General features: G+C 42.2%; 2 protein-coding genes across 8 annotated transcripts; one reads left to right on the top strand and one right to left on the bottom strand.

The window, feature by feature from the left end:
- The first annotated feature begins 16,180 nt into the window (after nucleotides 1-16,180).
- On the top strand, nucleotides 16,181-27,500 carry HIKESHI (heat shock protein nuclear import factor hikeshi). Of its 5 annotated transcripts, none has more exons than XM_075050169.1 (6): nucleotides 16,182-16,297; nucleotides 16,754-16,862; nucleotides 17,118-17,355; nucleotides 22,652-22,803; nucleotides 25,298-25,416; nucleotides 27,267-27,500. In XM_075050169.1, the coding sequence occupies exons 3-6, from the start codon at nucleotides 17,205-17,207 to the stop codon at nucleotides 27,319-27,321; spliced, it is 477 nt and encodes a 158-aa protein (XP_074906270.1). In that variant the 5' UTR covers nucleotides 16,182-16,297; nucleotides 16,754-16,862; nucleotides 17,118-17,204; the 3' UTR covers nucleotides 27,322-27,500. The 5 variants fall into 5 exon arrangements, with proteins under 5 accessions (XP_074906269.1, XP_074906270.1, XP_074906271.1 ...); XM_075050170.1 differs by having other exon boundaries at nucleotides 16,204-16,293; XM_075050168.1 differs by lacking the exon at nucleotides 16,754-16,862 and having other exon boundaries at nucleotides 16,181-16,297.
- A 6,155-nt stretch (nucleotides 27,501-33,655) lies between these two features.
- Nucleotides 33,656-52,271, bottom strand: EED (embryonic ectoderm development). 3 transcript variants are annotated; one of them, XM_075050167.1, is made up of 12 exons: nucleotides 52,111-52,271; nucleotides 49,214-49,366; nucleotides 43,724-43,816; nucleotides 41,601-41,666; nucleotides 40,739-40,864; nucleotides 40,539-40,620; nucleotides 38,806-38,939; nucleotides 37,725-37,858; nucleotides 36,493-36,598; nucleotides 35,553-35,711; nucleotides 35,031-35,104; nucleotides 33,656-33,981 (listed from the first exon to the last, which is right to left on the bottom strand). In XM_075050167.1, exons 1-12 carry the CDS (start codon nucleotides 52,231-52,233, stop codon nucleotides 33,855-33,857), a joined length of 1,377 nt encoding a protein of 458 aa, XP_074906268.1. In that variant the 5' UTR covers nucleotides 52,234-52,271; the 3' UTR covers nucleotides 33,656-33,854. The 3 variants fall into 3 exon arrangements, with proteins under 3 accessions (XP_074906268.1, XP_074906266.1, XP_074906267.1); XM_075050165.1 differs by having other exon boundaries at nucleotides 38,848-38,939; XM_075050166.1 differs by lacking the exons at nucleotides 38,806-38,939; nucleotides 40,539-40,620.
- Between the last annotated feature and the right edge of the window lie 19,259 nt (nucleotides 52,272-71,530).

Genomic DNA, 71,530 nt, shown 5'->3' with positions numbered 1-71,530 from the left:
CCAGAGGTTTGTGAGAAAAATGCTTTTGACTAGCTTAATTTAAACTATAATCAGATTTGCATGACAACTTGTTTCTGTTTTATGCCGCTATTTTGAATCAGACCCTCATGCAACTGACACATTATTATTTTTTCCAGAAGTAAGATGGCAGATTTTTTTTTATCCTTGCATTGTAATATATCTTAATCTTCACCTGTTGTAATACAAATCCAACATTCTGCCAACATTAATGAAAACTAGAATATGCTAAAAAATTCACAGATTTGGGGATCAGATAATAGAAGACATAATAGAATAGCAGTTACTCACTTCCACACTTTTCTCTGAACACAGTATTTCACCTACGAGCTGGAAAGACAGTTAATTGAATACTACCATCTTGTTTTTATTCTGGTGTATTCCAGATTGAAGGTGAGGAAATACCTTCTTTGTATCCAAAATTAATTCCCTTCCAGATAGCAACATTTTCAGAAGATCATGAATATTGACAGAATATGAATAAATCCCAGTGTAACACACAAATGAATCACTTTGTGCAGATTGCTATGTCCTAAGGACCCGGTCTGTCATGAGCTTACATTTGTGCACCAAGAATAACAGTCTTGGGGTCAGTGGGACTGCATGTAACAGATGAGACGTAAGTGGAGACAAGCCAGGCCTCAGGGCAGTGATTGTATTATGTGTCTAGGCAATATGTAAAACCAGCCCTTCTGTTCAGGAAACGTGGACTGTGAGATCCATTGAGCTTGCTGTCTATTGAAAAGCTGCAAAAGTGGACAAGGAGGAACCGTCTTTCCCACCATTCTCATCCCCTTTCTTATGGCAACACACACACAACTCTAGTGTATCTGTAGAAACCAAAGCAAGCTCTATATGCCTTGAAGAACAGACACACGCGAACACAGAAAGAAAGTCAGTACAAAACATTTTGCTTTTAAGCTTCACTGAGGAACAGCAGATCGACAGTTTGGAGCATGGGCAGATGCCCCTTCACCTGATAATGCACATGCCCTTTCCAGGCTCTTCCATTATGGACAATGCCTTCTACCCAAGCTGACTCCCTGTCTGGCAATGATATTTTTATAAGACACCATTTTCACAGTAACTGAGAAACTTATCGTGCATTTATGCTCACAGCTCCTTGCTGAGGTACAGAAATAGCATTACTTTCAACTTTACAGAGAGAGAAAGGTAGAATGAGGCTAAATAATCTGATCTAAGTCCTAAAGGAAATGAATGAGAAGTGGGATTTTGACAGAGCTGGGTTTGTTCAGTCTCAGGAAGGAAGGCAAATGGGAGATGTTATTGCTGTCTACAGCTACCTAATGGAAAGGTGTGGAGATGCTGGAGCCAGACATTTCTCATAGGTGCACAGTGATAAGACAAGAGTCAATGGACCCAAGCAGAAACATGAAAAAACACAACTAGATACAAGGAAAAACATTTCACCAGGCAGTGGTCAAGCACTGGAATAGGGGGCCAGAGAGGTTGCTGAATCTCCATCCTCCATTTTGAGATTCAAGTCTCAAAATGGATAAAGCCCTGAGCAACCTGACATGGGTAAGAAGGAGTTTGGACTAGGTCACCTTCAGAGGTGCCTGCCAACCTACTTGATTCTGTGAGTGGCAGAGCAAGGACGGGGACCCAGCAACCCTGTGTTACAGACCAGTGGGGTCTGTAACCCACCAGGGATCACTTCCCTGCACACAGGGACCACGAGGCTTCCTGAAACATTAGTAGTCATTATTTCAAAGGGTATTACACTAAGTTACTAATGGGTTAGTGCAATATTTGAGATCTTTCTAGAGTTAAATTCAAGTGTAAACCTACCAGCAAAACCCTCAAAGTCACGTAGGTCTAGATTTGAACTGCATAATGTGAGAAAGAAGAGATATACTGAACTAATAAGAAATGACTAGCACTTTAAAGAAATGAGCACAAGAATACTACGTCACATGGTTTGGGGAAATTCTTGCAATTCATCATAATTTAGATGTCAAATTCCTTAAGATAAATGGTTGTCTTACGTGTGAAGTCTATTTACCCACACAACCAACTTGTGGAAACTACCACACTCTTCACCTTGTATTGCTGAACTTCCACACACAGCTCTGTATTTCCCTTACCTACTATCACAGTTTATAAACTCAGATTTAGACCAGCTTCTCAAGATCTACAAGGAACTTGACCTGAGAAGCAATTCTGCTATGCTCAGTAAAAACATTCTCAGGTGGCTCCTCTGTAGGATTGGTGCTCCACTTAGATAGACTGAGGGACATGGTTTAGCGGTGGACTTGACAGTGTTAGGTTTACAGTTGGACTCGATGATCTTAAAGGTCTTTCCAACCTAAACAATTCTATGATTCTATGATTCTGACCTGTACATAATCCCTACAACTCTCTGAAACCTCATACAGTGCAAATACAAGAAACGGCATTTTTCCTAGTCATTTTCATTGGAAAATAGACAATTTAAAAACACAGGATTTTATGGCAGTTTCCTAGTCCCCAGATAACTTGCAGTTGTTACCCACATCTATAAAAAAGCAAACGTTAGAAGCATCAGGCATCAGGGAACAGTCTTGCATGGCTGAAACCATGTAACTCCCTTGACTCCAGCTGACCCATGCCATGGTCGTATCCAGGGGGATCTGCCTCCAAATATCTCAGCACATTGTTGGTTAGACCACTCTCCAACATCCCTACAAATGGTTGATTGAACTTCAGAGTGAAAAAATAAAAGAAAATTTCTAAGCTGAAATCAACTGTGGGCTCAGAAATTTCCAAAGGGGATTTCCAGTAATGGAACTGAAGCATCTGTGAGGTTATTTGACCAACAGCTAATCACGTTAAAGAAAGACGCAGGGAAGACCAGAACAACAAGAGAGGGAGGACTCCCAGTAACCACTGAATCACCTACTCCGAGCCTTCCAGAGAAGAAGGATTAGACCTACTGTGAAACCCTCTAAGACAAGTCAGCCAAAAAAAAACGCTCTCCCTGGAAAGCTGAGCGAACTGAAAGGGGTTGTTGCCTAAAGCAGGGTAGGACTTATTATGGGAGGCATGGGGAAGGAGCAGAGAAAATTTGAGGACCGTGTAAAATTTACTAGAGGACATTTTAAGCGGACTGTGGAAAGGTACAAAACTTACTATGGGATGTTTAGAGGAAAGATCAAAGCTGGGGAAAGGAAGGGAACGAGGTGGATCGGAAAGGAGCAAGTGTGTAAAAACAGAGGAAAGAGGGGACACAAAGGGCCAGCTGCACGTAAAGTAATTGCTGGTCAGTATTTCGATCCAATCCCCACACCTGATCACAGCAACGTCACAGCTAAACTCTCTTCTTAACGAGCTGTGTGGATGTGCTCCCTGTTCCCCGTGTGGGCACGATCCACTAGCAAACTTCAAGTTCGCCGGTCCTAGCTGATGTCTGCCAGCCACGAGCTCGAGGGGCTTTTTGGTCGGGGTGCCAGCAACTGGAGGAGGTCAGGCTCTGAGGGACAGCTACCAGACAGACTGAATGTCCGTACCGTGAGCCTGTGTTTGCGTGTGCATGTGTGTTTGCACCATCCCGGCGCTCAGACTCAGGATCTCAGGACCCAGCCTGTCTCTAGCAGACGAGGAAGGCAAATCCCTTGAATCCCAACATCTACATGATCTCTGACAGCATCATTTCTATGCTAGCTCCTCCTTCAGCTTACATCGCCCTTACACCCTTTTTTCGCACTCTTCAGATGCCCTGCAGAAGAGTCCCTAGATGTGAAAGACCTTTTGCAGCTGCAGCGGATTGGCATCCAAGGGATTCCGAAATCCACTGGCTGTGCAACCTGCAGCCATCAGGAACCCAGAGGGTGGGAAACTGCCTGGTGCACGTGCCTACGCTCTAGGAAACTGGGCTCCTATTCTGTTTGTGGGTGTTACAACAGCTAGGGATAGAAGCAATAGTGCACCAGTTGAAATGAAAGCATGTCTCAATATTTTAGCCTTGATGAGCCTTACGTCTGTGTTGGTCCAGTCTAAAATGTGAGTGGACACTGGTCATCTAACAGGTGATCTAAAACAGAAAGCAAGGGCTACACAAGGTTGAGTGCAGTCTGCCATCCTAATTCTTCCTCGTGGCCTGTGTTACCTTCTGTACACTCAATGAGATCTAGATTTTCTGGATTCTTTCCCTAAATGTGCCACAAACTTTGTGACATCTTGACTGAAACACTTGCAGCCTGATACAAAGCTCACTGCAGCCAATGGAAATCCTTTTGTGTCTCACTTTTCCATGTGCAAAATGAAGATAATAGCTCAGATTTATCTCATCGATAGTCTTACCTGTATAAACTTGTCAGAGATCATGAGGAGATAAGAATCACGGAGCTACAAATGCACAAATAAAATTAGTTATAGAGATGTGCATATTCATACTATCCTACAGAACCACTGAATTAAAAGCTGGGTAGAAGGGGACCAGCTTTCCTAAGAAAAAAGGAAAAAAAAAAAAATTCTGCTCAGGGAACAACTCACAGTAACTTTTCACACAAAAAAATTGCAGGACACCATTCCAGCAACATCCTTATCAAAATAATGGGGAACTATCTATCCAAGTTTTCTATTGCAAAAAAAGCACCCAGTATAGCAGATCCACAAGGACACTGGAATGCAGCACCGAAGTCAAAATGAATAGCTTAATTACCTGCCATAATTTATTGGACATAGACAACTGGTTCCATGGATCTCCAGAATTAATTCATGATGACCTTGAAATGAAGAAACTGTGTGAAGGACTGTCAGGCTTCCTTTTTTTTCCTCCACAGATAAACTTCCAGAAGTTTTCAGAATTCGTTAAACATTTTTTCATGATAGAAGAGGACATAGTCCATCTCAGAGCCTCCAGATGTCCTGATCTGATGCCCATCTGTTTAGGAGAGCACATGATCCATGTTCACACCCTTTTATCCCCCTTTTGAGGACCACAATTAAACAACATAGGCTCACTATATAAAAGGTATTAAAAGACACTAGTGTTTCAGCCTAATTCACTTAGCTGTAGATGTCTACTGCTTAGACCTCTGTTACCTGAGCTAGTCATCCTGGGTTAGCTTTGTAGCAGGTGGAAAGAAATAGGCACTTTATCTTTGTGGGGTATCACATCCTATAGCAAATATCTAGAATAGCTCAGATGAAAGCACATATTTCCTTCCACTAGCTGTAAAGACAGTCCAGTCTACCGAGTCCAGTGACTCAGTCAATATCTACATTTGGTCTTCGTGATGGATCCTGTGCAGTTGCCCCAGCATTCACAGATGTCTCTGATGGACCTGGTAACAAACTCACACCTCCCAGGACCCAGCAGTGTAATGTTAGCTCACTCCTAACTTCAGAAGAGAAAACAGTGCTGACTCCCATGACACTTCAAGATGCCGTACTTTCCTACTGAAACAAAGTCGCTTCCCTTTTGAAATAGCTGGGAACCCAACAGGCAGAAAAATCCACGGAAGAAACATCATGACAGAGAGAAATCTTTTTAAAGAGATACCCATCTGCAAAATGAGTTCTGGAGGAGACCTAGTCCTTCTGAATACTTTTTTTCTCTAGTCTGTTGTCTGAGAGGAATTTTAACTAGGGTCTCTGCATTTCAGAGCTTGGTAGTATAAGAAAATTGCCCAGGAAAGCACAGGGGCAGGGGAGTCACATCACTAAGGAGGTGGAAAGAAGCAGTGCCACTACTGCATTTTGTTGCAGTTTTCTGACCCTCTGTAAATACAGGCCAGTCAAAATACACAGGTGGATGATTGCTCTTCTACATTATCTTCCCTTGTGGATTCCTTATTCCAAAATAAAAGTTTCTATTCCTGAAAATTGATTCTGTTCTGGGAGCAAACTAAGTACCTGCAATGAAATAATTTTCACTCTGAAATAGGAGTATCCCCATAGTGATCTACTCCAGGATTGCTCCAGTGGGAGAACCGTTCTGCTCAGGTTCCCCATTCAGCCATTTTCCACTGTGTCTGTGCTGAAAAACCTCCCCCCTTTTAAATGAAACCTGAATAGGATTCTCCCATTGCTGTCTAAATCTTGCTCTTTCCCCAGCGATTCTGCCAGCAAGGAAAACAGACAAATGGTCTGTGATTACATTGGTCACACTTTTCATATTTTTGTACCTGTCCTCGTTCATACACAGCCTTCTCAGAGATGCAGCATCCTTCTCATCTGTTAAAGATTTTCCCTTGATGCCAATGGAGCTTTAGCGATTTGCATCACTTAGGGATCTGCCTCTCTGTATTTTGCATGGGTCAAAATAGTAGGAGAATAAGTCTGAAATTAGTCAGTATTTTTCCTGTGCTCAAGTGAGATGATAGTTTGAAAACTCCCCTGAGTTTTCTCAGCTGTGGGCTCAGTGAGATCTGAACGGTTGCCCTTGCAATGGATAAACATTTTCAAGGGAATCATCTCTCTGAGGGGATCCTTCCTTAAATTATTTCTGTCAATTCTTAATAGCTCAGACACATCACAGCACTTGCATAATAAGCCTTCTCTGACTTGAGCGTGTCACGTCCATGCAGGGATCAGCAGGCTCGTCCAGTCTGGGCTCCTGCATAATGATCATCTCCTGGAGAAGTTTCTTTAGTAAGTCCAGTATTCACAGCTGAGCTGCAGCATTGCCTGCAGAGAAGTATAAAATTTTGCTTTAAAGACTTCCATAGAAATGATGTAACACAGCCCCTAGCAAGGTATTCCAGTAACTAAGCATTAAAAACATGTGCCTTATTTCTTCAAAATGCTTCTTGTGTAATGTTTGGCTGTATTGGGTACAGACCATGACCAAGGCACAAACAAATTAGCTTTACACCACTACATGGTGTTCTGACTTTCCCTACAGTAGTTTCCTCATACGAATATCAATTTTTCACTGAATCTCCTGTATCAGCATTCCTAGAATTGGCTTAGCTTTACATTTCTCTCCCAACCCCTTGCTATAAATAGCTAAGTCTCATATATCATTTAAGGAGAATAAAACATTACTCCTTGCATTCATTTCTTTGATTTTACAGCCTTGCTTGTATGTTAATCAAACGCATAAAGTGCTGAGGTGCATAGGTGCCAAGTAAAAGTCAATATTTTACCATGAACCTCATTTATCTACATTAGCCTGAAACAAGGTAGATCTGTAAATTTGGAAGTTATTGAATTTAATGACAAAGATCAATTACAACATCTTTGACACGACAGGGATTTGTCAGATTAGGGGGAAAAAGCATCACTTCTTCCTAAGGGAGCTTATAAATGCTGGCTGGGTGGGACTGTCCATCTCTTCTAGTGGACTGATGCATGCAAATGTTTAAATAATATTAGTTGTATTTGAAATACAGACCCACAGTTTAAAAGGACTGTAAAACAGAGCTAAGTTATAGTGAGCTCTCTGAGGGATTGCTCAGCAGGATTGGCTGGAGTACAAGAAAAAAGAACTAGAAAGTGTCTTCATGGAAGAGATCCACAATTTGGCTGCAAAACTGAAAGCAATTCTGAACTCAGGCTGCTTTTTTCTGTGTCCAGTACACAAATACCAACCAAACTGTTTTATGAGTGCCGCGGTACTGCGGACTGTTAATCACAAAGCTCCCCAGAAGCACAAGCACTGCTTTTCTGAAAGAAGCTTGGGAAAACATGGACAATAACCTCCCCTGATGGTAACTGCCACATTTCACTGAAGTCAGCCTCTAGAGACATATAACAAACACTTCCTACCCATCCTTCAGCCCTATGCCCTTTCTCCAGCATTGGGTAGGAAGCATTAGTCTGTCCAAGTTGCTAATACACCATTCACCTGGTTAGATGATGGTGTTTGCTAGCGGGCACTTACAGCTTGGCTTGACTGGAATGCAGGTAAGATTTCCAAAGGAAAAAAGATTTTTTTTTTCCCCCTACTAATTTTCCAGACCTCCATCCAAGGGTTGCTGGGTAGCATCACAGCCTTTGAATTTACCAGGAATTAGAAAAGTTCAACACGTCTCAGGATTGGCCAGGTATCTCAATATGTTTTTTCCAAATCCTGGAAGCCAAGGCTAACTGCATTCTTAATGCATATTTTTAGTTAGCAGATAGGCAGAGACTAGTTATTATGGATCAAGTCTTTAAACATGCAAATCCTGTAACCCTAATAGAACTTCATGAGACTGCTTACACAAGGAAGGGCTACAAGGTTGTATTCTGTACTTTCACTGGAAAGCCTTAAGTAACTACCCTTCAAAAAAGCAAGGTCCCTTGTTAAGAAAAGTTCTTTCAGGTTGAATAAAACATTTTTTTTAAAGTTTGAGGGGTTCTAAAATGAACTCCTACAACACAGGTCGCTTTGCCTTCCTTTACATTTATCTTATTAAACAGCCCAAACCACCCAACAACCAACTCAGCTTGAGATGGCCTAGAGCGTGCAGCTCAGACATTGATTCTTCTACATAGAGGAATCTCACTCAAAGTTTTTAAAAGTACTGCTGCTTCTCACCAACTGCTCATACATGAAGGCCTTGGTTTCAGCCTCTCATCCCACATTTCGGCTTGCAAAGACAGCAGTACCTGTATTGTGTAACATCAATCTATTAGCATGATAATGAGAGTAAGTACTTCTCTCAGTTACATCTGCCCTTCCTGGAGGTATTCCAGCACACATGAATAGCAACCTCCGACCCTGAATCCAGGTGCACCTTGGCTCAGGCTGACACTGATCTCACTCCCTTGTATCTAGTGAGACGAAAGTGAACAAAAACCACTTGGCCAGTTTTGAAATGCAACGGGAGCTTCTGGACATTCGGGTTAGCTCCACCAAGAGAGCAGCTGTCTGCAGTCATGAGTGAAGACAGAAAAAACAGTAGCAGGAGGGATGTCAGCAAAGCTGAGGATTCAAAGCACAGCCAAATGACCATGCAGAGAGGTTCTCCATTCTGTTTGGGGAAGCAAAAAATAGTCAGGTATGATGAAGAGTTACTACAGTTTCTAAAAGCAGGAATTAACAACCCATGCCATTAACTACTAACTGTACATTGACAAGGCTTAGTCCACTTCATACACAGCAAGCCAGCAAGCTGGCATGTGTCAGTTGAGACATACAGCTGTCATGGTCTACATGACTGCATGCTGTAAAGTGAAACACAGGGAGGTTATCTTCTCATCTGGGACAGAACGAGCTCAGAAATGGTCAGCTATGTTGTCTCAATGTCAAGCTGTACCAGACCAAGACAGGCGAAGTCAACCACCTGCAGTCCTGTGAACAAACCCTCAAGATCAGTTCACACCCCACTGTCAAGTAGCTGCACATTCCTCCCACCTTCTCCCAGCTCCAACAGTGAACACAGTCGTCCTGGTGTAGAATTTCTTATTCATTCTTTTCTTAATTTTGCCCACTGAATAGCAACACCAACAGCACACAAGATGGAAACCCCCTGCTCCTAGGGAAGCAGTTTTCTTCATTGAGAAAGAGCCATGCTGTGCCCATCTTTGATGTATCTAAGGATCTCAGGCATCTAAGATCTGCTGGCTCTTGTGAATACTCCTATCAGGGGAGCATCATGGCCTTGCCTTCATCAGAAGTTGAGTAACGGCATTTAATGAGCTGTACATGACAGGACAGTGCAAACAACAACTAAGGGTGAGGAGCCTTGGTATGCGCTGCAGACCAACAAGTGACAGGACAACACCACCTGAAGCTGCAGTGTCACACTGTCCGGTGTTTCTTTTACCCACTGACATGTTTTATTCACAATGTGTCCAGTTAGCAGAGATCTAATATCGAATCTGTATAAACTATTCCAGCTTATTTTGCCCAAAACCATTTGGGGAATGCTTAGCAGGCAACCTAAAGAAGCAAAAAGCTTTAACAGGAGGAGTGATGAACATCTATGGTTGGGCAGAAGACATAACCTATGGAGCTAGCACAACTGGACCTAGAAAACTATGTTTGGACAATAGCTTTGGTGTCATCCATCAAAAAAGTCCAGAGAATGATGTCTTGCTTATGCTATAAATCAATCCAAACTTTTTCCTTAAGCAGTTGTATGCTAGTTTCTTTTTATTCACATATACAGGAAGGAGGCAAAGCAACTTTAGATGAAATAGAACTAAACTGATGTTAGTAAGTTTGGGGAAGCCAGACTTGGCTGTTTGAAGTGTTTAAGAAAAGCCGTGCTTGGAGAGACACTCAGACAGTGTAGGTCTCAAATGGGGTTGTATAACTTAGAGGATTTTACATAAACAAATAGAAATGTCTTCAAAAAATCCTTACATAGTGATCTACAAAAAAAATAATTTTGCTGTGAAGGTGATTTTAAATTCTAAATGCAGATGGCAAATTAAGCACTGGGATAGAACACCCAGAAAATTTGGTTGGTTTGTAACCCAGACCTTGGGGTGGGAGCGGGGACATGTATCTCTGTGTGTGTGGCAAGAGGGGGACTGACACTTCTTGGGATTAGCTGCAGAAAGGTGTCTGGAACTTCACTGACATTCCGTAACGGTCTAGCACTATGGTTTATCTGTTGCATTACTAGTTTGATCCTGAATGTATAGTTCACCGGTTACCAGTTAATTACGTGTCATTACTACATTTATAAACTGTTTCATCCCGATTATGGTTTAAACTGAACAGAGCAATTTTTCCCCTGAGATACAATCAGAGCCAGTCTCAACTTCTGACATGAACAGCTTGGTTTTAATAGGCCAAACCCTGGTATTTTATCACCATCTGCTGGAGATAAAGTGTCATTCACTTAAAAAATGTAAATTCAGCCTCAGCCCTAAAACTTTTGACTTCATGGACAAAATAATCCTATCCATAAAGATTCAAAGATCTTAAAGGCAGCAAGGACGTGCGAGACCCCTGTGGAACTCGGGTCCCAAAGAGTCATCTGAGGAACAGACAGAAATTACATGATCTCCTACATTCTCCTACAATTAATCTGTTCTGTCATTCCTAAATCTTTCACTGAACCATAGTCAAGTGCTGACAGATACTGCTGTCATGACAAAGGCTTCAAGGTTGTTGGTAAGTGAAATAAAATTCACAGCACAGACACCGATTTCCTCTCTATCACTGGAAAATAAAAGATCCCGCAAGGGCAGTAAGCCAGGCATTTTTTCACCACTATAAGGCCAGTGATCATCTCTTTCAGTTGCCCAGAGAGTCTTAAAAGTGTTTCTCAAACCTCAAAAAAGCAGCACTACTAAAAAGTAAACTATATTTTCCCTCCTTCCCACCCCTTGCTGCAACCTAATGTCCTTATGGCTTCCCCCAGTCCCACTATTCCTTCTTTCCTCTCTTGTACCTCCTATCACACCTAAACACCAGCACTGACACCTGCAGAAATGATTGGATTTATCCCACTTAAATTTCAATGTAACTGCGGCTCTCAGTTAGAAGGCTGTACCGCCAAGATGTCTTCTGTAGTTTACTGGCAACCAAGATGCTCTTCCAGAGAACAATTTCTGTCTTAGAAGAGCCAGTATTTAGAAAGAACAGAAAGAAACCATGTTTTTAATCTAGGTACTTCCTTCGGGTTGTTACGTTAGATGAGAAGGCCTCGGTACTCCCTTCTTGGCTTGGTGCTTAACCTAGAGGCAGCTACAGAGGAACCTCTGCAGCCTCCAGTGAGACCTGTTCAGCATGGATGGAGTCTGTGGTGATATCCAAATTTCTCCTGAGCATATACAAACTGGGATTCTTCAAATATTTCTTACATAGATACAGGTGAGCTTATTTTTTCAGCATCATTTCTGACTCAAGGCTACCTGCCACCAAATTGCAAGTCCCTCCTTTAAAACATGAGGGAATTAGGGCTTCTGAAAGAACAGGTCATCTAATTTTTTAATTTTTTTTTTTTTTTTCTTTTAGCTTGAGCAAAACAATGTGGGTTTTGGCCCATGTCTTGGAAACAAATGAAATATTCTGGCTGAAACTTTCACATGGAAAAAAAAAATAACCGAAGGCAGGCACTCAGTGAAAAGAACTTTAGTCCTAACAGTTAAAGTGTGGAAAAGTTGAGAAGCAGCCAAGGAAAGGTTATGATAATGGCAAATTATAATGCAAATTAAAATCTTTTAATATAAAACAGTGCCACCAATTGCACCTGTGTTCACTGTCTCTGGATTTTGATTGCTTTACACAGTTATTTGAACAGACCCAAAAGAACATAGCTAGTCTGCAGTTAAGTTGGGCACTTTGGCTATTTTTTCCAGTCTCCAAGTAAATACTCAACCTCTGCAGATTTATCTGGTAATTTTTCCTGATCACTATTTCTTAAACAAAATGTTCACTGGCCCCTAAAGGGTGAAGATTAATACCACTTGGTCAACAGCACTGAGGAAAGCAGCAACACAACAAATACAGGCCACTGCTCAGCAGAAAGACAATTAAAATCTCTTTCTGAAATGACCTTAGAGTCACTGACCCTGAACGATTCAATGTCGCATTCCTGCGTGCTCCATTTAGCCTTGTTCCTCCTCTATCCCATGAGGCAGCTCCTTCTTCACCGTTACATAACTGCATCCTTCCTATCACATATTTTCATTACCCCAAATGCCCTCAGCCCCATTACCTCCTGGCACCAGGGTGTCTCTACGCCACCTCACCCAAGCTCTCAAGAAGCAGAGCTCTGAGATACATCAGCTGCATCGAGGAATCAATTCTTGAAACATCGCAAGCTTGTTAAGTCAGGGGAACAGGTCAAGAGTCCATTCTTCAATAACATCTGACCTCACGTGGCCATCAAAGGCAGCTTTACTACCTCCCTGAAACGGGAGAGACACCCAACTGTGGGCAGATCTGGCTCGTGCCTATCTGACAGCTAGAACTGGCCACAGGGCTGACTGCTCCTCTGCGGTGAATCTGGGGGAAAGAGACCATGGGCAGCTTGCTCAGCCTAGATCTGGTAGATAAATAGTTGGGCAGTTGCAGCTGCCTGAAGCACTGTGAACACTAAGAAGAAATTCTCCCCGGTTCCCTCCTCACTTGTAGAGCAGCAGAGGGAAAAAAATCTCTGTCCTCGGAAAAGCAGATGCAAGGCCCCAACTTCCTTGTGATCAAGAAATGACAAGAACGATCAAAAATATGGAACAACTTCTGCACAATAAATTACTACATAGGCTAGGACTCCTCTGGTTGGAAAACATACGAGTGAAAAGGGACGTGACATAGGTTCATGAACTCATTAATGGCCTGGAGACTAGACTGACAGCAGAAAAATACACTGGCAAAACAAGAAAAAAAGGTATTCAGAGAAGGAGGAAAGGAGACCTACAAAAAAACCTACCACACCAGGCTTTTACAAGCTATTGTTGCTTTTGCAACTGTGACTAATTTGAAAAGACCAACCTCAAAGTACAAGAAAATTACTCTTTATTCAGGAAAAAAGTTACTTTTCACAGCTCTTGCTCATCCAGCATCCACACCTCACTGCACCCACGTTCAGATACCTGTAGATGCTACCGGTCTGTGTGTTCAGGCAGGATCCCAGTATTCTGGCACACCACCCACCATTGTACGGGTGAAGTTTTGTATAGGTCTGGACTCAACTTGCCTGGGGTTTCTTCCTCTTACTCACGCCTTTGCCTCACCCAGGAACAATTACCTTCTTCTCAAAGGTTCTCTACACGTAACTGTTCCCTGTGTTGTGCCGCTATCTGTTAATATCAAATGGGAAATACCTTCACTTATGGCACACAGGGAACATGCCTGTTCTGTATGACCTTTTTTTACCCAAATGGCACTAAGCCACGGATCTTAGTAGGGGTTCAAGTGGAGAGCAAAGTACATTCTAGGGCAACATCACAGCCGAGCTGAGATTAGCTTTTGGCAGGGGGAGCAGCAACAGCTCTGCTGCTGTCCTTGCGTGGAAAGCTCAACAAGTTTTAGGCAAATACTAAAGAATTACATTTAAATTTAAAAAAAATAAAACCCATGCCTCAGCAAGAGTGCATGAGAGCCCTGCTGAGATCCGGCCTGCACGATGGGGTTGCCCTGCACCTTTTAGACATGGTGTAATCTCAGAGGTCTGTAGCAAATTGGCATTGTGAGATGAGCTCTTGCCTAATTAGCAGATTTCTCGTTGTGCCTCAGTGACTGCACTGCAGAGCCTGGCCACCCTCCACTAATTTGCAACATCTCAAGCTTTAAAACACTTTCTTTCATTCCAGTTCATCAGGGCCAGCTGGAAAAGCACCTGCCAAGTGGAGAACTCACTTGTAAAGGTTCACATCCAAAATGAGGCCTGGGACTTGGGCAGTTCTGCACTACTGCCTCAACACTTCTCACACCTGGGCTTCTTACTAAATCCAAGAGGTGAATCAGACAGAAACACTTATTCCGTTATGCCCATACAAATGACAGTAGGCTAGCACCAGGATTTTTAATAGATCTTGCTTTCATAATTCCCACACATAAACACATTGCAAGGCACAGGTTGGTTACTCCATCTGGTAGCAGGCACGAGGGTCTTTATTTTGTATTTTTTTAAGTTTTCAGTATTTGGAAAGGCAGTGCCACCCTTTGCTAACAGCTCTACTACTACAAAGTGGGCAACAAAAGCAACCCTGGGACCTTCCCCAGTGAGGGGTCTCTACCGTGAACCACAGGTGCAGTGCCCTGGGCCTGGCAAGGCTGTGGTGGATGGCTGAGGACCCTGCCCAACAGCAGAATCTGTCCACCAGAGCTTAGCCTGGCTGCTATCTTTGAGGTAGTCCATGCATGTTTGATTAACTCGTTGATTAATGGACAAAGTTTTAAAGAATTACATTGTATAAATGGATTGTTACTTTCCATTTTATTTCTTTTCTGATCTTCCTGAGTGACTAGGTCATTGCCAACCATAATCATGTGGGAGCTCTGGGCTTCTCTATCTGCTTAATTAATCCTGTTCAGAAAAGACATTGCATAAACCTGAACTACAGACTGTATTTTCCCTTAGAGGAAGTCCTCATCAATGCCTCCCTGTTAATTCTCTCCTGGTTCATTAACCTTGTTCTCTCTTGTATGTTGTGACCCAGCTACCACAGGAGGGACGTCGAGAATCACACAGAATCGCTTTGTGATAGGTTGCTGCCTTGGGGAATCAGAGTAATGGGTTCAAACCACCTCAGACTGAGGAGAGCCTAGAAACCGTATCTCCTATTTCTGAACAAGCGTGCTCCCCTGCAGGCTGCTGGACTGGCTGTCCTGCCTTCCGTCCTTCCTTCCCTTACTCAGTCACACCACCCCTCAGTAGGATGTTCAACCCGAGAAGTGCCCTCAGCATGCTGAATCCCAGACAAATAAAGGCATTACTACTATATAGGGCCATTCATACTACATAGGGCACACTCATCCCTGCACATGGGTGTTCCTGTTCATGGGCTCCAGGCAAAGCACCAAATCCTCCTGGAAGGGCTGACCTTGTGCAATCATTAAAGATTAAAATGGGAATGCCAGCAGAGTCTGTTACCTCTCTGCGTAGCCTAAGGAGCTTGGAGATCAGCCAAGGGCTTTGGATACCTGATCTCTGACCCTTCTGTTCATGTAGTAGTCAGTACTCCGAAACGGCACCGAAGATCAGTTTGCAGAGTACATAAACGCGGTGTGTGCTCTTCTTCCTCTCCGGTGTGAGAATCCAGCACCTGAGCGGCGTCCGTGAGGAAAAACTTGAGTTTTTTGGTGACGCACCGCCACGTCCTGTGACAGCAGCTCTCTCTCGAGATACGTGGTGTGCAACAGCGTGTTTAATCGGGCAGTTTTCCTGACTGACTTTTCCATTGTTTCTCTTATATTTTTGAATGCAGATTGTATTTGCTCCCAGTTGCTTTGGCCAGTTTTGTCTGGCTTTAAACACTTCACACCTAGGCCTTTTACTTCCGTAGCGGGACTGACTTTAATTCCTAGGTACGGAAGACGCCAAACTGCCTCTGCTCTTCCGTACTCGGAGAAAACGCGTCATGTTTTAACCCCGACAAGAGAGGGAAGGACGTCAGCCTTGGCGGTGCGACGCCATCTCTGCCGTCCCCCCCGTTCCGTTCCCTGGGCGCAGTGACGCGAACTACATCTCCCGTCATGCGCCGCTCCGCCCCCGCGCAGCGCCCCTCCCCGCCTCCCCGCGCGTTGCACCACGGGAGTTGTAGTCCCTTCGCGCCTCTCCCTCCCCGCCCGGCCGCGCTCCGGAAGTGACTCGGCGGCGGCGGCGGGGGGGGGCGTGTTGACTTCCGGGAGACGGCGCTCATGGAGGCTGCGGAGCAGGGAAGCGTCTGAGGGGGTTCGGTGGCCGCCGCCATGTTCGGCTGCCTGGTGGCGGGCAGGCTGGTGAGCGCTGCCCGGGCCGCGGGCGCAGCCCTCGACTCGCCGGGGGGACCCTCGACCCGCCGGGGGCCCGGGGTGGAGCTGCCGCAGGGCCGCCCCGCGGGCCTCGCCTTTGCCCTCAGCTGGGCTCCGCTCGGGGTTGGCCCCGGGCAGAGGGGGGAGCTCGCCGTCCTCGTCACGGCTGCCCGGCGGCTCGGCTGGCTGCTGCCCCTCGTCCCCAGAGGCGGCTGCGTTGTAGAGGCTGGCTGCCGGGAGGCAGTTGCCGTGCCCTCTGTTAACGGAGAGGTTTGGGCCGTTCGGAGGCGAGCCGCGAGCTTGAAAGAAGCTTTTTAAGGCTAGATCGTGCGTTGGCCGCAAGGATGTGGCGTCTCGGGTAAAGAGGAGGGTGTCTTTTGCTCTGGCGTTTAGCCATCCTTCCGCTGCCTGTCTCAAGGTCTATTGTATTTCCTATGTGAACAGGTTTCCATCATCCTGGGGTTGTGCCAGCCAGGTGGTCAACAGGCACTGCTTGTAGACTTGGCAACCTCTTCTGCACCCTATTTTCCTCCTACACACATGGGGAGTGAAGGTATTCTGCTCCTGTAGTCCTGGGTGGGATATCGGTTTGGTGCAGGTAGAACAAGACTGTTGTGCCTTTTTAGTAACATTTTTTGCAGTTGTTCTTCTGCTGTGTTTGACTTTTATCTGGCTGTTTGCTGTTTAGGTTAGTATGTTCCTCACTTCTTGTTATGTTCCACTTTAGGTGTGTTTCTGTAAAAGGAAATTCACAGTTACGTTCAAAGATGAAAAACAGTAATACTAATAAAGGTTCTGTTCTCTTTAGGTACAAGCAGTGCCCCAACAAGTGGCTGAAGATAAATTTGTATTTGATTTACCAGACTATGAAAATATCAACCATGTAGTGGTCTTCATGCTGGGAACTATACCATTTCCAGAAGGAATGGGAGGATCTGTCTATTTTTGTTATCCGGACCAGAGTGGGATGGCAGTGTGGCAGCTGCTAGGGTTTGTCACTAATGAGAAGCCAAGTGCCATCTTCAAAATTTCTGGTCTAAAATCTGGTAAGACTGGTAAAATGTAGCGGTCAGTTAAACAGATGTGTTCCTGCATGCATAAGGGGATAAATGTTTGAGGGTGGTTTTTGAACAAAAAGCTACTTGAAAAGGCAGACCACCATGTGTTTTCAGATAGTCCCAAGCAGACATGGTACTAGAAGCAATCTGTCAGCTTCATGGACGTCTGTATGTTAATGTTCCTACTGAAATTTCTCACTCATCTTCTCTTGTACGTGGTGTTGATCTGGAAATTCCTTTGAGCAGACTTGGCATGTGTTCCAGTGCTTCTGCATAGAGAACCTGAGGAAGAATGACCCTGTAACTTCCCTAGCATGGTTTTTAGGCGTTTGTCTAGACATGCCTGCAGTGTTTTCCTTCAGCTTCCACTGTTAAGCTGTTGTATTCTTTGTAGCACAGAGACAGGTTTTGTGACGAGTAAAGTCTGACGCAGTGATTTTGGACAGCTAGCCGCTTCCCTTTCAGGTGTGGTTGCACTATATAATTGTCCAGTAGAGGGGGTCGTCATGGGAAAGCAGCTTTCCAGATGTTTTAGTATTTTTGAAATAGACCTGAGTCAGAGAATTGTGACTCATGTGGGAGCCAGAGAATACTGGTGCTACCTGAAGTAGGTGTGGGTACGTCTTCCTAAATATACGGGAGTTTTGCCGTGCGTATTATAAAAATGATGAAGCACCCCAATGGTACACCTTTGTCTTATTAAAGGGACAGATATGTCAGTCAAGCAGCTTAAACTGTTATGGTGATAAAGTAATACGCACCTTTTATAGGCTTCACTGTAGTCTACAGCCTTAGCTTGAATCTCTATTTAGGTAATTGTTGAGGTTGCTGTGATAAAATGTATTAATTCATAACGTGGCATGCTTGCTTTTGAATCCATCCTGGATGGCAGTGTGACATGAGATAAGGGCTCTCAAGGTGCAGAGCAAAATGAATTCTGATCATATATGTTCCTCAAAAATTTGGGCTTTCTTCAGAAGAGAGAACAGCCACAGGAAGGGTTTGCAGGGGCGGGGGGGCGTGCTTTTGTATATTCCAAAGTTGTGTTGTTAGTGAAACAGTAAAGTGTATCATCGGTTCTTTTGCCATATGTTTCTTATACTTGAAAGACTTACCATATTATATATGCTTTCAGACAGCTTTGTAGGAAAACACATTTTCAGATGCTTTTTGCATGATTAGCCGTAATGCCCACGTAAGGGCTGCTCTCAAGGAAGAATTCTGTGACATGTGCTGTGCTTGATCTGAACAACAGAGACCTCCACAGATACCTGATGTTGTTGTCTACAGCTTATCTCTGACTGTAGAGTCAGTATAAGCTACACAGCCTTAGTGTCCATGTCCATAAACAATTCTTTGGTGGAGAAGACAATAAGGCTGTAGAAAGGGGAGACTAGCGAGGGATTACAGAGAGCTGGAATCATTGAGAGACATTACTGACTGTTGAAATCTGTGTTTTGGGTTTAATCCTTTGTTGAGAGGAACAAATTTGTGTCCCTGTTTGTCAGCTCCCTGTGAAGCTGTGGTTGTAGCAGAGTTTCTTGCTGTGTGATGAAGAGGACCAGCATGTTTCTTATGTGGACATGAGTGGCCAGCTGGAGTGTCATAATGTTTTATTACATTTAACCTTTCCCAAAGTCTATGTATCATTTGTAACTTTTATGTTTATGGTGTATGACGTGCCCTGGAACTGTACAGGTTTTGTGTTGCATATAACTTGCCCACGTTGCACATTGTTGTAAGGACTGGTTGGCTGTTAAATACAGTATCTGGGGATGTGGTATTAGACTTCTGGACTATGAAGGTCAAGTAAAATGGCGTTTCCCCAGGTTTTTTTGTTTGTTTCTCTCCTTCCTGTCCCATGCTCACTTGGGAAAGCTGATGCAGGTGAACGTTGCAGTGTTTCCACATGGGGTACCAGAAGGTTATCTCAATAGGTGAACTAAAGGGGAAATCGCTTTTGTGGAATACAGTCCTCGTGAAAGTGATTTGTGGAGTAGCTACTAAATTATGGACCTGGACACTTTTTCCTTGACTACAGGTGCTATTTAAACTCAGGTAACCTTCTTTGAATAAGAGTTTCCAGATTAGGTTTTGAAGGTGTCTCACAGGCACCTGGTCATAGTACCCTCTAAAAGATTCCTTTAGAGCTCCTTTATAATCAGGAAAAGTTTGTTGAATTGTATTTCATAGTAGTCTCGGTACAAACTTAATATATCTAAAAGCAAGCTTTTCTGTTGTTCTCCTTGCTAACTTTTAACTGTTCTTAAAAGCTATGCTGTGAGGCTAGAAGTAAGTGCTTGTGTAGTTTGTTGGGTTTTTGTGTTTGGTGGTGGTTGTTGTTGTTGTTTTGACCCCTTGATTTAGTGAGGGAAGTCTTGTATCTGCTGATATTGATTGTAAGTCTAGCAGTCAAAGGCCTGAAGTGTTCAGCATTATTACATGTTTCTTTTTGAGAATTAACTATCATGTAAGATGGTGTCTGGCTTTGCAATAAGCATTAAATTTGAGTGTTTTTTTTCTCTTCAGATGCAATCTGCACGTTTGCTGGAAATAACACTATAAAATCACCACCCCCCAACCCCTACCCCCCCCCCCGCCCCAAATTGGTAGTTAGATTTTGTGCTAAAAGCTGAAAAATGTGTGTTTGTGAGGCTTGGGGGTTTTCTGGTCATTTCCCCATCCCCCAGTGGGATGACAGTCAATGTGTATTCTTTCAGTCTCTTACTGTTCCCATTTCTGGATTTTTCATTACAGGTGAAATGTTTAACAGCCTGTAGTCAAGGCAGAATTGAATATTTCTGGCTTTAACAAAGATGAGTGGCTTCTTTAGTGCCAAGAGGAATAAAGTAGCAGTATACCTTTGTGAACGAGGCTGTGTTGATCTCTTGAAATTGTGCAATTTCTGCACTTGTGTAATAAGCTACAGCTGTAATCACATATTGTAGTAAGATCCCTTGGTGCCTGTTGGAGCCGCACTAGTAGTATTCATTCATTAAGGTCACTGGCGTTCCTAATGGAATTGCTGTGAGCTTTATTACTCAACAGAAGGAATTGTGGTCAGGTCTCATGGTATGACCAAAGAGTTCAAGGTTTTTGCATAAAGAAGGGGCTTAAAAATACTCCTTGCCTTGAAATTGTAAGGTTTTTTTTCTCACTTGTGCCTGAAAGTGGGGTAGAAATAGAAAACAAACCTTGGGCTGGGATTTTGCACCCTTACTGGGAGTATGTTGACAAGTGGGATAAAAGTTACAGGATACCCTTTTCTGTTACAGACTTTTTCTGCTGCGCTGCATGCAAGGATGTCTGTGATGCTGTTTTCCACTTAAAATATACCCTCTAATGTAATGTCTGCATTTGAGGCATACACAGGGGTAAGGTTTTTGACATGGTTGGGCTGAAAGGTAATAAGGGCTCGCTATCTTGATTCAAGGGTTCAATGAAAGGGTGGAAAAATATTTTTCTGATTGCAGTTGCTCTGGTATGACATAGTACGTTATGACATGGGACTCTATGGGAGCGTAGGGTCTGAATGTGAAAGCCTGGGCTTGTATTTCAGTACCAATTAGCATACTGTGTTCTCTGTGTTTGTAAGATTTGGAGAGTTAATTGTAGGAGCCAAGGACTGAAAATGTGGATTGTAATTCAGTTGGTCTAAAGATGGCAGGGGTTGCTTTTCTCTCACCCTTTTAGACAGACATCTCTCAAAGAGAGTGGTTCCATGGGAGTGCATGCAAAGTGACAGAAGGGATGTATTTTATTATTGAGATCATGAGTGTCTTTCTAAAGTAGTGATATATTCTGATGGAGCCTGTTGCTTGAGGATGTTCTATTTTTATTGTAAATGTCAGCTTCTCGGGTGAAGACATTACAAGATGTAAAACTTCTAGCAGCTCTATTGCTATTGGCTTTTTTACCAATGAAATTGTGTGATATTTGGTTTCTAATAGCTTTTCTCTTTCTTTCTTAATACTTTAATAAATTTTACCTTTATCAAGCAAGCATCTATCTACAGTAAAGGTTGAGATCATACAGTAGTGGCATTTCTCAGAAGAGCTCCTAAATAGCACTTCAGAATAGAATATTTCTGACTTTAACAAAGCTGAGTGGCTTCTTTAGTGTCAAGAGGAATAATTCACAGTCAAGTTTCTGAGATCTTCAGTCTTAAGCCTGAGTTAAACTTCTCAAACTTGTGCTGTTTTTGCTGGCTGAGTTTTTGACCATGGAACTAAGTCAAATGGTGCTTTAGACTTTAGTTAGACTTTCTTGCAGCTCAGTATGGTGTTGACTGCTCTGTAGGACAGCTCTTGATTAGCTTTGCTTTCTCCTGCTAGTAAGGGGCTAGAGTGCTACTGAAACGTCACTTCTGTGTTAAGAGGGTACTTGTCTATTGTGTTAGCTCAAAGTTAGGTGGAGTATTAGTATTTGTTTACCAATAGCATTGTGGTCCCCCAGACCTTTTTCCTGTATTTTCCTTTACAGATGCTGACAAAGAGAAATGCATCATTTAAGTGACTCTAGGTGTGTGTCACTGCAGAGACCATAGCTGAAGCTGGGAGTGAAAGTACTGGTTAATGCTCAGCTGAGAAAAGTCAGAAGTGATGGCAGAGGGCTGGGATGATGCCTGTATGAGTGGTATGCAATTAGGGACTGTTCTGCCCAATTCATTTTTTTTCTTTGTGGCTCCTGCACAGGTCAGGTGCCTTTCTGTTCCATGGCTGTTTCTTTGACCTTTGCTGCTGTTGTGGCTTTGAGCAATTCAGATGAGACCTGGGGCTGCCCAGCCCTCCACAGGGATAGCTTTTCAGAGTGATCTTCAAGTAATGTTCTGGTTTTCAGCGCACAAACAGGTTCACAAGCGCCTGGTTTGAATGAGTGAATCAAACGATTCTGTAGCAGTGCTTCATGTTTCCTGTTTATCTGCAGTTGTTACAATGTGAATTAAAGTCGTGGTTTCTGTAGAGAAAGGTTCTGCTGTCTTTTACTCACAGATCGTATTCCCTGTTGAATCTGTTTACTTCTTAGGGAGCTTTAAAATTGTTTTTCCTTTTTTTTTTTAGAAACTGCCTTGATCTGCTGTGTTTTTTAAATGTACTGTTTCATCTGTTGTGCTTGTGTGTAGTTGTGTCTGTGCTTGGACTGTGATTTTTCTGTATCTGTGAGATAGGGAGAGCTCTCTGGTGGGAGCTGAGGAATACCATGTACAGAAGAAGCACAGTAATTTAAGTAACACACTCTTTACATGTGTGCCAAATCTAATGTGTGCTGTTTGTGGTGCTTTCAGGGAAGGGAAGTCAACATCCCTTTGGTGCCATGAACCTCCCTCAGACGCCAACAGTGGCCCAGATTGGAATCTCAGTGGAACTGCTGGAGAACCTGGCCCAGCAGACTCCTGTTGCAAGTGCTGCTGTGTCATCAGTAGATTCATTCACAGAGGTAGCTTGGACATTCTGGTTTTGGAAATTCTCTGTACTACTAAAGTCTTAAGACTTAAGCCTCTGAAGAACTAATTAAAAAAAACTGCTATGGGTGGGGCTATAGGATTGTAGCCAACCTAATAGTTGTCATATCATTTGGCTGGATGCCTTGCTATTTTGAAATGACTTTTTCTTACACTGGAAAACTATGACTTCTGTAAAGGATTGGATTTTGCATGCTCAGTGGAATCAGGCCAATAGACTCACTTGTCTTGATGTCACTCTACTGTAAAAATATTTATGATGCTTCCTTATAGGAGCAGCTATGACTGAATGCATGTAAGAATGTAAGAGACAGTGGATCTTTGGTGATTTGTAGGTGCTGGAACTCCAGTGCATAGACTTACAGGGATGGCCAAAAATGACTCAGAAGTCAAGGCAGTCAAGGGGTACCACTGACCCTTGAGAAATCCTTCTGATGTAGTTTTGCCAAACTACAGAATCGTGTCCTCTCCCACAGAAGGATCTATTTGGGTTTTTTCCAGTTCTTTCCTTGTGGACCAGGCCTTGGGCTGCAACACTTGCCATTTTTTACCCAGCCTGTCTGTTAGTTTGAACCTCTGGAAATCCTCAGCCAGCACTGGCAGTCAGCTGGCCATTTAACAGCAGTTCAAGGCAAGCTAGATCTGCATGGCAGGTCTTGATTTCCTTATCACTGATGGCTCTGGCATTATCTTTTAACATTTCAGCAGTTGGTGAGGCTTTTCTTGAGGCTTTTTTTTTTCTTGCTCGCTTTCCTTACAGACGCTTGCTGAGGTAGATTGGTAATTGAACAGTAATCCTGATAATGTACCTGATGTCCTTTGGCAGTTTGTACACATAATAGCTCCAAATAGGTAAGGTCTCTTGGAGAAAGTTATCATGACTAGGAGTTGACCAACAGCTATTTTTGTATAGTACGGTTAATTGAGCTTTTCTGGAGTTGTTAGGGGAAATGACATCTAAATAATATTTCTGACTCCACCAATTTTTATAATAGCAGTAGTTAAGACCTGAGGTAATAATGCGCCGCTTGAGGTCATTTGCAGGGTGGCTGGTAGATTTTTCTGGCAATAGTATTTAAAGAAGAAAACCACCTCATTTTTACAAATGTTATTTCCAGTTAGGTGGATTTTTCTATTAAAAAGGAGTAGCATCTTAACTGAAATTGTATATTGCTTTCAAGGGATGCAGCTGAGCCAAAGGTTAAATTAATAGTTACTCCTGTAGAGAAAACGTATAAAGTTATAGTTGAAAGAAACCTTTGAGGGAGTAGATGGCAGAGGAAGGGGATATGACTGGGAGCATGTTTGTGAATGCTGATGGCTTTTATTTAATACTTGACATCATCTCTTTGGAAATGCTATATTATAGCAATGAAAGTATTTTTTTTTTAAAGGCAAAATCATCTGTTGCTGCTCTAAGCTAAGGGGTTGCTCTCCCACTACATTTTTAGTAAGTTTTATGGAGCTTTATGGTTGTATGTATTTTTTTTATTCATGTAGTTATATTACAAAAAAGTTGTATGGAAAAAAGTGGGACAAAACCACAGAGCTTTGTATGTGAGTGGGGTGAGACTGAGGGTAGGCTCCTGGGTTCTAGGACATCAGTTCTTCCAATCCTTATGTCAGAGCAGGTGGAGGGAAGCACAAGAGTGTGCATATATTGCACGAGGTTCTGTTTTCCTTCATTTCACTGTCTATGAAAATAGTTTGTTCTCCCACCAAAACAATACATACTTTTTTAAAAATAAAAAGAATACGGGAAAGAAGGAGGTACCATAGGCTTAGGTATTTGTAGACTGGCTGGGAATGTCCTACAGCTTCATCCTCTGCACACAGGGCTTGCTACTTCTTGGCTTCTCTTTCACTCTTTTACTTCCTTATTCCTACAGTTTAGGAGTTTCCTATGCATCTTTTTCATGTTTTCCCCAGCAAGATCTTGTGGCAGAGAATGCCAGGGTAGCAGCTCTTCTGTGGTGAAAACTAAAGGAAATTTTCCTGTTGCTGGAGTCATGATGAGTTGTAACAAGGCAGAATGCAGACTTTTCAGCTTGTTTAACAACTAGCGTTTTGCTATGAGCTGGAATGGCAGCTTTGACCTGGTCTACAGTTCTTACGATGGTTTAATTTGGAGGGGAGGGACAGCTCTTGTCACCGCATCACTTTGTCACAAAAAGAAAATGTTCTTCCCAAAGCTGTTTATCCAATTGGATGAAATTGGGCAGGGAGAAGGCAAGAGAAGATTCTGAAAATGATTTCTGGATGCTGGATGGATCTGAGGGCAAGACCAAGAGTTTTGATCGATTTAAAATGGACATCTCTGGACCTACTATATCCACTTCCCCATTGTGTTTTAGATGATAATGCTAATTTTACTTCATGTAGGAATTGTGTATCTGTTAAACTTTTGCACAAAAATTCAAATTGAAAAAATAACTTACTTAAAATGTCTTTTTTTTTTTTTAATTTCAGTTCACTCAGAAGATGTTGGATAACTTCTATAACTTTGCTTCCTCATTTGCTGTTACTCAGGCACAGATGACCCCAAATCCTTCTGAAGCTTTTATTCCTGCAAATGTAGTTCTGAAATGGTAATGGCAATGATCTCTAGTAACAAGTGTTTTTTTCTAGCGTTAAACCAGCTGATTTCTAAGTATTGAACTACTGTCATGCTCTTCAGTGAGATGATGCAAAAATGTTTAGAAGTGTTTGTTGTTGTTTATCTCAAGTATAGAGAGGGTCTATCCACTGTCTTTATTTGTCAGCATCTTCATATCAGCTTTTTATTAGAAAAGTGCTATAGAGCATATGAAATTTTTTTGCTTCTAGAAATGCCACCCTTGACACATGTGGATTTGCACTATGTTGCTGATTATGCAAATGCTCTGGAGTCAGGGGAAGACAGAACACGCTGATACTTGTCAATTTGTGCTTACTTGTTATGCTTGGTCTCTTCCTAGACATAGTTCAGCAGTTGCTTAAGAATGTGGGAGAGGTGGAGAAATCATGCTCCTAGTTCAACTGGTTCTGTCACCAAGACCCTTAAGCACAAATACAAAAGTCTCAGAGTTGTTTTCCAGGGACTGGTTTAAGATATAACTGTCTATGGGGATAGCCTGTGTAGTCTGGAGATAAATTGTGAACTGCAGGCAGTCCTTTAAGATGTCTGAAAAATAATTCCCTATAGTTTATCAGTTTAGCCCTTTTTAACTTCTACAGTATTAACCTAAGCCCTTTTCAAAACAGTATTTTTGGCTCTCTGAATAGAGTTTTATCGTTAGCACAGATCTCATGAATATGCAGGCAGTTAACATAAGCAATATATTTTCGGGGGGAGTGTAACTTGATGCAGATCTCTTCTATTTAGAAGGTAACTCTACGCATGCCGTGAACATGTGTGGGTAAGGTCTCTGAGAGAAACCAAAGGGAAGACGGGCTAAAGAAGCACGGCAATGGCTGGTCATTGCCTGGATGATGCTGAATGTTCTTGTTTGTGGTTTGCTTGTTTCTGTGAGTATGGAAAGTGAACTTAGGACAGCATGTGTGCATACCTGATTATAGTATGTGGTAGAGAATTAGTTTTCCTCATTAGATTTTACTAAAACATTACCGTATATAAAATATGTGGAAGTTAGAATTATTTGGTGAGGGTGGAAGAATAATGGGGACTACTCTGTCTCAAGGTTTCTATTAGAACTACAAGGCAAATCGATGCATAGCCTTGAGTGCAGAATTGCCTGCAGTCCCCTCTGCCTTACCTGTGAGCAGGTTACACATTGCCTGCTAGGAAGCAATTCTGGATTGGAGGCTGTGGTCTCTGTGCAAGCCTGCTCGAGTCTGTCAAGCTTGCCTAGCTCACACCCACTGTCCCGTGAACTGAGAAGTGCTAAGCTGGCTCTGTGCATCCTAGATGGAGCAGCATCGAAGGGGTAGTATAGGGACAGCTGAACTGGATTCAGAAACAGTGGTGTTACCTTGTTTTTCCCAGTATTACAGTGTATGCTGAATGGCATGAGACTTTCTTGGTCTGGTTTTGCTGGGGTTTCTTCTGTGAGATACGTGGCCTGATTACTAGGATGATGGGCAGCCTCAGACTCACGCTTCCACCTGCCTGAACTTTGATTTCCTAGCCCAAAAAATGTTATGCACAAAATAGCTACTTTAAATTCACTTACAATTTTACTAAGCTTGAATGAGCATCCTCTGGGATACCACTTTAATGAAATAGATATTGTTGTTGAAATACGTAAGTCTCACTGTGAAAATTCTTGATATGGAATCAAAAAGGAGGACTTTGGATTTACTCCCTGGTGTGGAGTGGATGTAATTTATCGTGTTCTCTGCATAGACTGAATTATTTGTATAATTTTTGAAGCCATTTTATTTGCAGCAACTTTTGGGTTTGATTGCTTGGTTTTTGTTTGGTTTTTTTTTCCCCTAGGTATGAGAACTTCCAGAGACGTCTGACACAGAACCCTCTCTTCTGGAAAACATAAGCTTAAATTGTGTCATTTGAAGTGCTTTCTAAACAGTGTGATCTGAAAGATGCAGCAAGTAACTCCACTGAAGAATTGGGGGGGAGAAAAAAAACTCAAAACGATTAGTCTCAATAGACAAACTTGTAACTTTTGTATTACTCTTGAAAATTATTTAAAATTAAAATCTGTGAAAACTACTTGCCTATATATTGGGATTTTTTTTTAATTGAAGTATTTGGCTGCAACAAGAAATCAGTGTTCCATGTGCATGCATAGAAATATCCTTTTGAAACTGCATTTAAAGTGGAAGAAATTACAAGATGAAAAATGGCTGCACTGTTTCATACTTGTGTGATGTTTTGGGGTGTTTAGTTGTAGACAAAATAAATGTAGTTTTTCCTCCTTTACCTCATTCTGAAGGGTGATTGGGTGACTGAGAATATGCTGGTGGTTTTCCTGCTGGTACTTACACTGTAAGTTCTTTTACTTTGTGCACAACCAATATTCCTGTCCCCAGCTCTCATAAATGGTACAATAGTATTTCCCTCTTTTTGGTGTGAAGACATGATTGAGCTTGATCTTGGGGTACCTGTCTTTAACTTCTGTATGAAAGTGTAATGAAGAGAAATCTTTGGGGACTCTTTCCCTGCTGCAAGTCAAATAGCTTTGAAATGGCTGTTACAAGCCAATTCAGAGTTGTATATTTGTACTTTGCAGCCCCAGACTGTTCAGAGAAGTGAGAGCTGCTGAATTACTGGCTGGAGTTATTTGATGAATTTGTCTTTCTCTTCAGCTTTCTCTAATTATGGTATGAAGAATGATGTGGAGGAGGAGAAAAATAAGCATAATGGTTCTTAGTATCTAGAAGACTTCTTCCATTAGGAAAATGTTGGGGTGTGCCACAAATCAGATTTTTTCTTTAAGTGTACAGAAAAAAACAAGTCCAGCTGTAGTTATATTCAAAAGATCAATGCTGTCAGAGTTTCTCTGTTCCCCTGTAGCTGAAGGGTGTTTGCACTACCTTTATGTCAAACCCTTGTCCGTGTTCCTTTTTCCTTTTCCACTTTTAGAGTTGGGCTGGGGCTATTCACTGTTCTTATGGAGGAGCTATGTATGGGACAGAACAATTGTTTGCCTGTTCAGAGACCCATGTTCCAACTGTCCAATGTTGTCAGAAAGATTCTTAACCTTGGCCATGCTAGAAGAATTTATCCCCGTAAGAAGACGGAGTAAAATAGTTTCCCTTTGAAACAGATGTGGGATGCCTGATAATGCTGTCTAGGAGTGGTCACTGGCCCCAAAAGCTGTCGCACTTGCTCATAAATTTATGGGGTTTTGAAGTGGTCTGTGTAATTCTCAGGAGTTTTTCTCTTTTGCTTCTTAATTGGAAATGTTTGACAGGGCATGCCAAGTCTCTCAAGCCCTTGATGGCTTTATCATGGCACTTGAGAAGACCACCCTGTAGCAAGGCATTGCCTGAGGGCCTGAAGGCTGCTGAAACTTGACTGCAATTAGTGTCTTTGCTCCTCTTGCATTGCTTAATATATTCAACACCAGCTGTCCCATGGGACTATGCCACTGTAGCCTTGGAGACATCAAATCCCTGTGACACTGGAAAGCTGTGTAAGTGAGACCACGATGTATCTCTGGCTACGTCTTGAACAGACTGAATGTTGATTTTTGTTTTCCTGGACATGGGTGTCCTTTTTATGAGGCAAAAGAAAGCCAAAATGAGGTTTTATGAAAAATTTCTTCTTAGCCTGGATGCAATGGGAAACTTTATAGAAGTTCTTAGCAATGTAAGTCTTGCTGGTTTAGCCATGCTACTTACAGGATTTCAGACTGAATCTCAAAGGCCTGCTGAACTGGTGTCCCCTGGCATGGTGTGATTTGTCTGACCGCTTGGCCTAGGCATTATGTGCAGTAATAGAGGTGCTCTGTAGATTTATTCTCTTGTCATCAATTGTCTTGATTTGCCCAAAGCCAGGGAAGAAGGCTGTGCTTGCCTCTGCTGGGTTCTCTGTTGGTCAGGAATCTGTCTCCTGGTTGAAGCTGTTGAGTGTGACCCTTGCAGAAAGCCTAGCACTGTTAGTACCCAGGAGCAGTTGGTAGCAGGAGTATCTCTGCTTGTTGTAAGGAGGGGCTACAGTTAACTGAAGAGAGCTTTGTTGGAGAGCTTTGGTGAGGCAGCTGCTTCTTTTAGCAGTCAAAAGGTTTGCTGTCTTTGTTAGTGATGTGGTTGTTGCCTTGGAATCATCTCACCTGTCTCTGTCCCTGGTGCAGAGGAAGAAAGGGATGATGAATTGGGTCATTCCCTGGGGAGAAACTGGAGCACCTGATGTCCTGTTTCCCAGGTGAGTAAGGCTGCTTTTGTCTTGCCTCGAGTGATGAGGTGAGAGCCTCTCAGCTCCTCTTGGGTAGCACTGCATCACTAGGATTTTTCTGCCTGTCTTGGTTATTTGAGGAAAAATTCATTCACAGGACACTCCATACTTATTCTTGCTTGGGTTGGAAGATGTACATCTTCACTTGAAGTAATATAGAGCAATCACTTGATTGCTTTTTATGTCAGTCATGCATAATCATCATCATTCGTTAGACAGAATTTGACTTCCTTGCAGCACTTGAAGCAGTACATTTCTTGACTTTCAGCCACGGAAGCAGAGCTCCCCGACATAATCGGTGGAAAAAAACCCAGGAGAGCATGAAACACACCAAAGAAAACATGCACTCCTACATATACAAGGAAGGGCAAATTCAATCCACATTTGCATGAAATTCTTTGGCTTAAAATTAGAAGCATCAAGAACCACCCGATTTAAAATTACGTTGTGGTAACATAATTTTTTTTTTAAATTCAGTCACCACCAGATGGAGCAAAACCCCAGCAAACAGGGCCTTAATCTCTAGGGAAGAGAGATCTTTCTAAGTGAACTGCCAATTTCTAAGTCTTTGAAAGTTGGTGGAGAAAGACAAGGACCTCCAGGTACTACTTCTCTCCCTTTTTTTTTCTTTTTTTTATGAAAGATGAATCTCTTTGGAGAGACACTCAGCATGCAATAGTTGAAGGAAACAGTGCCATTCAAATTTTGTTGTGCTCTTCACACAGAGTTCACACAGCACAGACATCTGTAATGCTTGCGGTCTCCTGAAATGGTTTCCTGGCTGTACTGCAACTGTCCAACAGGAGATTGGAGCCAGGCAGAGCCTGACTTTACCTCTCCCTCCTCTGCCTTTTACTGAGACAGGAAACAGAAGGAGCCGATTACGGAATTTGCCAAAGAACAGAACTACAGGTGGCTTGCAGACAATGGCAAAGAACAAGTTAATGGCTTTTGGGATATTTTTGCTAGGTTTCTCCAATACTAGGGTCAAACCATGCTGCTTTTACTGAAGGACTTGGGCACTGGAGCTCTCAAGGTATGTTACACAAAAGTATATATTAAAAGGTTAAAAGGTTTTGGAGAATATTAAACTCTTCTTTAAATTCTTTTGCAATAATTATAACTCTACTAGCTCTCTATCCTCCAGAAGACATCCAATAAAAATAATCTGATTTTTTCCCCTGTTTTTAGTCTAGAACTAGGCAACCCTGCAAAGAAAACACCCCAATGAAATAAATACACAACTTTCACATTCACTTGAGCTTTATGGGTCTGAATGGTGACAAGTTTTTTTCCCTTGTGGTGCATATTCAAGATATTGTTAATCCTAAGAGCAGATAGGGCCGGCTGGCTGTTGTAAAGTAGAATTTTTTCTTCCCTGTGGCTTGTTCCAGCTTTACTTTTGCAAGTTCACAGTGTCTAGTTCTTCCCTTCATTGACACCCTGAATCTGATTTCAGCTCCCTCCAGGTTTCTCAGGGCAAACCTGCTGGAACATTTGTCTGCATTTTAAGAGAACAGTCTTCAGCACACTAAGTTAATACAGAAGTTAAAGCTGACCCTCCCTAATTGCGTTAGGCATCTTTCTAGTCAAGCACCACCCTTCCTTTCCTTCCTGTCAGAGCAGCTCATTTGTCAGAACCTACCACTTAACATACCAAAAAAACCAACCATGGCTTAATAATCCCTGTTTGCTTTTGTGCCCCATTTCATTCTCAACCCTGGATGTGGGAAAACACAGAAGACATAGTCCAATGGCATGCTACCATAAAGCATTTGCAAAGGCTAAATGATACCAGCCTCCAACCCAAGTTTTCTCAATATAGTTTAGCTCATCTGATCAAAGCTCTTTCCTTGAAGGCTGGAGGAAGCCTGAGCACTCCCACTGCCTTTTTGGAGTGCTCTCCCAACCACATCCCCACCCCACAAGTTTTCAGACTCTGCCAACCCCACATACTTTCCACAAAATGAACTCTCAGGTGCACAGGCCATCACTGTTGCATAGATGCTGCTTCATACAGTGCCAGCAGTTCTGCAGATGCAGCAGAACTAGAGGTTAAAAACTACCTCCAAGCTCCAGACTCACCTGTCATCTTCTCCTCCAGCTAATTTGTGTTCAACTCCACTGGTATTTCAGTCTCCTCCCTCCAACACTCAGGCTTGTACCTGGTTCTGCCCGACTCTGGTTTTACACTTAGCTTCCTGATTGTGTCCCCATGACCACTCAGTCAGGGGCACCCCTTCCAAGAGTGAGCATCCCCGCCACTTGGCTTGTGCAAGAAAAAGAAGGTCCAGAATCCAGCTCAGTTGAACACTGGTTTTAGACAGACCTGTGCTACAACGGTACTATCCCACCTCCCCTGTACTAAAGACAAGGATTTAAAAAAAGAAAAAAAAAAAGGATAAAAAAAATCATACATTACAGACTAAGACTTGTAAACTACTTGCCAGTTCCAGACTTTGGTTTTTTGGAGGCTCCCAAGAACACAAATCAAAACTGACTTAGCCCTATTACTTCAAACTGAACAGGTAGTTTATCTAAACAGAGCGTTTACAAGCTTCCCAAACTGTAACAAACAGGAAGAAGCAATATCCTGAATTATAAAAGCCAGATAGTCACTTAACAAGGCAGTAGCAGACAGGACTACTTAAATATTGATGAAAAAAGCACTATTATGTTGCCAATGATAGTGCACTTGAAAAGAATTTGTTAGGATATTACATAAATTCAAGTAATACGTTATGGTGAAGGGTAAGAAGAGCACAGTAGGAAAAAAAGTATGTAAACAGCTCAGCTTCAGTAAATGTTATTAACCTCCTTCCTCATTCAGGTACATACAGCTATCGTGCAATATCTTGGACCACTTCCAGAATGCAAACACTAACTTTTCAGCTATAGGCTGACAAGATATACACAAGTGTTTTGAACACAAATTATCACTGTTTATGATGTCTGCCATCTATTATAGTCTAAGAGACTTGGGGTTGTTCAGCCTGGAGAAGAGAAGGCTCCAGGGAGACCTTACAGCAGCCTGCCAGTACCTAAAGGGGACCTACAGGAAAGATGGAGAAAGTCTCTTTACAGGGCCTTTAGAGATAGGACAAGGGGCAATGGTTTTAACTGAAAGAAGGTGGGGTTAAATGAGACATCAGGAAGAAATTTTTTACGATGAGGATGGTGAGACACTGGCACAGGTTGCCCAGAGAAGTTGTGGCTGCCCCATCCCTGCCAGTGTTCAAGGCCAGGTCGGATGGGGCTTTGAGCAACCTGGTCTAGGGGAAGGTGTCCCTGCCCATGGCAGGGGGGTTGGAACTGGCTGATCTTTAAGGGTCTCTTCCAACCCAAACCATTCTGTGATTCTTTTCCCCTCTCATTTTTATTAATTGTACATATTTTAAACCTATATGAAATAGTATTGATTTTAGAATTCATTATTCCTAGGGCAAGTAAAACATTGATGAGGCTATTTGGGGATACTGACAATAGAGGCAATTAAAATACATTTCCAGTAACTGACTTTGGTTTAAGAGAAACACAGTAACTGAACAGCCACAATCCAAACAGTAGAGCAATGGGATACACTAAAAAAAAATAATAAAAATAAATAAAGCCAGTAAAGTTCCCCCCCCCCAATCAGTAACAAAAATAGTGAAAAGCACATGCCAATTGGAGATTATTAAAACTTAATCAATTTCAATGGGCAACTAACTTAAGGAATGAGTTAAAAATATTTTTAGCAATGATTTAACATTTATTTATACTATATTCTTAAGTGTAGTATTTCCTTTGTGTGGTCCCTGGATAATATTCAACAGCTTCATTAGGTTTTCAGTCAAAAAGGCACAAATACAACTGCAAGCATACACATATCAAACTTCTAGCAAGTTACCATATACTGCAAAGCAATTTCTTAGGCCATAAGTTAAAATGTATTGTGGGAAATAATTAAAATGGACAATTCAGAAAACTTTACAAAAATACTTCTTTTTATTAAAAGCAGCAATTTCAAGCAGAACAATACACAGAATGTAAACATCACTAAGTTCAGCTCCAGCCTGCTGAACCTTCAAGAAAGTCTACACTAAATGCATCTACCATACTAGCGAGTTAACAGACTATATTATAATTTGAAAATATATTTTCTACTTTGAATTAAGAAAAAGTAATTTATCGTAGTCTGTCCCAGCGCCAGATACTGGCATCATCACACACAGCTATAAGGATACTACTATCCCTGCTAAAACTGGTTTGTCGAATGGCAGCGACACATTTAGGATGAGTGAGAGTCGTACACCTATAAATAAAAGAAAATTATTCAGCTGCGACGTTAAATCTGCACTTGCTACTACATTATGGAGCACTGTTGTACCAACCTCTTACTTATATGACCTAGGAGGAATTGAAGGGCAACAGGATTATGCCTTTCATGGTGTACTTTGTATTCCAAATGTGGACTTGGGAAAGCAGTAATTTCCTGTTCACCCACTGCCATTTCTCATCCTCCCAGTTTTCACTGAAGCACTAATTGAAAGCTTATTGAATCACATTATTTAGGACTTCATCAGTGTTCTTTCCCAGTGGTTAGGAATAAAATATCGTAATTGGGAGATTAAAGACTGCAGCATTTTCAGGAACTTTGTATGTCTATGTGTATATATATACATATATATATATATATACACACACACACACATATATATTTTTAATACATATAAGCTATATAAATGTATAATTATATAGTGTATGTACAAATATAATGCATATATTATCTAAATAGTGTATATATGTTTTATACATATAATGGAGGAGGGTTGGGGAAGGGATGCGGGGTGTGGAGGTTTTTTGCATTTGTATGTTTTTATATGTATGCAAGACACGCAGTGAAATTGCCTGGCCACACAGGCGAGGAACTAGAAAGCCATACTGTTTTCTCCACATTGTGCTCATAGCTAACCTTTATACTCTCATTACTTTAGTCCTTTCACCTATTTCTCCTTTGTCATGTGCTACACCCACCTAGAGCATCTTATCTTAATTGCTCTGTAAATTTTCCACCTAATTAGTTTGTAAACTCTTTGAGGAACAAATTGTCTTTTACTGTATCTACATATGGTACCCAGCACAATCTGATTGGGGCCTCTCGGCACTACTGTAATATAAATAATAAATCAGTAAAAAAAAAATAAATGTTAACCTCCAGGGGCTCAGAATGTTTATTTACCTAGTAGTTAAAATGGAAAATGACTACTACTGTTAAAGAATTTCTGTAGTTATCAGTAAAGGAAAAAGGGAAATACCCCAAATCCCTGTCTTAAAAATAAAAGAAAAAAAAAAAGTACTCACTTGGCTTTATGAGGATCCTCTATTTCTAAATCCCAGACATAAAGTTTGCCAACCTGATTGCCCAGAGCAAGCATCTTTGAAAGAAAGCAGAGGATATAGAAGTTTTAAAATACTATCTCAAAAAATGGAAACCAGAATTTTATAAAGGCTCTATAGCTGGTAAGTTGTGTGTGAATGTTTGAACATGAATGACTTAATGAGTTTGTTGGAGGGACTAGAAATTATATAAAACTTGCCTCCTTTCTTCCACTTTATTATCCATCTCTGCAGATGGGGAAGGAAGTTATCAATAAACATACCCTTGATGGAAAATAAGTATTTATTCAGTGGAACTTTTTCCACCAGGCAGAACCCAGAATGAAAATCTGGAGCTCCTCCAGTTTCATATAAAGCCCCTTGCAGCAAATAATGCTGCTTCTCAAACATCACATCACATGAACCAAGACTTCCTATGCCCATAAACATTGAATCAATGGAAAGTTACGCACCTTCAAATACAGCAAAGTCAAAGCTCACACATACCTTTTGCCAGAAATCCATTGAAAACCTCATATACCATATATCACACTGGCTGTAATCAAATCTCCCAAGTATGGTCACATTTGACTCACTGGGCTTGATTTTATCTATATCATCTTCCATTTTGCCAGGTTTCCAGCACACAATGGCATTTTCACAAGACTGGGGGGAAACAATGAAAAAAAAAAATCACCTATATATACATTTATACTGCACATTCACAGCTATAATTATAACCAAACATTTCATCTCACAGCTTTCCCAATTACATTAAAAAAAGTACAACGGAAAAATCTCACCTCTGTCCTTAGATCACAGCCACATCACCAACAATACATCGCTGCCCATCGCTGGGAGCCTGCTGCCCTCGCAGCTTTGCCAGGCAACAGGACTGCAGGAGCCCTCCCTCACCCACTTCAGAGGAAGACAACCAGATGTGCTCAAACGCACTTTCATGAGCAGTTTAAATTAACCTCAATTTGAGGATTGTTCACCCAATCCCTTTGACCAACAGGACTGCGCATGCACCAATTTCTGGCAATGAGGCAGTTGGACCACATAACTTTATATATGCAAGCAAATGTTACTACTGGACACAACATATTAATCAAAGTTACTCCATTATGGGAACCCTCTTTTCTCCCTTTAGCAGCAGGACACCTCATCAGTATCTATATACTCTCTGTACATTCCATGCGGATTCTGGTTAGCTGGTATACCTGTATTTTTGGCAGAGGTACAGCCATAGTAATAATTTTACTTTAAGTACAAGCTGCTTATCCACACATCCTTACAGTTGACAAAGTTCACAATACACTCCATAAAACCACTTGACCCAGCATAGCAATTTAACCTAAGACCCCATGCTAGTGAAACTTCTATTGTTTAAGATCCTCAAAACAAGCAAATAAGAGTAACGCAGCTGAAAAAGCTGCAACATTACCTTGGAAAGAATTAGATCTCCCAACCATCGTACACAGTCAACATAGTTTCTATGTATGTCTCTTGTAGAAAAGTCAGGAAAGTGTATTTTCTGGGAAATAAAAGGCCTAAGGAGAAAATTGCCAAGTGAGGCTCAGAGAAACACAGAAGCACAAGTCTAATTTTTAATGGCCGGTTTTAACATCTCGATGTTAGAAGGAAAAGCCTGTCTTTTTTAACAATTATACAACAAAGTAGAGGGAGAAACAGCTCTGCCTGTATGACTTTTTATTTTAATAATGGGAACAGACCATTTTCATCCTCATTCCTAATGAAATAACTAGTTCCCCAGGTACAAGAATCTGCAGAGACAGTGCTGAGCAAAACCACTCCTTCAGACACTGAATACAGCTCCTGTTACCAAATACTTCAAGAACTAATTAAAGCTCAGTTTTCCTGATGCTGCGTCTACAACATCTAAATTGTTAAATAGAAATGCACACTATTAAAAAAAATCATAATTTTAAAAAGGCACGCTAAAAAAGCATCATTTAATATCTGGTAACATTACCAAAAAAAGCGAGAGTATTTTCACAGCTAGTCTCATTGCTGAACATGTTCAGTGTGTTTTAGACTCTTCAATTCTCTCAATGGTTTAACTGGAAGTTAAGATTAAAAAGTTGAGGAACTTCATAAATGATGATTTATCTATCATGTATCTAATTGCTATGTTTACTTCACAATTGACTCATATCTGAGGTCAGAGAATGATGAAAATTAAGGTTATTACCGTGTAAACAGTTTTGTCCCCATGCCAAAGTCAAATAACAGATACAATAATAATAACAACTACTCAAAATAAAACTATTTCCTACATTTAATTACACAGATTTTATTCCTTCCTAGAAATTTCGAGGTGAGAGAAAGAAAAGCCATTGACACCTTGAAACATGGTGAAATACAAGCTTTAATTAAGAATGTAGAAATAATAATCCCAGACATTTTCTAGTCAAGCAGATAAGAAATAATTAAGATATCTAAAAATAAAAGTGTCAGGAGTTTAAATCTGAATTCAATAAAATTCTACCAAAGCAAACATCAATAAGACATCTTCTAGAGAGATTCAGTACCCAGCACAATCCCCAGGTCACTCGCTATCCCCAAGAACTCCCAATTTGGATATGAATTAACCTGGGCCTTTGATAAGAATATTCATGTTTTGCAAAGACAGCCAAGAAGATGAAGACTACGTACCTGTTGGTTTTATTTGGGTTGTACTCATAAGACTCTTTGATGGCATTTATCATTCTCTTGGAATTAATTCTCCAGAGTTTTAGAGAGTGATCCATCCCACAGGACATGATTTTTTCACCAAGAAGATCATAATCCTATGTATATGAAATAATTTTGAGGACCCCCAGCCTAAGCTGCATTATATCAACTCAGATTTTACTCCATCATTTCCATCAAAACAGCATTTTTGGCTTAGAGAATGCAATAAAACTGTGTATTTCAAATAGAAAAATACTAATAACTTAATCCTGCTCACTGTAAAGAAGCACAGTATCTTAATTATATTTACTCTCTCTCAAGAAAGAGAGGCATATTCAACAGCACTGACAGACAATGAATCTACTGCTAGTGCTCCCACCTCACTAAATTCCCTAGGTTTCATTTTATGGAGCAACTTTGGCAGAATTCCAGGGCTACAACATGGGTGATGACTATTCAGAACCAACTTTGGCAGAATTCCAGAGCTACAACATGGGTGATGACTATTCAGAACCACAAGAGAATAATAGTGTCAGATTTCACATAGATTCACCCCTCACCTTTCAGGTCACACAACAGGAATGGAAAAAGTTCTTAAGAGCAGTGTATTAGAAGTCAACTATTGTAGTTGCTATTTGCTGGGTACCAGCAGCGCTGGTCTGTCTGTTCACAGCCACTGAAAAGCAGCATAACTCACCTGAAATAACTTACTTCCTTCACTACCATGTCTCTCAAAGCTTATTTGTTCTTGCTGCTTTGGCTTGATAAGACCTCAAGATCTTGAAAAGTGGGACCATCGTGAAAACTTTTTACTCTTTCTAGCCCCACTGAGCTGTTTTGTTTGCTTCTAGGCTGCACTGTGAGAAAACTAGCTACTGAAAGACATAGAAAGTGAACACCTGTCCTGTATATTGAGAGGTGGCCAGATCAGTCAAACCACCTTAGATTTAAACTTGTCTATCCCCTTAAAACAGTATTTATGCACTTCAGGTTTTTTTTAAGTAGGTATAATATCAAAACAGTGCACAAGAGGATAAAAAGTTGCATATTGTAGGCTTACTACCCTTTGTAAATCTAAATCACTGCCCCACAGTCTTCCACTTACTGCACTTAACACCTCATCCCTGTGCCCTTCTACTCCTCCAAATATTGCAACCAGCGTGTCTGTCTGGATGTTCCACAGTCTCAATGCATGATCTATAAAGAACAAATAAAATTACATGCTGCTTTTTATATGTACATATGAATAATATATTTCAGCTTAACTAATTTCAATAACAGGTGTTCATGTAAACATCAGAAAGGCACTTAATTCTTCTTCACTTGTAAGAAACAACGGAACTGCATTAACTAAAATTGCCATTATAACTAAACTGTTGTTAGAGGACTTCTGTAATTGAGAAAGCGTGCCCACCCCCCTCCCCTAGGGACAGCTTCTAACGATAATATACTTGGATCTTTAGATCATCTGAAAAGCAAAGAAGAGTCTAATCTTGGACAAGTGTGCTTTCATTCAGTCTTGTCTCAAAAATAATTGTATATATCAAAAAAACACTAGAATTCCTTTCAGCCATTCTTACATCAGCATTCAGAGAAGTTTTGATTTTCCTTTTTTTATTTTAATCTTCACAATATTATTCTTTATGAACCACAGACTGTAGCGATGGAAGAAACTGTTTCTATAAACAATATGTACTCCAAAGCCAAATCGGACTAATCCACTTACTTAAATTTTTAACAATTTCTAATGAAGAACTTCTACTGTATTTCCCATTTGGAAATGGGAACCTCTAGTGTATTTCTCTTTTGGGTTCCACAAGTACACTGCACTGAGTTACAGCAATATCAACTGAAAAGCCACACAGTCTAAAATATTTTCCTCTTTTTCTACTCATCTCTCAGCCAAGCAGTTCTGAGACTCCAATATTCTCCTGCCTCATGCCCTCTCGGAGATAGTACCTGGTCCAGAGATTGCACATTAAAACTTGTAGTACTATGGCTCATGTCAAAATGTTATTAAAAAGAGAACCTAAAAATATATATATAATATATACAGAACTCAAAGAAATTCAATGTTACAGACCCACAGCACAAACTTGACCGCTGCAAGAATCACAGAGGTTCCCAACTCCTATTCTCGTGTAGCTTCATCAGTAATACCAAATAGGCTAAAGTCAAGTCTCCTCATGTTAATGTTTCCAACTCGAGCATTCCTGAAGGCTTGCTCTTGCGGCAGTTCAAATATTCCCTTACTTAACAAAATAGTCAAGATTAGGAAGTTGTGACTGTTTAGACGTTCTGGACAAGTCCATAAGGCACCATACCAAAAATTCACTTCTCCCTTCACTAATATGCTTTTTACACAAAGTCCAGTTAAAGTCAGAGCTGCTCCTGAGCGATAGAGAATCGAAGTTTTGCCCGTGAACACAGTGGTGAATGCTGTTTGCGACATTAAGACATCCCCACTAGATGGCAACATGATTCAACAACTGAAAATAATTTAACTCGACTGTTGGAAAGGAAAGAGCAACCCAATGCTCATGTTTCTTCTTTCCTAAAAGCAGCACTGTTCATAATCCCTTTGCACCACAGGTGGAGTTATGTTTATTGTAGGCCATGGATTTAATATGTACAAGATATATAGCCATAAAAGAGCAAGATTTGCTCTAGACTTTCAAGGTAAACTTTTCCAGTGCCATTCATAAAAAAATCATGAGGTTTTGGCCATTTTCAAGACCAAAATCCAGTCCAAAGTATCCTGATTTAAACAAAAACAAAAGAGGTTTTTTTCCTCACCTTTGCTTACAGATAAAAGGAGATTTGGATCTCTTGGATGGAATTTCAGTTCATTGATTGCATTTCCATGGCCCACGTAGTGCTGGGATAGAATTCAGAGACCAAGTTATCATTTCCCCTCATGTTTACATGTATTTAGAAGACATAAGTTTCATGCCTTACTGAAATGCAAGCTGTATCTCTAAGTTTGGAGCACTCACCTTTATGCACTGCATTGTAATAGGATTAATTATCCTAATAATACCCCTGGACCCTGCCACAGCCAGAAGAGGATGGCTTGTATTGCTATCATATGTCCATGCACAGGTATAGAAATTCTCATCTGCCTACAACATCTCACATTAAGGAACACAGAAGAAACAGATTGGTTTTTTAAACAATGTGGTTTGGGGTTTTTTCCTCTTAAAATGCTGCTTTATGCAAGGTCCCAGGAGTCTCTGCTAGACCCAATAACAAAAAGATACATATTTGATAATACATTTGCAAATACAAGCAACATCACCTTTTCTATAGATGTCAGTTTCCCCACTTCTGTTCCTTAGCATACAAAGAACACCTTTTTTCCCTTGGCATCACTTTTCAACCTCCTTCTCCAAATCATCCCAAGATTGGGAATAAAATGAGGATGAATCAAGACTGCGTTCACAAGTTATTGACTTGTGTACTGCAAATGATCAATACAAGTTATTACCACTTCAGACCATGAAACATTATTCTTAGGCTTTAAATCCAGTTCCAATTCACAGGGAAATGGAGACCGCTGTAAAGCAGTGAATGTAAAACATTACACAAATATTAGCATTGGGAAAATGAAACAGATGGAATATCAGTTTTCCAATATTTAATACGGCATGGACCATGAGTCTGCATTTTTAATAGTTTTTCAATAGGAGGGTCTCTAGGATGTGGGAAAGTGGTAAGACTTGGACCTAACATAAGGAACGTGCCACAAGAGCAAAGTATTAAATCACAGACAAAACATTCATATGCTTTTTCCTACAAAGCCTCTTCATTTTTGATAAACAGGAAGCAAAGAAGTGGCTTTTTAACTTAAAAGGATACATCAGCATCCACGTAGGACTGCAACAGACGGATTTCACCTTGGGAATGACATTCATATAAAGTAACCTGGAGGAAAAAAAAAAAAAAAGTAGGAGCAATTGCTGCTTACTTGTGGTATTTCAAAAGGAAATCACATGCACCTGTGTATTCACTTCCTGATTGGGAGAGGTAGTGTGCCTTTATGGTTCAGATCTCATCTATCATGTTTGTTTCTAACAGGTGGAAATGGTTTGATAAAAGAATGCTCACAGCAGTTTCAGTAAAGCACCACTCCAGGACTTGTCAGCAGTCCTTCCCAGATATTTAAATCTATTATTTGAATAGTCTTAGTAAGATTAAACTCTATTTGGAATTAGTTACTGCAGCCATCTGTATTGGGTTTGTGTGGCAAGGTTTTGGTAGCAGGGGGGCAACAGGGGTGGCTTCTGTGAGAAGCTGCTAGAAGCTTCCCCTATGTCCGACAGAGCCAATGCCAGCCGGCTCCAAGACAGACCCACCGCTGGCCAAGGTCAAGCCCATCAGTGACAGTGGTAGTGCCTCTGGGAGAACAGAGTTAAGATGGAGAAAAAAGTTACTGTGCAACAGCAATTGCAGCCAGAGAGAGGAGTGAGGATGTGTGAGAGCCCCAGCCCTGCAGTCCCCCAGGTCAGTGCAGAAGGAGAGGAGGAGATGCTCCAGGCACTGGAGCAGAGATTCCCCTGCAGCCCGTGATGAAGACCCTGGTGAGGCAGGCTGTCCCCCTGCAGCCCAGGGAGGTCCACGGGGGAGCAGATCTCCACCTGCAGCCCGGGGAGAGAGGACCCCACGCCGGAGCAGGGGGATGCCTGAAGGAGGCTGGGACCCCGTGGGAAGCCCGTGCTGGAGCAGGCTCCTGGCAGGACCTGTGGCCCCGTGGAGAGAGAGGAGCCCACAGTGGAGCAGGTTTTCTGGCAGGACTTGTGACCCTGCAGGGGACCCACGCTGGAGCAGTCTGTGCCTGAAGGACTGCAGCCCGGGGAAGGGACCCATGCTGGAACAGTTCATGAAGAACTGCAGCCTGTGGGAAGGACTCATGTTGGAGAAGTTTGTGGAGGACTGTCTCCTGTGGGAGGGATCCCACGCTGGAGCAGGAGAAGAGTGAGGAGTCCTACCTCTGAGGAGGAAGGAGCAGCAGAGACAACGTGTGATGAACTGACCCCAACCTCCATTCCCCATCACCCTGCACTGCCTGGGGGGGGAGGTAGAGAATTCAGGAGTGAAGTTGAGCCTGGGAAGAAGGGAGGTGTGGGGGGAAGGTGTTTTAAGATTTAGTTTTTATTTCTCATTACCCTACTCTGATTTGATTGGTAATAAATTAAAGTATTTTCCCCAAGTCTAGTCTGTTTTGCCCATGACAGTAATGGCTGAGTGATCTCTCCTTGTCCTTATCTCGACCCACAAGCCTTTCATTGTATTTTCTCTCCCCTGTCCAGCTGAGGAGGGGAGTGATAGAGTGGCTTTTGGTGGGCACCTGGAGTCCAGCCAGGATCAGCCCACCACACTATCTCTAACATGACTTGGTCTTTTAATGAGTCATTGATACCTTGTTTAATCTTAGTTTAGCATTCTTGGTAACTGCCAGGTGGAACAACCTGGAAATGAAAGGCTTCTTGTTTATTCACACTTGCATAGAATGCACTTCAGGAGTTATTTTCAAGACTGAAATGACATAGATCCTTGTTCAGAAAAAGCCTGTAAATTCACTCCACACAGGCCATTAATTTAGCTAGTGAGCAGTGTGGCATCATTGCAGACACTTCTCATTCCATTTTAGCGCATATGACCTTTTGGAAACAATAACATCTAAGAGTAATTTTAGCGAGAAGATACATTTATGCTCCTCTCTTCCTTACCCCACATTTATATCACCGAAGGATTTTTTTTCTTTAATATATAGGCTAATTCCCAAATAGCTGACACACGACTTCATAAAGCAATCCAGAGGATGCAACTCTCCCAGATAACAGATGCTACATACTTCAGAAATAAAACTTTCAATATGAAGTATCCCGTGTCTGTACTAAACACAGGTAAAGGGTTTTGTTAAAAAAAGAATGCAAGCAGAACCACACAGAAGGGCTTATGGTTAAAAACAGATTACTCACCCTGTTGCTGCCTACAGTGGCAAAAACAAGAGGATCACCTTCTTTACTGTGCCAGTTAAACTGGACTCCAAACAATGGCTGACCGTGGTCCTCCTGTAGATGTAAAGTAAGATTAGAGACAAAAAAAACCCAAACCCACAGGCATATTATTTCTGTGAAATTCAGCTGTGGTGGTAAACAGTTTAATTGATGTGTTTTCCTCCTCAAACTACTGGGTTTGCATCTAGTATAAGTTCAGATAGTGAACAGTTAAAAAGAACAGTTTTGTAACATCACATTTTAACTTAGCTGTCTTAAGGGAGGTCAAATGAACATTCTGACACTCCCCCTTTTCTTCCCCCACCAAGCTTTTAAAAAAAGTGAAGGGGAAGAACTGTTGTCTCACAGTTATGGCCAGAAGCTGGCAGAACTCCTGACTTGTATTTGCAGCTCTACTACTTTGTTTTGCAATTTTCAGCAAGGCAACCTCTGCATCTAAGACCACATGTATATGCATTTTACATTGTTCTAACTATTTCCACACAAGGATTTACAACTTTACAGAGGAGAATTATCAGGACACAGAATTATACTGGTATAAGGGTGGAGAAGGGTCACATTTAACTATTACAGCACAGTTAGGTCTTGCAACTCTATCACAGACATGACAAACTCTCTCCAGCATATCACAACGCCGCTGCAAAGTTCACATCCACAAAGTGTTTTCAGATCGCCTTCACAAAGTTACCAGAGAAATGCCAAGTATTATTTTTATACAGCTTACATCAGTTTAATAGAGAAAAAAAAAGAAGCAAATATGTTTATGAATATGGTAGTGCTTGTTAATAATTGATAACAGTATTTTGGCCTGTCCTGACAGGATGTTTTCAGTAAGAATAATGTTCATTAAAGTGCCTCCCCACAGGGGACTGTCTGGGACAGTGCAGGCAGGAAGGAAGTGTCTCATGACGGCTGTTAAGCAGCCTTCAAATGGCAGTGCTTCTCAGAAACAACATGAGAAATATTAGCCCTGGCAGCTCTGGCCTACCCAAGAACCAAAGAATAAATTTGAGGAGGGGGTGTGGGTAGGGAGTCCAACACTACTCAGAAAAAGAAAAGTAAGGAAGTCTGGAAGAATTTAAAATGGCATTATTTACTGAGAAAGGCAGTATCTGTTATTAACAGAGATAGCTAGAAGAGCTAGAAAAAGAAGGGAGAAAATCTTTCAGAGATGAAGGCCCTCCTGCACTTCTTTAAGAGAGGTAACAACTTTCAAAGTTGAATACAGATTAAAAAGAATAGTTAAAAGTTTAGCCCGAAGTATTACCCACCATAACATGAAAGAATAGACTAGTAGCTTTATGTGATGAGGGATATGGGATATTAGCAAAGGAAAAAGTAGCAAGGTTATTAGTGACCCCAGGACAGAAGGAAAAAGCAAGTATTCAGCATCTGTAAAGCATTATAGTTTAATTAGAGATTAAGAATGAAGAAAACTGTATGCCATAAAATTGCATACACAAAGCCATGATTTTTACTGTCCAATAAAGTTATGAATTTTACTTTCTAGGCTTATTTTTTGAGTGTTTTTAAGTCCTCCTTGAAAAGAACGGCTGAGAGGTCAAATACAGAATACATTAAAAAAAATCCACTAATAATTAGTTGGTTTTGAATTTCTGTGTGAAAGAGTTCATGCTGGTGAATACTGAAGGCTTTTGACATATCATATGAAGATAGCACAGGTAAAATGCATGGATTCTTACTTCTTTATTACAGACATATATTAGCAGGTTTCAAGTTTGTTTCTCTGGAATAATCTTGTTCTCTGTCATGTGCACCATTTCTGATAAATTTAGTGAAATAGGAAAAAAAATGAAGAGGAAGGTGCTTTTCCCCTTCAGGATAGGATATTTTTCCAGCATAAGTTGCAATAAGTTTGTGATTTCCTAGGTAGGACCCAGACTAGGGTGATACATAGTAAGTAGAGGGATACAACAGAGGGCTATACTGTTTCTATATTTCTATATTTGGGTACATACCTGAAGTACTTAGTAAGCTTTTTCAAAGACAACCTATTTCCCTGGAAAAATTACTCTGTGAGACAAATGTCTTTAGACTACTTGCATCATCTGCGCTACATTCCGCACATCAAGTGCTACAACCTCCAAGAGCCTGACTGTACATATTGCAGTCCTTCTGGTGTTTAATGCATGAAGAAGTCAGGCAGAGGCTCTTGCAGGAAGTCACTAGGGTATCTGCAGAAGTTATGCTCACTTAATTTAAACTACCGTCATCCTCACTGGTCAGAGACAGCACATAGCTATTTTGATAATACTTGTCCACCCTAATTTTTGACCCAAGTTCTAAACAATGAAGCAGGTTTTTAAAAACATTACGCTTTATGTGCTGCACATTATGGTTATTCTGACATGCCAAGTATGTCATGCAAATCTGACCACTAGTTTGTACAGACAGAAGAGTGACCCAGATGCTGGTCCAAAAGTAGACTTGTGAAATGCCATCTTGACCCTGGTATGAAAAAAGGGCACAAAACCCAAAGTACTCAGGTTCTTCATGCACCAGAGAAAGAAGGCAGAGGAGAAAATAGACCTACAAGTGTTACAAAAGCAAATAAATAAATAATCAATGGTTAGTTCTGCCCTTACTCACTCAACATCAACTCAGGTTCAGTCAGAGAATAAGACTAGACCTGTTTTTAGACTGAAGGCAGTGAAGTAAATACTGTGCCAACACAAAAAATAATCACCTGCAACTACATGAAGACATTTTAATACGCTGTCACCCACACTGCCAGCGGGGAACCAACTGACCACACATGCATTTCTAGTTCCAGAAGTAGAAGCAAGCCATTATTGGTAATGGTTTTAGTTATCTCTCCTTCACACATCAACAAGCTAGAGACTTGCATGTGGTTGGTTACCAATTCCCAGCTCAGGGGACAGCGAGTAGAAGCTGAGAGACAACACGGGACTGCTAACAACCACTAAGCCACACCTTAAGCAAGAGCAAAGGATAGGGCAAATAATAGTATTGTTTTAAAGGGAGCGCATCAACACAGAACACACACGGCCCTTTGCTGAAAGATCTACAAGCAAAACACGTATGGATCTGTGAGGATGGGCATCTGTTAGCTGTATATGCTCATTTACAAACTACATTTCCATTCAGCCCACAGAGAGCAAAGACTTCTCAGTGTACCTTATAGTAACTCAGTACTACAAAAAGGAAAAAAAAAAAGGCAGTTTTTTATTTCCTGTCATTTTCCAAGTCATATTTTTGTTTTCCTGATGCTTAAATTTCACCCAAAATAACTTCCACAGTAGTGTTTAAAAAGCATATTTAGCAAGCGCTGAGTTTTTCAGGCTGAATCATAACCATTTAACATTCAAAGTAGACAGTAATGGCCATATTTCTTTGTTTCTCCAAGGGAAAAATGTAAAAAGCAAAATAAGAGGGAAAAACAAGAGCAGGAAAGTGGAAAAACACATAATTTATACATTCCTAAAGAATATTAAAATTAATTTCCATGTCTTTAAATCATGTCGACTCTTCATTAATTTCAGTACATGCACCTTACAGCATAGTTCAAAGACATATAAACTATGGGATATGTAATGTGATATGCAAAGAGTCACAAGTGTCTTTCTGAACCCATATACAATATTCAATAGAGTTTATCTCCACAGTATCTGCAAAATTAGTATGGAAGAACAGGAAAAAGAAAAGAGAGGCTTCCTCAAACATGAAGTAAAAAGGAGTTACCAAATTTGGCTGCTACCTAGTCTTTGTACTAACATGCTCGTTTATTATTATTAGCATTAATTTTAGTTCAAAGAGAAATGGGAAAAAGAAGATAATAAAAATACCCCACTTAGCTGAAATGCTACATTTACTCCCTCACAGCTTGACTCCACTTGCACAGGAATCTGTTCCCAGGCCCTGATTCAAATCCACAGAAGTCAGGGATTGCTTAACTTCATACGGTGGTCTTTTGGGTGACCCCATATTGGGGCCTGGGTTGAAGCTGGGGTGAGGGAATATTCTGTTTTCCCAGAAGACACTTGAAAAGTACTAACCCCTTTGGAATATTTGATCTGCAGATAGAAAACGAATATGCTTAGAAAAACTCAGAACTTGTTAAATATTTGGGTTCCAAAAGGCCTGCGCCTGTGTTTGAAGTATGACTTGAAGCCACAAAAGGTACTATCTGCAGGGGCAATTCATGCAAATCACAGGAACAGCTGCCTACCTAGGTGAAAATGAAAGAACTTCCTTTCCTCCTACACCCTGAAGGGACTGGAAACAATTTTTATACTTCAAAAAACACATTAACATCAACTTGTTTTCCAGATACTTTTGTCAGTATAACTTCCTATCACAATTTCTCCAGTGGCAAAGGTCATTGAGGAGGTTTCCATGCTCCAAATCTCTCATCACCTCCCGCTCTGCTACCCCAGCATTTCAGTGAGGCAGTCTGAAGCCAAAGTCTGGAAACAGCTACATCAGCACAGCTCAACTGTTAAGTGTGGAGGAATAACAAAAACCTCTCAAAGCAATTCTGCAGAAAATAATATCCACTATGGAGCTGCACACATCCTCTTGTTAGCTAAATATAAAGTTTAGCAAAACTCCCATCTTGTTCCAGACGCAATCTTTTCTTTATTTACAAATCTTGTAAAAATCATTCAGATGGCATATTTACAGCTTTTACCACATAAATATCCCACACAAGGCTGAGGAATGAAAGAAACAACAACCTTACAGTGTAAAAGAATCAAAAAGAAAATTCATTCAGTCCACCATAGTGTGTCACCAGTGCAGATGAAAACAATAATACCCTAAAACACAAGAACAGGGAGTGAAGACCATGAATCCACATCCCTTAATACCATCAGGTATAATGTGGGAAGATAAATATGACCTAGATATGGTGCAAACTCATAATCACAACACTCACAATAAATTATGGAAATTGCACTATATAGCATTTATGACAGTTGCCAGAGGACAGAAAACACCTGATCCGGTAAGTGTGAGGAAAAACTATTTCAGGATTGTTGGGTTGTTTTGTTTGGGTTTTTTTTAAAATACATTTCAATGGGTAGAAAAATCTGTACAGGTTCTGTGCTTTGCATCAAGTTGCCACAGGTTTTGTTTTATTTGTATTTGTTTATCCAGTTTCTTATCTCAAGCAACTACAGCTTCAATTAAATACATAAGTATAACACATCACACAAAACTTTGCAAACCTATACCCAAAAAATTGGGTTAACTGCAGCACTACCTACTGTCTCCTATTCCTGAGTATCCTTTCTCTCCAAAACTTCAGCTATTACAAATAAGAAAGGTACTTTCTTCAAATGACCACGGAACATAATTGTATACAGATATTTAAAAATATCTACCTTGACACTATCTCACAGTCAACATTAATATTACTGTCTGCAAGTGGTACCCAGCGTTCCCATGTTGAAGCTTACACACACCTACCTTTAGGCTATTTACACATTTGAAGGAATATTTGCACTTCTTTGACTTCCATTTTCCTTTCCCCCAGCTTTTTCTTCCTGGTGCATTAGGAGTGTTTGTTGGTGTATCAGGGCGTTCGGTGTTAGTACCGCTTTCAATACTAACAGCATCATCCTGAAAACATGCAAATTATATAGAATGTAACAAAGATATCATTAACTGCTGTACAAATTCAACTAATTTTGCAGCACTTGGCCTTTTCACTTTTCCTTCTCCTCCGTAAGAACAGAAGATCTGAGGACTTGGTGTTATTTAGATTCATGTATTTAAATCTATTACTAACATAACAGCATTCCTCCCTAGAAACAGAACATGAGTCACATGAGGACTAATCCAAGAGGGAGAGACGTGAACTATGATCTAGTTAAGTTTCTTCAGAATACCGGTAGCTGCTCTTAAGAAAATGTCGAAAGATAAAGTGGTTGCTTTCCCTAGAAAACATCTTTGATGTAGACAAAATGAGTACTTCTGAAGTAGTGAAGGAAGAAGTTGTTCATGTAAAAACATTATGCTTAGCCATACCAAGAATCTAACCGTTCTGAGACTTTGGTACGCCCTCAGCAGCATCAGGCACAGCACAGTCCTGCAGTAAGTCAGTACTGCCACTAGAAGAGGAAGTCCCACGTCTCCCTCCTGCTTTTTTCTACAGATACTTGCTTCAACTAAAAGCTAAGTTAAACAACAAACAAAAAAATTAGCTTGCTGTCTGATCAGCTAACTAATCCAACTGGCCCTCCAACTGTCAGCAGCCAAAGCTAAGGTAAGGATGAGGAGAACTGGAAAAAAAAAAAAAAAAAAAGAGGGTGTGCAAAACAACCCTCCCAGTCGCTGAGCAGTTTTAGATCAGCTTCAGACAATTAACAGAAACTACAATTTCATATGCAGTCTGACTGCAGGACACTGCTCAAAAGGACATTTCTATTCCCTGCATCACCCATCACAGCGCACTTCAACTTTACCTGCATCGTAACTGTCAACCCTGTGCTTCCATATAAGTTCAGCTTGTTAAAAATCAACTGTTTGGTTTTTTGGTTTTTTTTTTCTGGCCAGGTAGTCTGTTCACGTTCTATCAGAGTAGTGGGGGGGAAAGAACTCATCCCAAGGCCATGTGATTTCTACAGCTGAATTAAGGGAGACAGAGGCAGGCAAGAGCCTGACACTAGAGGAGATTAAGTGTAACATGAAGCTGCATCAGGAACTCCACTAGGAATACAGAATAAGGTCAACTATAAACATTAATACACCAATTCCCACCAAACATTTATTCTTTGTCCCAGTTTCATATCTGTATCATCAGAAGCCGATACAGGTGTACTGGTCTTTGTTTGCCCAACAACTCTGAAAATCAGGACATCGAGAGGAGAAAAAGGAAGACAACACGCAAGCCTGTAAGCCAACTGCCCAAACCTGGAGAGATTCCCTTCACGTTGCACCCCTAAAAAAGCCAACCCTCCCCTAATATGCATAACCAAGTTTAACAATTTTTACATTTTCCAGTTTCTTCTCCTTCGCCCTAAGAAATTTCAGAGCTTGCCAAAGTCTTGTCTCCGAAGCGCACTTGCTAGCCAGAGTCATAATACTTCACAAGACTGAAGTTTTCTCTGGACTGGTTAGATACTGTCAATATAAGAACACCAGGTACCTGGTATGATGCAACTACACAGGGTATCTGCAGCTACAACATAACTGACAAACTTTCACCCAGGATACTGGCAGAACAAAATGCACCCTTTCTCCAAATCAACACTTCATGCCAACTTCAAACCAAACCCCCATCTTTCAGGAGTAGTGAAGTCCTGTCACAAACTCTTGTAAAGGGAGTCCTTTCACCACCGAGACAGGTCACATTTTCAGTAACCAGACAGCCTGCATCCGCGGTCACTGATAGCCTGCAACGGACACCAAAGCAAACCTGAACGCCTTTGTCACCAAACTACACTTGGATTCACAAATGCTGCTGAGCAGTAAAAAAATTCAGTGGCAGTGGTGCGGAGCACCTTGAACCTGCCTGTTGTCTCACAAGCAGGACTTCCACAGGTTGTGGGAGATGTGGTCCAGATCCCTCACTTTCTGGATAAATGCTCTAACCAGAAGAAAACCCACACTGCATAAAGCTAACACACACAACCCCCCCCCACTGAGGAACTACATGACTGCTAGATACCTTAGATTAAACTTATGTTTCAAGTATAAAGCTATTCTGTATCAAACACCTTACCTTTGTTCTGAACACTAGATTTTAGCCAAACTTAGAGATTACAGTGCTCATGCCCCGCTGACAGAAGCTTCGGAGCACTATCCCCTATCCCTCATTCACCCAAGGGCTGCACACATAAATTTATGCTGCATGTTACTCTGCAACGTGACGGTGAGGGCACACGACCCAAAACTGCGAGAAAAAGATGGAAAAATCCTGCTCTTTTGCAGCAAAAAAGTCTGACATCTCGGAGCTGACTTCGACACGGAGCCCGGGCCTCAAATTCTCCCTCACCCCACGTGGAGGACAAGCGAGTGCCTCCCAGCCCCACGCTGCTCTCTCTCTCTCACACCGCCGCCTCCCTTCCAACGGCCCGCCCGCCTCCAGCACCGGCCACCGAGCCGAGGCGGGCGGGCTGACACCCCCCTCTCCGCCCTGCCGGGGTCGGACGGGGACCTCGGGCCGCGGGACACCCGAGGGGGGCCGGCCCGGGAGCTCTGTCTCCTCACAGCGGGAACCGGAGGGAGGGTGAGAGGGGGCGGCGGCCCCCCTCGCCTCAGCGCTCCCGCCCGCCCGCCCCCGGCGTGAGGCCCCGCTCCCGCCTCACCGCCCCCCCACCCCACCCCGGCTCCAGCCGCCTCACTCTCCCGCCCGGCCTCACGTTCTCGTCGCCGGACAGGTCCCCGGGGTTACTGTTCTCGTCGCTGCTCAGCTTCTGCTTCTTCGCCGGCATCTCTCCCGCCGATGCCGCCGCCGCCGCCGGGGCTTCTCCCCGCTCAGACATCTTCCCCGCCCCCCAACCCCGCCACGCAGCCGCAAAGCGCGGACGGGGAGGTCGAAACGCCTGCCGTAAAGCAGCCCCCGCGCCCCGTTCCCCGGGCGGGGAGCGGCCAGCTGCCACACTGCTGAAAAAGGGCTCTTCCCGCGCCCGGCGGCGCGCGCCGCCTGAGGGGGGCCGCCACCGGCTGAGGGGACGGCGCGGTGGCCGCTCGCCTCGGCGGGGCCGGGCGTCAATTTAACCCGTCTTTTAACAGCTGGTGGCACTTTATGCCGCTGCTGGTAGCGCGGCCGTGCCGGGCAGGGCTGGCCGAGGACGCGTGTGAGGTAGAAACGAGCAGTCCCTGTCGCCACGGGTGTTGAGGGTCCCGCTGCCCGCCTTCCCGCGGTCGCCGAGTGGCGTTTCTTGCGCCTCAAGGGTTTTGTTTTTGTTGTTGTTCTTCTCCTCTTGCTCTACAAAAGTCCTTTAGTCTGAAAACGGTGTTTCTGCAGAAGGGAGATAGGCTCTGCTCTGCTGCCTGCTCCTGTACTCCCTGGCAAGTTCCTACTACAACTATAAATGAAGTAACTGCGGGTGCCAGATTTGTATTTATTTATTTCAGAAACCACAGGTCCCAGAGTCATAATAATTATGCACAGTAGAAAAACTTCTACCAAAGGGGAAAAGTAATCTGCCTGCAGGCACGGCGCCTTATCTTCTTTTCTTGTAGGGGCTGAAACAAGTCTTTCCTCCCTGAGGGAGACATTCCACTCTCAAAAAGCCATTGCTTTGAGAGCAGTGACAGAGGTGAGCCGTGCCCTGTATGTAAAACTTAATCTCACATAACCTCCAGAGATGAAGAGGAAGAGATACGCTTAAAATGGTGCATGTACTGTAGTGTTTTTAGCAATAAGCTGTCTCTCTTTTCATCTGCAGAACTGTAGGCTCCAGTGAAGCATTGCATAATATATAGCAAAAGGTTGTAGCTTACAATTAAAAAAAGCTCTGCTCGGGTCTGTGCTGTAAGATCAAGGTTGTGATAAAAGTGTTTGGGGGAAAATAGACAAAGAAAGAACAGGCTTGTTTTTAAAATACGACAGGATGTTTTTAGACTGGCATCTTAATTAAGACTAAATCATGACTGTGCTGCAGTCTGTTGAAAGAAGGGCAGGCACAAAGTTCTCAGAGGTGAGGGTTTTTAACTTCTCCCCGTGGGTGCCCTTGAGCTACTGGAGAGAAGACAGCTCCCCTTCATTTCACAGCTGTCAGCTGACATCCTCCAGATGGCCAGCTACACATTCAACTCCGCCGGGTTTCACTGGCTCATCCAAAACATAGGGAAAGTGAAAGTCTCAGCTAGCCTGTGCTTCTTGGCCTGCATGCAGGAAAGTTCCCCACCCACACCCAGAATCAACCCGTTCAGTCACCGCCACCAACTTACTGGGCCCAGACTGGTCTATGCCTTCACCTGTCTTCTGGATGCCAGAGGACTTCCTTCTCCAGGTGACAATCCTGCTGGTCTCTCTAGACAGTTCTTAGTCTAAACCACTTGCCTTTTTTTGCTTTCTCAGAAGACATGAAAGGCCGGTACACCAGGGGAGCCGAGTTTCCAAAAGCCACAGTACACTTCATCAAGCTTTATTTGAAGAATTAGTCATGTGGTTAAACACAAGCTTGAAAGTTCAGAGAATTTGCTTCAATTTGTGCTCTGCTGAGATTCTCTTTGGAAAACCTCCATGCTTTTCTGTACCTCAGTTTCTCAACTGTATTATGGAAGAAGCATTTCTTACATCCCAGGGGGGTATTATGGAAAAATACATATGTTATAGTTCATTATTTGTTTAATTAGTATGATACTGCTATATAAATACCATGCATACATTAACTAGGAAGTAGTAGGGCCCTTGACTTAGTGTGTAGAGGAAAATGGGAGAACAATAAAATATTTTTTAAAAATCTGCAGTCAGTTTCAAGTAACAATGATTTAGTGGTATTTTAAAAGCACATGGTGGGTACTTGGGAGGGCTAGATTAGATATATATGGGAGAGTTTTGCCAAATGTGAGTTCTTATAAGATGGCAATAGTAAATGTCAGGAAAAAAAAAGAATTTCTGGAATGCCTTGAAGACATGGGGTCTTAAGAGACGAGCTCATTTCGGGTTTTTTTTTTTTTACATCCCAGAATATTTCTGGATCATTCAGGGACATTGAAATACTTTTTATATATGTGGGTTGAAAGTAAATCACTCTCACTCCTTTCATTCATTCTCTTCAAGGCACACTTCTTCACAGAATCATGAGATCATGTAGATTGGAAGGGACTTGCGAAGTCATCATCTCTAACCCCTGCTCAAAGTAGGGCCAATTAAAGCTGGTTCCTCAAGGCCTCGTTGAGTCCAGTTTTGAATACCTCAATACAAGAGATTTTGCAGCCACTGTGGTCCCCTGTTTTCAGTGTTTGACTGCCCTCACGGTAACCTTTTTTTTCCTTTGTAATGAGTCAGAAATTCCCATGCTTCAATTTGTGTCCCTCGCCCCTCATCCTCCGCTCTCATCCTTTCCCCATGCACCTGTTTTCTCTACATCCTCTCATTAGGCAGCTGTAGACAGCAATCAGCTCCCTTCTTAGCTTTCTCTTAAGGCTGAACAGACCCAGTTCGTTCAGGTTTTCTTCATACATCATGAGCTCCAGTCCCCTGACCAGCCTGGTGGCTCTCCGCTGGGCTTAATCCAGCATATCAATCTATTTCTTGTACTGGGGAGCTCAAAACTGGTCACTTGTAAGGTATGGTCTCACAAGTGCCAAACAGAGGTGAATATCCACTTCCCTTAACTTACTGGCTACGCTCTTGCTAGGAGCAGCCTTGTGTGTGGTCAACCTTCTTTGCCACAAGGGCACTCTCCTGACTTGTGTTCCACTCACGGTACACCAGGACCTCCGAGTCTTTTTCTACTAGGCTCCTTTGTTGATTCCTAACCTTTACTGTTGCATAAAGCTATTTCTCCCCCAGCGCAGGACTTTGCATTTGCTTTTGTTGAACTGCATGATGTTCCTGTGAATCCATTCCTCCAACCTGTCTAGGACACTCTGCATAGAAGCCCCGATCTCCAGCTTATCAATCATTAACCCCCAGTTTAGTATTGTCTGCAAATTTGCTGTGATTGCGCCCCATCACATCATCCAGGTTATCAGTAAAGGACATGAAACAGTACTGGGCCCAGTAGCAATCCCTGAGGGATGCCAGTAGTAACCTGCAGGCATTTGGACTTTGTACCACTGGCTCTTTGAGCCAATGGCTAAGCCAACTTTCCACCTGCCTTGTAGTCCACTTATCCAGCTGTATTTCACCAATTTGACTGTAAAGGTACTATGGGAAAACACATCAAAAGCTTTGTAAAACATTTACAGCATCCACAGCTCCCATTTTGTCCACACAGCCAGTGATGTCATTGTAGAAAGCAATCAATCTGACCTGGTAAATACAGGCTGTCTGTTCGCAATTACCTTCTTCTTCATGTGCTTGGATGTGGCTTCCAGGAGGATTTGCTCTGTCACCTTCCTAGGGACTAAGGTTAGGCAGACTGGCCTGTCATTCCCTGGATCTTTCTTCTTGCCCTCCTTGAAGACAGGTGTGACCTTTACCCATCTCCAGTCATCAGGAACCTCCCCAGATCTCCGTAACCTTTCAAAGGTGATAGAGAGCGGCCTCGCAGTGACATTGGCGAGCTCCTCCAGCAGCCTTTGTTGCATCCCATTTGGTTTTGTGGACTTGTGTGTGTCCAGTTGGCTTCAGTGCTCCCTAGCTGCTGTGCCGGGTACTGCTTCACTCCCACAGACTGCTACTAGGCTTGGGGAACTGGGAAGCCTAAGGGCAGACCATATCGGTGAAAACCATGGCAAAAAAAGCAATGAGTACCTCAGCCTTTTCCACGTCCTTTGTCACTGTGTCCCCTGCTCCATGGAGCAGCGGACCCATATTTTCCTCATCCTTCCTTTTGCTGCCAGTGTGCCTACCGAAGCCTTTCCTGTTAACCTTCACCTCCCTGTCTGGTTTCAACTCCAGCTGAGCTTTGGCTTTCCTTACACCAGCCCTCCATGCTCAAGCAATGTCTCTCTATTCCTCCTGGGCAGCCCATCTGTGCTTCCACTTTTTGTACGCTTCCTTTTTGTGTTGGAGCTCAGCTGGGAGTCCCTTGTACATCCATACTGGCCTCCTGCCATAGTTGCCTGATTTTCTGTGCATCAGAATGGACTGCTCTTTTTCTTAGAGGAGGTTCTCCGTGAAGATCAACCAGCTGCTCCTGGGCCCCATGCCCTCTAGGGCAGTCTCCCATTGGATCCTGCCAAGATGATTCCTGAGTAAGCCGAAATCTGCTTTCCTGAAGTCCAGGGTTGTGATTCTACTACTTGCCTTGGTCATTTCTCTCAAGATTTTCAACTCTACAGTCTTGTGTTTGCTGCAGCCAAGACTGCACCTTCACATCTTCAACCAGTTCTTTCTTGTTTGCAGCAGGTCCAGCAGGACATCTCCCCTGGCATCTTTCTTCCTTGATATGCTTCAGGTAGTCTATATAAAACAGAAGGACCTCCACCCTCCTGCATTCTTCTGGTGCTGATTTTGGCAATCAGCTGGTCCAGGCAGCCCAGTACTTTTTTTTTTTTCTCCAAGAGTAGGCAGTAGAGGATACTTAAGAAAGAATGTAAGAAATAGAGGTGGTTTAAAGAATTAGCCCAGGGTTTCTCAACTGTCTAGGTAACACTGAATTTTGCCATCCTAAATGTGAAGGGGCTGTGCTGTGCTGGGAAAGGAGGATACTTGAAATAGAGAGCTAGTGGGCAGACAGATCAAGGAGCAGAGCCCTGGAAAACTAAGCTTGTTGTTCCCACTGCCACAGGGAGCATGGAAAAGGCTGGAGGGGTATTCTCCCCAGGCAGTATCTGTTGCCCTCAAACCTCTCCCATTACTCAGTGGAGCAGCTATGAGTCTGAGTTTTTAGAGCTCTGGCATTTACAGTGGGGCCCTGGCCTTTGGGCTGCCCCTGATATCATGCTGCCTTAGGTCACGGTTATTTTACCTGTGTACAGAGAGAGCCCTGCACCTAAGTTACCTGAGGCTGGCATCTGCTATATAAAAAGTGTTCCTTCTTATTGATATTAACTGTTTTCTATGTGTGTACAGGTCAGAATTGCTGAGTTAACTGGAAAAAGTAATTTTTTAAATTCTGTTAGCTCAATGGGAAGACATAGCCATGGCAACTGAGGTGGATTCTGTTCTGCTTCATGTATTGTCAAGAGCCCTGTCAGTTAATCTCCAATAACAGAGGCTGTTTTACTAGTATTTCTATTAAGAATCTGAAAACACAGCCAGATTTTCAGAACACCAGTTGAGTTTGTAAGTCTGACAGCTAATGCCATAGTTTTTGTCTTATGAAAACAGCAAATTTAGAAACCAATGAAAAAGCATTAACACAGAAACCCGTAGCATCCCTTCTGCATAATGGGAATGCAACAGCCAGAAAAGGCTGCAGTCTTTTTTCCCCTCTCACTTTTGAAAGATTAATGGGTCAAACCTTTAGCTGACTCATGCTCTGAAAGCAAGGAACAGCTCACACATTTAAATCTTGCTGCAGAAGTTCAGGATGATATGGATAAAAAAAACATATTTTATCCATCAGCTAGAGCTAACAACCTGCATAAAAATGGAAGGTGTATCTGAATCAGAAGATGAGACAGCTGAGTTGATCTAACAACACTAATGAAGGAAGGATATCCAAACCTTCTCCATGTTCCCAGTTCCGGTTTTCCACCACTTCTCTTCCATGGATTCTGCTTTTCAAAAGGCTGTTAATATGCCAGTTCATCTTTACTAACCCAGAAGAAAACTGATCAAGCACAAAGTAACTTGATCTTTTCTGTTTAGCTAATGAACAAGACCAGACTTCTGCAAACTCTCTGACGACCACCAGAACCGGTGCAAGGGAAGGCTGGAAGTTGCAGCCAGGAGTGAAAGATGGCTGAGAAACAAGATCTCATCCTGATGGTAGTGGTGAGTTACAGCTCAGCAATCCCCTGAAATCTCCCTGTGTGCCAGTTTAGTTTGTGGTTTGTCTTCAAGGGTGAAAGAGTTCGACCCAGGGTGTAGGACAGTCTGTGCCTCTCCAACAGCTCTGCTGCTGTGATGAGAGAGGGGCAACAACTTGCAGTTAGCATCAGTAAAGCCTAAACTCAGTCTGTGTTTTCATGGTCAGCAACAGCGCTGCTCAGGCAGTCCCATCCCACCCCATCCATCTAATTTCTTCTGCTTCCACCTGCCCTCCTGTTCTCTGCCAGGGAGTGATTTATATAGCTGTGTGATGAATCACACAGGTCAAACGATCTGGTAGAAGAAAACAAATATTTCTCCATTTTGCCTAGCTGTATTAGATCAGTTCCCTTGTTTGTTCACGATGTAGCTACACAAACAGTTCTGCTGGCGCAGTGCAGGGAGTGGCACATGGACAATTGGTGGGAAGAGAGGGAGGTCGGAGGAAAAAAGCCAGAATTACTTAAGCCAGAATCGTCACCAAAGAAATCCTCATGGACCCACAGCTCATGTGAACAGAGCCTTTAGTCTAGTTTAAAGTGACCTTTCTTCCAGAATAGCTTGTTCTGTGTGTGAAGGAGCTCTCACTGAACCAGCAAGGCACCCTTACAGTTTATGAAGCATATTTCCAAAGGGACTTTAGACCCCAGTTTATGGAAGAAATATGGGGATCTGCAGCCCCACACTGGCTCTGTGACAAAGTCCAAAAACAATGCAACCTCCATCATCAACAGGAACTCAGCTGCTGATGTGACAGATATGCCTGTATCAGCAGCAATTAAAAATGTCCTAAATGCTCAGGGTTGATGTCCATCCTTTTGGTCATCCCAGCACTTGTTCCTAGAAGTATGAATGGTTAAGTACTAAATCTATCTCCATAGCATCAAAGAATCTGAAAGACCAGAAACTAATGTTCAGATAAACTGTATTTCACTTGCCCTGTCTGTATAGTGAACAGAAGTATGTGCAGCTACCTCCCTAGAATTTTCTCCACAAATTCCCAAAAAACACTACAAGGATGATCCCCACCATGATTTGCATTCAACCTGGGACAGATGCAACAGGTCAGGACCACCCAAGGAAGCCGCATGCCCTCTTGGCACCTCTTGGGCAGGCTACCCTTGGCCTGGCTCCCTCCTTAACACCAGGGAATCCTCTTAAATAAACAACCCTGTTACACAGCCAGTCTGTGGGGAAGTCCGTACAGACTCAGGCCTTGCACTGCATTGTCTGTTCTGTGTGAGCATCACTCATCAAAGGAGCAGCTAATGCAAAAAATATATGGATAATTGAATAGAATTTTGCAAAATGTGGCTTTTGTTTTTTCTGTTTGTATGTAACTTTTGCCTTTTTTCCCATGCCCCACCCTAGTTTTTCTATGTAATTTACCATGACAATACACTTTCCCTTAAATATTTTTCTATTGAAATAGCCACACACAATGCTTAGCCCAAAATATTTTCCACTGAAACACACAGAGCCAGGATGACTGTGTTGGCACTATCTTCAGAAGCTACTCACAGTGCTAAAATATCAGTGCAATGATTAGCTGCAACAAAATCTGATGATTTAGAAATGCCTTAGAGACCTACTTATTCTTTCTAATTCAGGCTTTCTTTAGCTGCATGGTGCAGGAATTGTTTTCTGGGAAAAAGGGTCTGACACCTAAGGTTAAGCTATATTTAAATAAATGGGTTATTCTCTCAGCTCATATTTCAGTTTAATTTTTCAGTAGTTGTACTGGAAAAACTCCAAAATAACTGTGAAGCCTTGTAACAGGGTGCAGGCACAGATTTGCCAGCAGCGCTAAGGGGGCAACAGTCCACACCAGCAGCTGCTGGAGCAGCTCCTGTGTCCTACCACCTCATGACTTTGCTGTTGTTCTTTCTTCTCCCAAGAACCCCACTCCCCAGGATCTACTTGTCTCTGTGGTGACTGGCAGCTTTCTGTTCCTGAACCATTCCTCTGGTGACAGCAGTTCCTGTAAACTTGTTAACTCTCTACAAAGAGGAAAGTCTTGGGTATTACTGGCTTTTCTTCCCACTTAGAGTATGGTTTCACCCTATTCCAATCCAATGCAGCTGCCATTCCACTGTGACTCTCCCTCCTGCCCAGCCATGTGTTCCCTCCCCTCCATTACACGTGATGGCAAACCCATCAGTTAAACCCATTAATTTAAACTGCATGGAACTGCACTGATGCTGCAAAGCTAGTCTAAGACTGTTGTTGCTAAAGCAAGGGGGCTGTCAGGGGGATTCCTGCCTTCGATGCCTTTCCCCTGTTGCATGTACCATGCGGGGAGAAGTTCACATGCACAAAGATTTATTAGTGGGGTTCATAGCTGAGGGCATACATTGAATCTAATAGCAAAATAAACTAAAGAGAGAGAAATTGAGAATGAGAAGGGAAAAGGAGAACTCTTCTAAGTGAGCAGCTGAGAAAAAAGGAGGGGGGGGCTGTCTCAGAAACCATCCTCTCCTGGAGTCTTCTCCAGGGCTCCCCCGTAGCGCTTTTGCCATAGTAATGGTATGATGTTTACTGGGACCCACCCAAATGCTATTGGTTGTAACTGCTTACATTGCAGGTACTGCACGCTGGATGGTTGTTAAGCTTTATGCCCCCTGTAATGTAAACTAAAAGCTACAACCAAAGGGTAAGAAAAGGGGGGAAGAAGGGGTGTTTGTCACACTGGTGGCAATCGCTTCCCATGAGAACCTGCCAAGAACTCTATCAGGGATTTGCAGGTGCAAGGTTGTAAGAATAACAGCATGAGAACAACAGCATGAGAAAAACAAGGGAAAGGTACTGCCCCCGAGGCTCTGGGAAACATTGCCAAGGCAGCTGGGTGAGAGGACACGGAGCTGGGGCTGGAAAGCAGGTACGGAGTTGTAGATGGAAGGCCCTTAGCAATACAGAAGGCTAAGGCACCCAAGGCACTGGTGCAGCAGCCCCAGGACACACTGCTGGTACCTGCTGTGTCCTTTCTATCAGTCACGCAGCAACACACTGAGGTAGTGGAAGGCATAATAAAGGAGAATCTTTTCTGGGCTAACATGTCATTTTAGCTAGATGAAAGCCAGGCATGAAGCTGTTGTCCTATGTCCAACACCTGTCTTGAGCCAACAGTACCGACTGTTTAGGTATGTAGTCAGCAGATCAGGGATCTGACCAGACTGAAAATTAACCAAGCCAAAAAGAATAGAGTAGTTCTAAGTACTACACCCAGTGCCAGAGAGAAGACAAGAGCAGAGAGGTGCACGGGACCATTTCTCTGAGCAACAGCAAGGGCTGAGTTATTTTAAGCGCGTTGTGAGCATACACTTCCAGCTATGCTTTCCTGTCCTCTTCCTTGTGTAGGCACAAGCTCCACAGTGACCTGGTTCAGGGCATGCATCTAGCCGCAAGCTATACTTCTTCTCTTTGTGCTGTTTTAGTTTTCCTCCAACCTGGCTTACCACTTGGCTACAGAAGTAGTTGTGTTGGCCTGACAGAAGAGGCTGTGCAGGGGTACGAGCAAGTGCCAAAGGGAAGGTAGGGAACAGAATACATAAGCTGATGCTGCTTTTAAAAATAACAGGTTAAACCATAGCCCAACATGGCTTTGTGCCACTTTTCCACTTGAAGACCTTAAAAGGTTTGGAAATGACAAACTTGGTCTGTATCTGTGTTGGGTACTACCAGACTAGCACAGTGCTGTTGCAATTGCGTTGTACTGTTCCTTGCTGCCATCCTTTATCGGTATAGCAGCATTACCAAGTGGGACTCTCCCTCGTTAAGTCTTTTTCAATCTAGTCACTAATAATTTAGCTGTTGGAATGGAAAATGGGCACATTCCACATGGAAATGACAGAGGTGGGAGGGGACTGAAAATACACTGGGGTATAGGATTCGAATTCCAAAAGCTCTTCGCATATTTCTAAAAGGGTCTGAAAATAGCTTTTTAATGGGGATAAATTCGAGATACTACACTTAGGCAGAAACGTTCAACTGCACGAGCATGGGACAGCAAACACACCAGTAAGGACCAGGTTTCAGGAAGGAGGCTGAGGGGATTATAACAGATAGAGTTGAATAATGTCGGCTACTGCAGCTAAGGTCTCATCTGTTTATCCAGTTCCAGGCACTACACTTCAAGAACAATATGAGTCAGCTGGAGACTGTCCAGAGAAGAACCAGCAGGAATGATGAGAGGGTTGAAACCATGACCTGCAATGGAAAAATGGAACAAACTGGAACTTCTTACCCTAAACAACAGAGATCTGAGAAGAGATATGATGATAGACATGAAAGAAATGAATGGCCATTGAAAAGAAGAAATAATTTATTTTCTATAGGACAAAAAGCAATGGGCTTTAATTACAGTAAAGAGGATTCCATTTACGTATCGGAAACTATAGGAATAGATAATGAATAGGAATAGATTACTGTGCAGGATGGTATATGGATACTTTAAGGTTAGAGAAATGTCAGTCAGGAATATTTTAGGCATAACTGATCCTATATAAGGCCAATGAGGTCAATGACCTCTTGAGTTTGCTTCTATACAGGCATGTTCCAGGTGCAGGGTAGACAAGAAGGAAGCACAGAATTAACAGGGATTAGTAGACAATACAGTAGTCAACAGATTACATAGCAGCAGAAATCAGGGGAAAGTCTCATTGGCCTGTTTCCTTTACCTTTAGTGCCATGGTAAGATTTGAGCTCAAGGTAGCTACATATTTCTGCTAATCCTTGAGAAACTAAAAGTTATTGTTTCTGTAGTGAGTATGTTGGCTTATTGCTGGAAAGTGGTTTATAAACTTGGCTGGTAGAAAAAAATTGACTGCGAAAACTGTGGAGCCTTCAGATCCTTTCTGCGTACTACGGCCTATACTTGACTGTTTGCTGTGACTCTCACAGATGAAAACAGTGTTGTAAAACAACGATAGGAATAGCCTTCTTATTTTTTTAGTTCAGCCTCAAACTGAAGGCCTGCTTTTAAATTGTGTAGCCAAGTGCATAGACAGTCGAGTGCATACATGCTAACCGTTCCTAATCATGGTTTCATGTAAATAGTCAGATGGCAGGCAGGCATCTAGCTTTGTGCATGCGAAGCAGCTGCACAGCTGCATGCCGAATTTCAGGCTGAGCATCAGGCACTTTGCATCTACTCTTCTCCCACCTGGTACCACTCATTTGCCGTTGGGCTGCACATTACCCACGCTGCTGGCTATGGATCAACTCTTAACATCTTAACTACATCTAAAGGAGATGTTAAATAGATGGAAATGTCACTCCAGAGGGTACCAGAAATGTTTACAACTTTTAACTATATATTGTCTGTTGTTCAACTATATTTGGTGGAAGTCATCAGGGCCAGATCCAGCTATGAGCAAGATAATCCCTTAGCCTGCTTCCTTCAGGATTATTATCAAAAGACAACCACAGAAAACCCTTTTAAGAAAATAAATTGGGTTTCTTGTAATAAAATAAAGATATTTGTATACTTGTAATCTTGTCAGATGCCTATCTGAGATATAGACAGCAAGATCACTGTCACTAGTTTCTGACTAGCTATGGACAACTTGCTTTTTTCACTTCCATGTGTAAAACTAAAGGAAATAATAATGCTGATTTCTTTGCTAATGGACTTTGGACCCTATTGAGGGAAAGTGCTCTTTTAAGAGCTGCTTTATTATTTTCAGGAGAAAAACAGATTTTTAAGGACTCAGAGAGCTTTTGAAATGACTTGCTGAGAAAATTGCAGCTCTGAGACTGCATGAAAAGCTTGTTATTCAGCCTTCATTCACATATAGCATCTGTTGTATCTAACTAAATTTGCTTCTTTCTACTTACCTTTCACTTGGTACTAAAGCATACTTCTTTCTCCCATAATTTGTAGTTCTGCTTTTATATAACACAACCTGAATTAGATGCAAAGAATGTTGAATTGGAGGTAATCATAGCTAAGGGGCTTCAGACAGAGACAGGCTGACCTCAGAGGAGGGTTCAGCAGAAGTAGGATGCTGTCCTGGACACTAGGTCGTCAGGAGCTGCAATATTCCAGCCAAAACATTGCCACTGACAAGGAAAGCGTATGAACGTATACCCTAACCTGTTCCATAGTGGAGCTCAATAGCTGTTCCGTTTGCACTTCTCAGACTTTTAAGAATAGAAGGGGTATTATATCATCCAGCTTGACCTCCTGTTTCATAAGCACAACAGAATTTTACTGAGTTAGTTGAGCCCAAAATCTCATGTTTATTAAAAGTATTTTCCACAAAGACATCCAGTCCTGAGCTGAATACTTGAAGAAATGGAAAATCTACTGCTTCCCGTGGTAGTCTGTTCCACTGGTTAATCACTCTCACAGTTGAACAATTGTGCCTTACTTCTCAAGTGAAATTTGCCTGGCTCCAGCTCTTACCATCTCTTCTCGCTATGTCTCTCTCCACTAAAATAGAGAGACATGGTATTTCTTCCCTGTAAGAATAAATTTTGTTATCAAGCCACCTAGTAATCTGTCTCTGGGGATTTATTTTTTTAAAGATAAACCACACAGGCTCTTTAAGGGTAGAAACCAGCATGCGTATTGTAAACAGCTATGACCACAGGAGTACTTGCTGCAGGTACCCTGTGTACCCAGCCCATCACACCTCTTGCCGTCTTCCTCCCCTGGAGGTTCCTGTCCCCTGTCTGCTGGCAGACCTGCCTCTCAGTCCCCAGTAGTTGGGTTTGCTTAATTCCTGTAGCAGTAAGTGTCCTGGCTGCCTGTGACTGAACGGGGCAGCTCTACTGGCAGATCTCGGGCAATAGCACCGTTTGGTGGGAGGACGAGGCTGGGGACCAGCAGCTAGCACAGCTGGCACAGGAAAGGATCTCCATCCACAGCCATGGGGCTCTGACCCACGGTGGTTGTCCAACTCTGGTCACAATTCTGTGACAATTTAAGCCAGTCTAATTGCCACAGCCCCAATCAGTCCCTGGCTATACGATCCCCTCTTGTTCCTAGTGCCAACTCTCATGCTCATATGACCCTCGATGACCCACTCCAAGGCAATAAATCAGCAGAAAGCTTTCACGTTTTTTCCCCCTGAAGTAGTTTCCTACCACTTTGGTGCCCAGAACCAGCTCATCAAGGGACTGGACAATTTCCAGTGTCAACACAATGGAGGACATTGAAATCTGTGTTCATATTATAGGTGTCAGCCCCCACAGCCTTTTTTAATCTGCCTGTGATCGTGAGTCACAACCCTAAGTTTCTCTGACCTCATAGCGAAACGCCACAGTTCAACACCATTCTCACAATTCATCCGTAGAGCTAAAACCACCTCAAAGCTGACCATTCTATTTATAAAGTCAAGTTTCAGTACAATACAGACACATGGAAGAGGTAATATTAGGACTGCATTTTCAAATTGTTTTTGGAGGAGCCCTGCCTACATCTTGGACTACACGCCACAAAGAAAACTGGAGGTCAGCATATTTTCGAGGTCCCTGAAGATACCCACTGGAATGAAGCCACTTTGTTAAAGACCTGAACTGGAGGCCAGAGGTTTAGGGAGAAGGTCCCAGTTAGCAACCTTGACTAAATCTTCAGCAGCTGCACATCAGGATAATGTATAGGCTTCTGCAGAACAGCATTATTTTACTCTTGGCTCAACAACGAGATATTTAAATACTGGAAAAGAAAAGAATGACTGCTTTGTTTTGTCTTAGGATTTGTAATAATGGTGATCATCTAGCCTTTGTTTTCTTTTACCCAGGGAATGGCACTTCACAGTTAAAGAAGGTGTAATATCTTAACGATACTCATGCTCGTACACAGATTCCCACGGCAGCTGAACAGGCACCGGCCGTCAGGCTGCTGGTCACGATCGTCTGTCTTCCCCTTGTGCATGTTCATTTCATATGCACTATAGTTTTGATTCATAGCAATTTGTGAAGTAATAAATTCCTTACCAAAAGCTGGTGACACACCCTCCAGAAGGGGAATTCTCAAAAGCTTTTGAGTAAAGAATATAATTCACGTATCTCTGCTTTCTAATATAATCCCAGGAATTATTATGGTTTACATTGGCATGGCTTTATTTTTTAAATAGATGTTGGAGTATAGCCAGCTGACACAAACAATCAAAACAGAGTTATCTACCTTGTTTCTAGGTTGAAGAAGTGTGTCCAGTACTAAAACCATAATGTACTTTGCTTTACAATTTCACAGCAATTAAAGATATGGCTGACTTTAAATGCATATGCACACGCTGTTATTATATATACAGCATTTCCGCACCTTCTCAGCTGTAATTACATGTCGTAGGTCTATCAAAGAGTTTAACATTGTGCTGAGCTTGCAAAGACAAAAAGGCTAGAAGGAAATCGAGAACTCCTAGCAAATTCTGCCTTCAGTGGGAGCCTTTTTTCGTATCGAGAGTGTACCATTTCGGAGATGTCTGAAGACAAAGGTTTTATTACATGCATTTTTCCCATGTAATAGCTACAGCACAAGACACTTCAAGTGTCACTGTAGTGAGAGGGAGGATCTGAAGGTCTTTTACAAAAAAATTACAAACACTGCATCAAGATTAAGCAGATCCCACTATCTCATCCTGTTGACAATCAAAGCCAAACAAGGTGATTCAATATAGATGTCTAAATTTTTCTGACATCATCTTTAACCAGGATGCCCACCAAAGTGCTGGTGCTTGCATAGGAATTATCATACTGGACCTGAATTCTGATCTGTTTACTTAAGTATCCTCTCCTTGGTAACAGCCAGATCCTATAAAACCAGGTGCATGAATACTTGCAGTTAGTGGTTTCTCCCTGACAGTATCACTTACAGTTCAGCTCCATTCATGCCATGGAATTTTAGGGTTTATATCTCTTCCATACCATAATTCGATCTCTATTCCTTTAAGTGGGGATGTTTGCATTTTTTGTGAAAACAGTCAGAAAATACTCACAAAAAAAGTCAGAAAATACTTTCTTCAGCCCAGCTAATCTCTCACCCTAATACCTTGTAAGTCAGTGGAGGTCGTGTAGTATTTGAAATAATATTTTCCTCCTTTCTTTCACGCTCACCACTATTCTGTTTCAGTGAATGGCTTCTTGTGAAAAGCACATGAATGGAAGAATCCCAATGTGCCTCTTTTAAGCATTAATTTCATGCACTTCATCATAGTCTCCCCTTGTTGTCCTGTTTCTAAAATTAAGTTTCAGCATTTTTCCTTTAATACCTATGGTTTTCCATTCTTACATGATTTTTTACTGCCCATCTCTCAACCTTTTCCTTTCAGCTATATTCTTTATTTGACACAGTGGCCAAGCTGAGCACATTATTCTAGAATATCCCTTCAGAAAGTCTTTGCTCTGTCTCCAGGTCTCCCCTTCCTTAAATAATACTGACTAGTCTGCAGGTTTTGCCTCCCTACTTCTCACCTCTTTTCCAGCTCAGTAATGAACATTCATAAATCCATGGACACCACTCCAAACAAGGAACATAATACGAGTAGCCCCCAGATGGCAATTTTACAGATAATAATACAAGTTGTTTTTCTTATTACGTAACCAAGAGTTTAATTTGGGTAGAAAATGCTTTATTGATGTCTGGTTTATGATGCTCTTCCTTTGGAAGAGTCACGGCAAGTAAAAAGAGCATTTGTTCTCTCATTTAATCTTTCTCACCAGAACAGATGTAGGGACAGCTTTGCTGCTAGCATTTATGACAGAGTAGGTGACACTGTCCCCATCATCACTCCCAGGTCTGTATAACGTTATTACAGCAAAAGTGCAAGTACGTAGTAGGACACCAAGCTGTGAGAACTGGGATGTCTCCTGCCATTCAGCAGCGTGGCACGGCTGTGCTGAGTAGTGCGGCTTCTACTCCGAACTCTTGGCTACTCAGTGTTAACTCTTGGCCGTGATCAACGTGGGTGGAGTAAGTACTGATTTCTCCCATCTCTGGCCTGTGATGGTATTTTACTTCTCTCAGATAGCTTAGTTATTCCTTGTAAAGAACTCGTTCAAAGGCTCACTCAAGTCCAACTCTCTGTGATCTGATTCTTCTCCTCTTCCTATTTCATTGATGGATTCAGAGTACTATAATGTAAGGGTGAGACATACATTTCCTTTTCAAAAGATGTGTAAGGATTGTCATATTTTGATCATCTTTCTAGTTTTTCATTCCATTTTGAACTGTAGCTTAACCAGGCACCGAAGCATGGCTTTGCTACTAGCTGTGTACATCAGCTGCCCACGTTCTTTCTGAATAGTAGGCAGTTCTAGTCTGTGACCCGTTACCTCCCTCTAGATTCAGCTGTGACACTGGAAGAAGTTATCACTCCCAAATGATGTTCTTTGCTGCCTCTCTTCCGTGGATTCCTGATCCCTCATATCTGTCAGCTGAGTTGTTTTTGTAAACACTTCTAAACCCATCTCTGGCAAAGTGACCTAGAATGTGAAAATGAATTATTTAAACTTTCTAAGCCAAGTTGGCTGCTTTTCACTTAAATGGGTTAGGAAGCATTCCCACTGCTTCACCAGAAGAAACCCATGCAGTTGATATTTTAAAAGGGAAGAAAGAAAAGCAGCCTTGGTGGGGAGACACAATGACACAGGCAGAAGTGGTCACTTCTTCCACCAACAGCTGGCTCTGGAAGAGAACATCTGTCTATAGACTCTGGCAGATGGGCTGTTGGCCTGTGGAGCCTAAGACAGTAAGGTCTGTGGCTGGGACTGAGAGAAAAAAAAAACAGGAGACCCAGGGTGGCGAGTTAAAAGTAGACTTACAGGACTCAAGGGCAGTGGCCCACATGTACCTGCCAGATACTTGTCCTGGAACATATACAAGGAGAGGGAAGTTAGCTGCTAGGTAAAGGAGGCAATTTGATCTGGTTAGCGTTTGGAGAGCTCTGCAGTGGAAAAGTTTCAGGGACCTTTAGCCCTTTGAAGAGCTTTTCCCTTTGTTCTTACACAGGAATGATCTAGAGGTGACACTGAATTGGTATTACCCTACTGATTAGCACAGGGACTCTCAGTTCTCAGCTGGGAGGATGTAGCCCTGGGGAACATTCACAACTAGGCAAAATAAGTGCTTTCTAGCTTTGCACATTGCTGGGTAGAACACTCATAGCCACAATACATCACTTTGACCAATACTTAAGGATGATTCTATGAAAAATTAGACATGTACACACATTCCAAGGCTATCCAGACTTACAATTGGCAAGGCCAAAATAGGTTTTTGGAAAGAACATAAAATATTGCGCTTCAGATTTAAACCTAGTAGCTGGTCTACCAATATGACATTCATATGGGATGCATTTTTCTACTTCTGCTTTCTGCAGGGCATCTTCTCCAGAAAAATGACAGTGGATAAGATCAGGAACATCTCTACTATACAGATTTGCAAGTATGGATCAGCACTTACTAGAGGATGCTCTACACCATCTGCATGTTATAGACAAACATTCAAGAGGAGAGAGTGAGCTAGAGGAGCTTGATTTAAGTCCAGCCAGGACGTGCTACTAGGGCAACCATGGGGCTGACAATGCCTCTGTTTTACACGTAAGAAAGCAGTGAAAGGTTAAATGAAGCACATATTGCTGATGCTCCTTTTCAGAGACGAGTATTGGAGTTTCCAGACACAAAATAAACATGAATTCCCCTGTCCTCTCAACACTAAAACACTGGATGAGCATTCACAAGCATGCTGTATAGTTTTATTGGCATCTTATTGGATCTTAAACACTTTCAAAGCTCTACAATGAGTATCCACGGTTTTTGAGTCATGCTACTGTTTATTCTACACTCCCATAACTTCCTTCCTTAGCCTTTGCTAATAACCTCATTTTTCTCCCATTCTCTGCCATTTCCTAGCATGCTTTATGAAGAAAACTGATGCTAAAAAATAACCTAATTTCTTTGCACTGTCTTCTCATCCTTTACCATTCCCCTCACTCCCTGACTGCACCATGAACAGGATTCACAGGCAACTTACCATCATTACATTTCCTTTACATCCTATGCAAAACATCATGCGTATAAGTTGGAAAGCTAAGTAGATGCCAGATGGAAGGTTGTCCTGATTCCTTCCTCCTGTGAAATCATTCTGTACCCTGTTCTGTGGTACAAAATAGCATGTGATTATGTAAATAAAGATGTAATGCTAACATACATGCTATAGTTGAACAACTAGTACCCTTATTCCTTAGGTTTTCAGGGAAGAAGAAAGAAATAAATATATCACATGTAGAACCATCATGAATCTTGGCCCACCTGCTTGACTGCTCAGGCTGCTTGGACTATAAGGACAAATGATATTTATTGGCAGTACAAAATGGTAATTGTCCCATAGAAACTGTCAGCATACATACTCTATGCTGGAACACTGTTACTCAAGTATTTTCAGGTATTTTCAGGCAATTTAGATGGGATTCATTGCCCCCAGTGTCCTGTGTCCATAGCAGAGATGTCTCTGTCTCAGCTAATCACCTTGGGGTTCAAGTGCAACCAGTGGAGGAGGCAGCACCATTCATCTACTCTGGGTTAGACATTTACTTTAGGATGGGGAGATTTCTGTCCTATGTGCTTTGCTAAGAGTGTAGTAAAGCGATGAAATACAGTCCAAGACTATTAATCTTACAATTGAAAAAGAAAAAAAAAAGATTAGGTTAACTCAGGGCTTAATATTACAGTCTTTAGTTCTTCTCAGACCACATTCATACCTGATGTGAATAGACCCCTGTTGAGCGGATCCTATTAAATAAAGTCTGGAATTTTCAAGTGTAAATTGAAAAAGATTTGCTTTGAAACAGTGCTGTGTTACATAGAAAGGTGACTAATTTCACAGTGCTGCACAGACACTGCATCAGATCAAGACACTGGTGAAGAGAAGAAAAGTGCCAGTGCCTGGAATTGTAATAGAGAAAGTCATGTGCAGATGTTACCAGAATGTCAGGGTCAACAGATTTGAAGCAGCAGCAATCACTGCAGTCAAATGACTAACATCAGACAAGTTCACTGCCTCTCCTAAAAGTACTTGTGCGGATGGTGAAACACCAAGCTGAAGATTAGGTCCTCGTCCACAGAGAAAATAATGAGTAGAGCACAAATTGCTGCTGCTGAGCACAAAAGGGAGTTAGAAAAACTATTAAGCATATCTCTTGTCCTTGAGAAAAAGAGGTTTATTTCCATTCCACCAGGTATTCTCCTCCCTTTTTTTTTTTTTTTTTGAGAATTGATATTCTTGCATCTGGAGCCCT

This window comes from Buteo buteo, chromosome 18 (assembly GCF_964188355.1).
Source record: "Buteo buteo chromosome 18, bButBut1.hap1.1, whole genome shotgun sequence".
Classification (NCBI taxonomy): Eukaryota; Metazoa; Chordata; class Aves; order Accipitriformes; family Accipitridae; genus Buteo; species Buteo buteo.
This window is presented reverse-complemented; position numbering and strand designations above follow the sequence as displayed.

What these genes read in the sequence shown, in the direction of transcription:
- EED (XM_075050167.1), bottom strand. Translation starts at nt 52,233, where the DNA reads ATGTCTGAGCGGGGAGAAGCCCCGGCGGCGGCGGCGGCATCGGCGGGA. An exon ending in AATGTGTAAATAGCCTAAAG is followed by an intron (nt 43,817 to 49,213) that starts GTAGGTGTGTGT and finishes TTACATCTACAG; the next exon opens with GAGGACCACGGTCAGCCATT. An exon ending in CAATGGATTTCTGGCAAAAG is followed by an intron (nt 35,105 to 35,552) that starts GTATGTGTGAGC and finishes TTTCTTTCAAAG; the next exon opens with ATGCTTGCTCTGGGCAATCA.
- HIKESHI (XM_075050168.1), top strand. Translation starts at nt 16,268, where the DNA reads ATGTTCGGCTGCCTGGTGGCGGGCAGGCTG. An exon ending in AATTTCTGGTCTAAAATCTG is followed by an intron (nt 17,356 to 22,651) that starts GTAAGACTGGTA and finishes TGGTGCTTTCAG; the next exon opens with GGAAGGGAAGTCAACATCCC. An exon ending in CAGTAGATTCATTCACAGAG is followed by an intron (nt 22,804 to 25,297) that starts GTAGCTTGGACA and finishes TTTTAATTTCAG; the next exon opens with TTCACTCAGAAGATGTTGGA.